The 64,486-nt window shown below is 41.6% G+C and overlaps 1 protein-coding gene across 1 annotated transcript; it reads right to left on the reverse strand.

Annotated features, from left to right (window-relative positions):
- Window positions 1-14,493: 14,493 nt before the first annotated feature.
- On the reverse strand, window positions 14,494-40,869 carry lrfn2b (leucine rich repeat and fibronectin type III domain containing 2b). Its single transcript, XM_047328880.1, has 4 exons — window positions 40,463-40,869; window positions 25,048-25,108; window positions 20,663-22,059; window positions 14,494-16,017 (listed from the first exon to the last, which is right to left on the reverse strand). Exons 3-4 carry the CDS (start codon window positions 22,036-22,038, stop codon window positions 15,042-15,044), a joined length of 2,352 nt encoding a protein of 783 aa, XP_047184836.1. The 5' UTR covers window positions 22,039-22,059; window positions 25,048-25,108; window positions 40,463-40,869; the 3' UTR covers window positions 14,494-15,041.
- Window positions 40,870-64,486: the final 23,617 nt, after the last annotated feature.

The following is a 64,486-nucleotide window of genomic DNA, read 5'->3' on the forward strand; positions in this document are numbered from 1 at the left end:
TATAACATTTTCCTGCTGTATTCTCATATGGGCTCACTTGGACATTTTCTGGAAATGTTTCTAGATGGCTGGCAGGACAAGTTCAAAGATTTGCGGACATTTGCGCTCCAACATTCAGCCCCTCTGGACAACGTCAGTGCATGTCTGAATGCAGCTATTGATAAGTTATTAATTTCAGCCTTTAGTTATTGGATATGTTAAAATAGAAACCTAAAAAAACAATATGCGATTCACTGTCAAGTATATGAGGCAGGACACAAACGCAGGAAGTAAAAATAATTGTTAAATAACAAAAAGGGCACACTTCCAGTCTTTAGCAGGATGGGCAAGCAAAAGAAATGCTGGGTATCCAAACAAGCAACAGTGCAAAAACAAAACCAGGAACCAAAACAACCAAACCGAGCTGAAACTGACCTGAACATAACAGACTAACTGACAAGAACAAAGAGATGATGAGACAAATTAGGAACAGTTCCAGACAATCACAGGGAAACACAAGAAAACGTAAAGTGACCCAAAAAGACAAAGAAGAACAGTTAGTGACTACAAAGTAAAACAGGAAATAGAAAAAAAAGATGTAACAAGGAACACAAATAAGTAACTTAACAGAAATGACCATACTAAAACTTGAAATCAGAAGACCAAAGATTATTCCAAAATTCATATATATATAAAGAGTCCATGAAGAAAAACCAAGTCTTTTTCAGAGTGAAATAACAGATCTCATATCCTGGCAGATCATGACATTCAAAAGGATTTCAATTTGATGCAGGATTAAAAAATAGAATGCTATAGAGTCCCATATCCACAGTTCTCTATCTAAAATAAATTTTATTGCTACTTCCTTTTGGAAAAAGTGCCTTAATAATTTAGATTTACTCCAATAGTAATGTTGAAACTATATAACCTGGAGTCAGATTTTTCTGGGCAACACAAGGGTACATGTCAGCAAAAACTGTTTCAGAAGACTAAACTGGACAAGAATGTCTCTGTTGGCACCCTCAAGTCGAACAGGAAAATCAGGGCTCACCAGAACACTGAAGGATCAGCTAGACCCGGAAAAGTTATGGACTATATGTATATAGTGCTTTTCTAGTCTTATTGACCACTCAAAGCTCTTTTCAGCCCAAGCCACATTCACCCATACACACAGCACTGCTGTATACCGTGGAAGAGCTGTCAGAGGCAATTCAGGATTAAGTGTCTTGCCCAAGGGCACATCGGCATGCGGACTGGGGGAAGCTGGAATCAAACCACCAACCTTCGGGTTAGAGGACGACCGTCTCTACCTTCTGAGCCACAGCTGTCTCTGAACTTTATAGTTTTAGACTATACGTAGTTAAGACATCTTGATACTAAAGCCATTCTGTGTCATAGTCTTAGATTATAGTTTAGACATCCTGATACCAAAGAGTAATTCTTTCTGTTTGATGACGACATGATTCTGAGAGTTAAATACATCACTGACTGGGACAGGGAGATTTTTGGGACATCATGCACTGACACTTTTTGATCTTTGTATGAACCAGAAATATCCTCAATATTAAGCTCCTGTAATAAATACTTCTGCTTAAGAAATTCTACGATCTCTGTCTTCCTGATTTAACTGCATCAGTTTTTCCATTACAATTGGTATTCATTGGTTCAGTGTTTTTATGATGACAACCTCCCAGTACAGTTTTGTACAGTACAAGAATTTGAATACTTAATTAGTTCTTTGAAGAATGCCAAAGTATATTTGATAAACAATTTTAGAGTATAGCAGTATAAAGCTAAAAAAAAGAGAGCTCAAACTATGAACATGGAGTAATTTAAAAATGATCTAGCTATTGTACCCTTCTGCAAATAAATTTTACACACTACAGGTCATTAGCATCAGAAATGACAATCAATGAGTAAGGACTTTTTATTACACAAGTTCTGTTTTACAATTTAAACTAACTCACACTCATTTACCCACTTTAACATCCCCACAGTTTGAAAAAAGATAGTCCGGGTCTTGAGGGGGACAAGAGAGTCTAGGCTGAGGGATAATGCTGCATTGTAGTGGGCAACTAGGCCATCCATCGCAGAATCAGGGGGAATTTGGGGCCAGGTGGATCTCCACAGTGTTTGGCGGGAATGATGCATTCACAGACTTGAAGTTCCTGAAAGTGATGGTGCGTTAGGGTTGTAGCATGGGCAGGGGAACAGGAATAGAGAAAACGATGGCACTGTGATTGGATACAGTCAGGTCAGGTCAATGCACTGCAGGTGGGAGGGGGTAGTACCAGTGGAACACACCAGATCCAGTGTGTGACCTTTGATGTGAGTGGGGCCTTTAACATGCTGAGTGATGTTGAGTCAGTCCAGGAGTGACAGGAATTCAGCAGCGGAGGGACAGCTGTTACAGTCAACATGGATATTGAAGTCCCCAAAAAGGTGTGTGGATGGAGACCTGGAGCAGATGGAGGTGAGAAGCTTAGATAGCTCAGACATAAAGGTAGTGGAGGATTTGAGTGACAGTAAACAAGGACGACCTGGAGCTGTGTAGACCCAGCAAATGAAAAACGGAGACACCCGAATGAAGTGACGTTAGGCACTGGAAATTTTTAGTCTGTAATATCGGCATCTGCCCCAAAAAAATCCAATATTGGTCGGGTTCTAGCTCTGACATTGTTGCAGTCCGACAGAGCACCGGTCAGACATTCAGGGGGTAACGAAGGGTTTGAAAGATTTAATGGCCTCGAGGCAATTTTGGGACGATGTGACAGCAGAGGGTTCAGGAGTTCCAATGTGGAGAATTATATGGACATAATGACTGCAACAATGAAGCACCGGGTAGCTAAGCTACCAAAGCCACAGAATGGTGAGCAGGCATCCAGCATTAAACCACTTCAACAGGGTTGCAGTGGAGAAGGAGCCAAAATAATTGGTATAGTCCTTGTATCAATTGGCAATTATCTCATTGGGGTGTTATCAGAGAAAATATTCCCAGTTTGTTCTTTTCGAGGTGGATCACTAAGTAAGGTCAGTCTACTTTGGGTTGTTACGACATTATGGCTAATAATACAAATGTTGATTCAGAATATTAATGGGATTTTCACTTCTGGAACCTTACTTTTGAGCTCTATTCCTGTGGTTGTGATTGGACACCAAACAGCCAATCAGGTTTGACCTTCTCCGATTGGTTCATTTTGTGAAACAAATACAACACAGTGCCATGTTGAGCGAGTGTAAAGGCAAATTTAAGCAAGCACAGAGTGTAAAAGTTGAAAGGAAGAGAGACACACTGAGCAAGCTGTGGTCTGACCACACAGAGCCACAGTTTGTTTGAGTTGTGTTACACCATTGCCTCTGCTAGAAGGGACACACCCTGATCACCATGGGCAGAGGCCCTTCCCAAATCGCAGGTCACTGAAGGTCACTGCAGGCAAATACTACCCAATCACCTGCTCCCACTCTGGAAAGCAGCAACAGGTGAGCGGCACTCAGTTGATTGGAGCTGAGGGAAGCCACCCAGATGTGGCTCCTCCCCCTGATTGACCTGTTGTTAAGAGCAACAATCTGAGAGGAGAGAGGGAGAGCGAGGACTTGTCAGCAGGAGCGTGAATAAAAGACTGCTCCATATAAAGAGGCAGAAGATTGTTGTTTGGACCAGGAAACCGAAGAGGGAGACCCACAGTCCGGTGTTCAGGGTGCGGTCAAATTGTCCTTCCTATCTACTGTTCCTATGTACTATTCCTCGTCCTCAGTGGAATACATCATGAGGTCAAGGAGATGTGTAAAGGAGGACTGATAGGAATTAGGAAAAGCCAGCAGCGCTGCTCGGAGAATCCGACTCAACTTTCACTATAGTACGTCATCAAGCGACGGTGGATGTTATTGACGTGCGTCTGCCGTGGTGAAACTACAAATTTCCGAAGATGGACTACAAAAAGCGCATCTTACAGGCCACTTGGCCCCATGCTTTCTTAGTGGGTTGATTCATAAACATGGACAACACAATGAAAAATAATTTGAAATAAAAACATAAATCTAAGCTACGGAACTAAAATGAAACAGTTGTCACATTGATAATGTTTGCTGTCGCTCCTGTTCACTCATATTTATCAATATGAATCCCAATGATTTTATGAAAATAAATGTTAAATGCAAGGATCTAAGATGTTATGCCTACAAATGTAAAACTGTGGATATTATCATTCTTACATTTCAAACACGTAGCGTGTCCCATACATCCATCCATCGTCTACCACTTTATCCATTTAAGGGTCGCGGGAGGGTGGAGCCAATCCCAGCTAACATTGTCCATCAAAAGGACATATTTACTGTAAAATATGATAATTTCTGTAAAATGGACAAAAGTTCCACCAAGTGGACACATAATATGACAAGTTCAAAAAGTGGACAAAAAGTCCAGCTAGGGGACAAGTGGTGTCCGATGGCAATACCCAGGACCCAAACTGTGGTACGCACACCACTGGTGGGACGTGAGCTCTCTCAAGTGGTACACGGGAAGAAGCGCCGAAATATAGTGATTCTTTGTATTCTCAATTGTAGTGTGTGTGTGTGTGTGTGTGAGAGAAAGAGAGAGGGAGTGACACAACCCTTGCAAAGTAAGAGTAGTGTGGAAAAGTTTAAGTTGCAGTTGTAGTGCTACCCCTTTTGTACAATGTGTCTGACAACAGTCAACAATAAATAATATGCTTATTAGGAATAAACCTGCCTCCTGCGTGAGTTGTCCATAGCTGAATAGGGTCAGACTACGCTATTGTATTTTAACGTTGGTCATAATAACCTGAAAAAGAAACACAAAGTCGTTATTTAGTGGATTGGCTTAACCTTCCAGACGGGCTCTGAACGAGCCAGTCACAACCCGGGCGTCCTATTACGAAACATGAAGCTGCTCCTGGAGTAACCACGCCCCCAACCTGAGAATCTCTGACCAGACCAAGACCAACATAAACCTGTACATGGAATATGAGCCCTTTAAGTACAAACCTCTTTTCATTTCTTTTGATGCGATCAGAAACGTTCCTGAATGTTGTCTTGAAGCTATCCCCATAAATGGCAATGCCAATCTGAAAGAACAAATCATGTGATGGTAGGAAAATGCAATGGTCTAGAGGACACAAATATTACAAATTATATTGCATATTAAATTGTTTAATCATGGCTCCAAGAGGCTTTTTTGTTCAACTTGGCCTTTTACAAGTGCCCCTCAAATTCTGTTTATCCTGAATTTAAACCGTATTGAGGTGCTTTATTTTTGTAATTGTATAGGGGGCGCAAGTGTTTCCCATAATATTTTGAGATGGCCAAGTGTGGGTGGACCTGGGACCCTCAAGGGGGGACCTGGGGCATGCTCCCCGGAAGAAAATTTTATACATTTTAAAGTTAAATCCATCAATCTGGTGTACTTTGACAGCAATTTAGGAGGCTAGATCTATGAAGAACTATTCGCTCTTGTAAACAACTATGTGCTGTGGCTTTACAACCTATATATGTGTTGTGTGCAGGGGTCCAGACTAACTTTTTTTTACAAGGAATGCTGTAGCCCCTTTATGAAGATTTTAGGGCCACATCAGAAAATGTATGGGCACACCTTAAATCGACCTGCAACGCAATTTTACACATTTTTGCCCATTTTAACTGTATTACTTATAAATGCTTCGGTAATGAATAGTTTCATTTTAAGTTCACAATGTCACAATTTAATTGAATTGAATGAGGGAAAAGGGTCAATGGTTATATTGCCATTGGTGAGTGAGATGGTAGCAGGGATTAATGCAAAAAAAATGAATCTGATTGATTATTTGTTTCTTTTTCTGGCCAAGTCACTTTGCCCATCTACCTTTTTAGAGGCCACTTTTTTCTGCCATGCGGTCGCTTCCCATAGGTTTTCATGTAAAAAGGTGAATAACGGTGAATCTAATTGATGGAAATCGTAGAGGCAGGGAACTTTACTTCCTGTGTAGACGCAAAGACATACCCACGAGTGAAGTTGACGTGACCCCCGCAGTTGACTAATAACTCCCAGATTCTTCCGCCTCTCACACACTTTAGTCTACACTGGTGGAGTGCGGACTCGCTGCCTCGTTATTTTTTCGGGGGAAAAAAGAAAAAGTCTTCACATTTGCAGGTCGCACGTGTGTGAGTAGTTGTAAAAATACCTCGCAAAGTACAAAATGCCACCATTTGGTCGCAGTCTGGAGTCTCATCAATGTATGGGAAAGCCTGGTGGCCCTATCGAGCTATCTTGCCACACCCAAATAAAACACCCATATCAGATAAACTTCATCTCCTGTAATGGGTGTGCCAGCGTTTGCGAGATTTCAAGCATCCTTAACCCCTCAAAAAGGGCTTTGTCTTTAATGGCGAAGAATGCGGTGCCATCGCAATAGCCTTAGAAGAAAACTCACAGCATCATCAACATCTCAAGTTTCTTCAGCCCAAATTTGAGGTGGATAAGTGGTCCAATCTTCCTGTTGGGTGGATGTAAGGGCTCCCAGAGGCTTTTTTGTGCCTACCAAATTTCATTAATCTACATCAAATTTAAAGGTAGGCGCTTTGACTCTGAAATGTTGTAGGGGGCACTATCGAGCCATTTTGACAAAATTAGACTAAATAACCATTTCCGCTATCAGGATTTGCCACTTTTAACATGTCTGCAAGGTTTCATAATGTTCTAAGCATCCCAAAGCCCTGAAAAAACCTATTCGTATGTAATGGCAAACACTGCGTTTAATACATGGTCAAAACTTTCACAATATTAAATCATCAAGGTCTCACAACTAAGCTGACCAAATTTAAGCTGGATCTGGTGAACCTGCAAGGCAGAGGACTTCCTGTTGCCAGTAGATGGCACTATGATCATGTTTCAATATTGACATGCACATGTGATGACAGGACTGTTATCATTCCTCAGAAATTTGGTACACATATGTGGCTCTAGCGTAAGTTCAGTCAGACAGACTATTCTCATGCTTGCTTCAGTTGTAGTTTAATTCTCATTCATCCTGCCTTTCATCCACTCACGCATGTGCACTCTTAGTTTCTTACTGTCATTTCAGTGATCAGCTGTTCATCAGCTTGGGCCTGTACTACGTAACAGGATTTGCGGTTATTGAGGTAACTTAAGCTTCAACTGGGTTTACCATCTTGCGAAGCTGGTTCTCTTCTTATCGGGGTAAATCCCCATGGTAACTGATGCTGAACTGTTCGTAAGAGATCAAATCTCTCAACAGCCCCACTACTGACCAATCAGATCACTGGAAACCAGAGTACTCATTCAATAGGATCCGGTCAGTGACAAAGGAGTTTAGACTAGCGTGACAATATTAGAGAGCAGCAGATATTTATGAATGAATGGAATCATGTTGCTGTTCCAGACTTTTCATGTGTCCACTCTGGTTCTAGAACAGAACTTCTAATAAACAGAGAAAGAGTGTTCGCACTAAATAAAAACATAGACGTATTAATATTAGTGCTTGATTTGAATTCAATAACGATGATTTGATTCAAGACAGATTCATTTTTGTTTATTTTTCTATCACTGCAGCTCGGAACAACACTAGGAGACTGTGGCGATAAATAGTAACAAAAACTAAAAACTTTTATTAGAACAATGATCCACACTGATCAATATTCCTCATGATCACGAATGAACAGTTGGGTCTGATTTACACATTAACGTCTCCTCTCCTCTGCTTCAGCAGCAGAAACAGTCTGAGATCACTTAAACATTTAGTTTAAAAACATAAACACTTATCTTACATTAAGATTTTTCCAATAGAAGAAGGAAAAGGCTTAACGTGACTTAATGTGCTTAATGTAAGATAACGTCCATAATTATAGGATTTCGCTTTTGATTTTTTCACAGGTGTACGTGTTTATGACAAGACATATCTGAGAGAAATGTGGTGATTATAGATGGCTGCTTTAACACATTAAGTGACGTTAAGCCTTTTCACGTTAAACATTAAACATTTAAGAACGTCTTTATCTCAAAGTGAACACTTTACCACACAGGTGTCAGAGGGAAATCTAATTCGGGTAGATGTCAACAATTCACATCAGACAATTCATATAGTTGAATAAATATTAAAAACATAACTCAGCAATAAATATAATAACAACATAAATAACGCACAATCTAAAAAATGTATTGCTTCCCCCCCCAACAGGACCAGTCACGTGCGAAGGTGTGTACAATTGAATGATCATTTGTCCTTGCCATGTTGTTTCATCTGGAGCTGATGTGAAACCAGCTTTCAGGCTTTCAGGAACAGCATCAACATGCTGATATGGAGGAAATAATGATGATCTTCCACAGAGCAAATCCGTTCCCCAGACCAGAGGAGGTGGAGGCCGGCTGCTGGCCTTGCTGGCCATGAGGCATTCGTGCTGTTTGTGCCGTCGATGGAGCCACATCATAATTCTTCCACCTAAAGAGCCAGAAGAGACGATACATCAACAGAAAACTCTTCCCCTCCGCGCTGCTTCACTGTGTCTGTGATGCCAAGGGCACATTTCTAGATTTTTACAATGACAATCCAGGATCGGTACATGATGCACTGGTCCTCTGCAGAACCCCCATGGCGCTGCATCCACCAGCTGGTACTTTCTGTTGGGAAATGGAGGATAGCTGTTTCTGCAGCATCAGGTTACCATCATGACACCAAACCTTCAGCATGTAGCAAGTAAAAACTCTGTCTCAATAAACACTGACACATGAGACAAAGCAGATTTGGTGACTTTAAAATACAGTGCATTTAAGTTGAACAAACCCGTGCAAAGACCAAGAGCATCACTGAGCACATTTGAGGTGTTTCTCAATATGCATTCTTGTCTGTATTTGGGCTCTCGTGTACTTGTAAAACGTCATCAGCCGCAGCCCGAATACTGTTCCCATTCAAAGAATGCATCTAGCTAAGTTTAGTCCAAATGCCAGGATGTTGTTCTTCCTCTGTCCCTTCTATTGGGGATACATCGGAGGTGACTTGTGTGGACTTGGGACAGCCAAGTATCCCAGAATGCATTTCGCAGCAACCAGCAACATCAACGGGGAAGGAGAAAAGTTATAACTTTTGAATTAAAACCGGGTTATTCATTTTTGAAAGCAGTGGTGTATTGAGGATATTTGCAACAACCAAAGAAATTACAGAGTTCTATATTTTACAGTGATATAGATTTATTTACAACAACGCAGTTACATTTAAGTTACTTAGAACAAGAAAAGGAACATTACAAGAAATGTACATATACAACATATTTACACACAAACATTATATAAATAATAATAAATCTATCTATTTCTATAGCTACAGCTTGTTGACAAATGAAAATGTTAAGCAACATGAAGTAAACATAGGCAGACATGACAAAAGGACTTGTTGATATTATTGTATTGCATATTGGTCCAAAATCTTTCATATGTGTTCATCTGGTCTATCTATGCATTCACATATCTCTGTCATTTAAATTACGTTTTAAACTTATAGTACAAATGACTATCTGGAGAGCACAACTGTCTAGATAAAGACATGCATGCAGTCCATCTGGAATGGAGAGCTGGGCAGCAAGCCTTCTCTGGACACCAATACCGGACAGGTTCCTCTAGTCAGCCTCTGCATCTGGTCCAAGGCTCTTCCTCTTCCCCCTCCATTTAATATTCATCCAACTATATGAATTGTCTGATATGAATTGGTGATGACTACAGGTCCCAGTAGAGGCTGTCCTGTGCTCACAGCCATGCACCATGTAGCTCTATTGGCATGCGCGAGAGAACACCAGAATTGGCAGGTCCGCCATTGAGATGAGAGTTCACACTGAGCACAATGTGACAGCCGTGAAACAGGCGGTGGGTCAGTGATGGTCTAACAGAGGCAAATCCTTGGAGGGTCCCACTTAACTCCATATCATAGCCAACAGTACCCTGACTGCTTCATTAACTTAAATAACTTCATCATCTTCTTCAGGAAAAAAGTCAACACCATCCGCTCTCTTCTCTCCAGCTCTCCTGCTCTGTCCCTACTGCCGACCCACTTCCTGAAATTTTTCAGCCTCTCTGTTGCTTCCCCAAGATCTCTCAGCGAGAGGTTGAGGACATCATCCGCAGGATGAAACCCTCCACCTTTACCCTGGCCCCTTTTACTACAGCCCTGGTAAAATCCAACGTCTGCGCTCTAAGTCCCCTAATCACCCAAGTCAACCACTCCAGGATGGATATGTTCCATCTGCTCTCAAAACTGCTGTCATCAGACCCCTCCTCAAAAAACCCACCTCAGACCCAGAAATCTATGGCCTATTTCCAACCTCCCATTTCTGTCCAAAGTGCTGGAAAAAGTAGTCGCCGCACATCTTCAGGACCCCCTAAATTCTCACTCCCTGTTTGAGAAGTTCCAGTCCAGCTTCCGTTCCGCCCACAGCACCATAACAGCCCTGGTCAGGGTCACAAACAACCTGCTGATGGCGGGCTGACACTGGATCACTATCACTCCTCATCCTTCTGGATCTGTCTGCAGCTTTCGACACGGTTGACCATAACATCCTCCTTCAGTTCCTCCACCACACCATCGGACTCTCTGACTCCGCCCTGAGCTGGTTCCAGTCCTACCTGTCTGGAAGAAAAGAATACATCTCCTTATGAGGAGCAAAATCGCAAACACTCACTGTCACTTGTCCCCCAAGGGTCGGTTCTCGGCCCCAATCTGTCCACCCTCTACACTCTTCCCCTTGGCCGCATCACCAGCCAGCATGAAATATCATTCCATCGCTACGCTGATGACACACAGCTCTACATAAAAACCCATCCTATCTCATTTGCAGCCTCACTGTCATGGTCATCATCATCACTGAGCTCCTGCCTTGAGGAGATAAAGGCGTGGATGACAGAAAACTTCCTACAGCTTAATAGTTCCAAAACAGAAGCTATTTTAGTTGGCACACCACACCAGGTCCAGTCGTCCCCCATAACCCAAATCACCTTCTCTGGTCAAAATATACCCCTGTCATCAACAGTCACCAACCTGGGTCTAAGATTTGACCCTCATCTTACATTTGACACCCACATTGAACATTGCCAAACTCCATCCCACACTCTGTCTGTCAGATGCCGAAAAACTTGTCCACGCCTTTGTCTCCACAAGGCTGGACTACTGCAACGCTCTCCTCATCGGGACTCCTTGCAAGAGCATTCAAAAGCTTCAATACGTCCAAAACAGCACCGCTAGGATCCTGATGAGGATACGAAAATATGACTACATCACAGCCGTCCTTCACTCATTCCACTGGCTTCCTGTCTCTTTCAGGATTGATTACAAAATCTCCCTACTCACCTATCAGTGCCTCCATGGCAATGCCCCTCCCTACCTGAAAGATCTACTCCGCTACTCTAACCTCCGCTCCGAAAACAAAACCTTCAACCTTCACCCCTCCAGGACCAGGCTGCGCACCATGGGGGATCGAGCCTTCTGCTCTGCCACTCCTCGCCTGTGGAATTCCCTTCCAGACCACCTGAGGGCTCTACAAAGCACTCTCTCTTTAAAGAAGCGCCTGACAGCCTTTCTTTTTAAACAAGCATTCCCCTAATTTTTTGTACTTTTTTTTATCAACCAATTTTAAGGAGAGGCAGTGACAAATGTCACTTGTCTTGAGTTTGAATGGACAACAGCTATATCGGCTTTATCAGTCTTAACAGTTTTACAAATAAAATTTCAATAAAATTTTATTTGTATAGCGCCAAATCACAATATACATGGTCTCAAGGCACTTTACAAAGTGAGGTTGAGGCCTCAAAATATTTACAGAGAAAATACAAAAGTACCCACAATGAGCAGCACTTGGCGACTGTGGAGAAAATAACTCTCTTTTAACAGAAAGAAATCTCTAATAGAACCAGACTCAGTTGTGAGTGGAAAATCAGCTGACAAGTTGGTGAGAGGAGAGAAATGGTGGAGAGAGGAGAGGTGTGCGGAGAGAGAGAGAGAGAGAGAGAGAGAGAGGGGTTAGTTGTAAAACAAGAATTATGATGTCATTAATAATAATAATAATAATAATTATTATTATTATTTTGTACCAATAATTACAAAACTAATATTGACACGTATAGATGCAGTGATGTTATTAATAATAGTAATAATGAATATGCATTAGGATCCTGCAGCTCTGGAGTCAGAGATACACTAGGAGAGAGAGAAAACACAGAGTTAGTGACATGTAATGTAAATACATGGGGGGCAGAGAGACAGAGAGATGCATGATGGTCTAAGCGTATAGCAGCATCACTCAGAGATTGTTAAGTAAACACCTTAGCTGCTCGAACTACAATCTTTATCAAAGAGGAAGGTTTTTAAGTTTAACTTTAAATGTAGAGAGGGAGTGTGCCTCCCATTCTACTCTTACACACTCTGATCTATTGGGATAATATGGAACTATGAGCTATGTAAAATAAGATGGAGCCTGATTATTAAGGGTTAGGAGCAGGATTGTGAATTATATTCTGAATTTTAGAGGGAGCCAAGATAAATATAATCTCTTTTTATAGTTAACGGGAGGCTTTTCACAGACTTGTAATGAATTACAGCAGTCCAGTCTAGCAGTGACAAATGCATGGACTAGTTTTTCAGCATCCTTTTGAGATAAGATGTTTTCTAATGATGAATGGCAAGTGAAAAAATTTGTCCTAGTGACTTGTTGTATGTGTGAGTCAAAAGACATGTCCTGGTCAAAAATAACTCTAAGGTTCTTCAGAGCAGACCCTCAGATACATGGGCGCATGTAGAAGCAGAATGTGTCCTGAGTGTAAGCATTGTGAACAATAACTTGGTGGTGCTAAACATAACCATGCTGACGCCGATGTGTCCTTGCTGTGACCAGTATCTTGTGGAAGCTATCGAATGTAAGGACATAGATGACCAATGTCATGTCAAGATATCTAGCATGATGATGCAGATGTGTACGTGTGTGGACAATCGAACATGTGACATCCCAAGCTGCCTGTTTCGTACATAGTCAGTACAAAAGAACTGTACACCCATATGCTCTTTGAATCGTCTTCGTTTTGTGATCAAAATAAACGTCTCCCGCTGAAACTGCTCATCGTCTGCCACGACTTGTCTTTCTGCAGACCTCCTGAAACCTGAAATTCCTTACATAATTGGCGTCGGAGAGGGACCGGAGCTGATCTGGACAGACAGTGGAGCTCCTTCTCCAAAAGTCTCATTCAGTTTCGCAATCACAAGGACCGTTACAGGAATCTTTCCTGCCACAAGCAATAAGACTGTTCAACACTCCTGGCACATTTGCACCTTCATGTTACCATGTTCTTCTGCACATTACTGCTAACTGATTGCACATACTGCACTTCACACTGCATTTCATGTTCATTCTTAATATTTATATTCATTATTCTCTATATTTTTGGCAATTTTTTAAATATTTGTTCACATTAGTTTTTTGTATACGCTGTATATTTTGTGAGGTGTGTTGTGTGATACCTGCTGCTGTAACACCGAAATTTCCCAACTTGGGATTAATAAAGTACCTATCTATGTATTTATGTATCTATCTATCTATCTATCTATCTATTTATCTCATGTCTGCATGGTTTAATAACATATGATAACATAAAATAAGGAGATTAGGTAATTGGAAATACAGTCAGATTTGCCCCCATTTCCATTCAATCTATACCTGCGTTTATTGTCCAACTGAGGGAAAAAAACAAGATAATGCAACTGGATAGCCCAGACCACATCTGGAGTTGGTGTGACCTGCGCCGTGATCAGATCTTAGCCAGGTGGAAATGACACGTGAATACTTTGACCACTATATATGCTATATACACTTCAAGAGTAGTCACCCTGGGGCACTCTAGGGTGTTAATCCGGGCCTGTATATACAACTAAACTGCAAGCAGCCAACAACATGTTTGAGGTAAAATAATATTTTACCTAAATTAATATTGTCCCATTTGTTTGTAAATATTCACTGTATTTAATAATATTAATACATTCACGATTTCATATGTCAGGCATGTCCTGCTTGCCAGCAATCCGAATGCGCCCAAACTGCTCGGACCCTGATTGTTGCAGCTCAGGAACAATATTTGTTTTTGTTTTGTTGTTCAAGCAGCACAATCTTTTGCTGCCACCGGGGCGTTCTTATGATGCAATAACAAATATGTTTAGAGAGGGCACAAAAAAAATGGAAGAAAAATAAATAATTGGGATATTTTATGAATATTTTTCTAAATCCTATGACTTTTCAGTAATGCTGAGGACAAACGTGAAAGTATGTCAGTCACAAATCACCGCAGGATTTCTCAATATACAAATTGGTGATTTTTCCAAACCTGTAGCACCATGTAGCTTACTGTAGATTTGCATTCAGCACTTGGAAGCGAGGGAGATATATAGATAAGATCATTCATTAATCAGAGCGAAGGTGTTTTAAACCTCCAAGTGTCCTTGGGCCATACTGCCCTGATAGAGATTTGCTGAGATACTGGTTAATAAGCTATTGGCTAGCCCCTGTGACAAACACTCGTCTGATTCACTTCTGTGTTGTAACACTGCTCTCAGGTGCCCGACAATAACACCACATCGGTGTAGATCATTTTATAGTGTAACCACTGGTCATGCATTCCTCTACTGTCAAAGCAGAAAGCAGTATTAGATCATTTTTGTTTTACCAGAAAAATAAGAAATATTAAATATATTTAATATGTATAAATATTTGATTCCATTACATACTTAAAATGTATACCTTCTATAAGTAAAACAGTCCATGGGTATGACCACAAATTTCTATAACAGATAGCATTGTTCTGCCATTTCCACTCAGAAATCACAACAATCAAAAAGTCTTATTCCAGAGATTTGAGTTTGGCTATGACTATGTTTACAATCATATCCTTGACTTGTACTGTCTGTCTGATCAGTGGAGAGTCAAATGAATGTGCCTCAAGCAGGAAACGGGGCTGTAGACCAGCAAGTCTCTCTTGGCTGTTGGCCGCCCATGTTGGCTATTTAACAGTCTGATGGTCCTTCGTCTTTCTAGACAGTACTCTCTATCACCCAGTCAGTGCTGTCTACCGTTCCCTTGCTCCCCCCTGTGTCTCCCTCCTCCTCGCACTGCAGCAGCATAACATTTACAGACAGGCTCCTCTTAGTCCAGATACTGCTGATCTTCTGTGGTTTGTTACACAGCTGAGCAGCACTGGTGCCTGCTACATCTCCCATGTCAAAAGACTGGCTCCTTTTCAGCTTTGAGTCCAGAGGGAGCATAAGGAGTCGGCTGAGGCCCGAGTCCAGTGTCCAACCCAACAGCGGCTCCCTGTCACTTTGTGGCTTTGCTGTTGCCATCAAAGTTCTACCGGATGCTCCTGGGTCCTGTTCCTGCGCTGCCTGCAGCTCAAGTGAGGTGAAGGCTCCATAGAGGTGGTCCAGGTTGGACTGGGGTTTAGAGGGAGCTGACCTCCAAATGTTGGCAAGTGTGCTTTTGGGGCTGTATGAGCCCCCATCCATGGAACCTGAGGAAGAAGAGGATAAGGTGAGACTGCTCTGGAGGGAACCACACTTGAACTCCACCACCTTGTCTTGCAGAGTCACTTTTGGCTTTATAATCAGCTCAAGCTGAGACTGAGGCTGAGACTGGTTTATAAAAAGTCCATTTTGACCGAGTCGACCACCGTTGGTGTGAGAATGTGTTTCACTGAGACTGGTCAGCTTCCCTGCAGGGAGTTCAGTATCTGCAGCTTTGTAGTGCACCATTAGGATGACGATGAACATGAGCAGGGTGGCCACGATGATGCCCCCAACCACCAGGATCATGGTGCCTCCCAGCATCTGGCCGGGCAGAGACTGGCACTGAGAGTAGTCTTCCTGAGTGAAGAAATGTGTGCAGTCCACAATGTTGGTCGCTGTGAGCGTGGTGGCAGCATCATCCCAGGCAGCTAGCACACACAGATCATAGCGAGTCGCAGACACCAGATTTGTCACCAAGAAATCTTTGCTGGAGGCTGGAATCATCCTTCACAAAGAGAGGGAAAATAATAAACAATTAACAACAAATTCATATATATATATATATATATATATATATATTTGTATGAACCATCAGCATCTCATATATAGTGACTCATTAGTATATAAATATGAGTCATCAGCATCTAAACAGCATATGCTGCATATCAGCTGATGGAAAAATAACTAACTGCTGTGGAAGGCAATGCAAGCTCTATTCATTAAAGGAGAGCCAGGAATTCCATTTGCATTCCGCTGGAGTTTCTATCCACTAATGGTAGCTGCCTTAACAGCTAACAGTAATTGGCTTCATCTCCCAGAGCCATCTGTTTTGCTGCTGTGGAAAGGGGGTCAATTTGATGTTGGAGCTCTTGCAGTAATGAATAAATAAGTAGAACACTGGAAAGTGACATACATTTTGTATGGGGCCGGCCAAGAGATATTTGGACCAGTGGGAACTGTCAGAGGACCAAGTGGTTGGAACAACAACACAAGGAACTAGGAGGTTGGGGTGCTGAACTCCAACTTTTACTGTAGCAAGCATTTTTGTATGCATTACAGTATATGTTTTGTGTGTGTGTGTGTGTGTGTATTTCTGTGTGGTTGTGTGTCTGGCGGGTTCAGGGAATCAGCTTTTATTTTTCTGTAAGAAATATGCCAACCTATCATTGTTTTAAAATGTATCTCAATTTTTAATTGTGTCCAGTTTTTTAATTCCATCTCCAACGCCTAGAATCATCAGTAAGTAGCAAACATGTATAGATGCAGAACAATAGCAACAATAACTAAATGAGGGGTGGTATAATTTATCACATTCACACATATTGGTGCACTTAAAATCTGAATAATCAAGGTTTTGTTTGTTAGGAGCTTTATTTGAAAAAGTTGAAAGCAGAGATAGTCGGTGGAGACAGCCGTCAACTAACCCAGAGTCTGTTTTAGGATTTGTTTTCAGATTTCAATGTTTGCCTACAAATCACTTAATGGGTTAGTACCAACCTATCTGTCTGACCTCTTACAAGGTCAGACAGACCTCTTCAGGTCCCATCAAAGTCACTCAGATCCGCTGACCAGTTGCTTCTGGTCATCCCCAGGTCAAGGTTGAAGCAGAGGAGAGATCGTGCCTTTGCGGTTGCAGCCCCAAAACTCTGGAACGAGTTGCCTCTGTATGTTAGGCCACTTCCTGTTTTTAAATTGCGTATTAAAACACATATTTACGTCTTGGCTTTTAATTCAATGTTATGATTGTTCTTCCCTGTCTTTTATCTGTAAAACTGCTCCTTGTGTTTTATGGTGTAGAACTTTCTTTTGTTTTGTTTGTTCTTGGGTTTTGGGATATTTTTAATGTACAGAACTATGGTCAACTGTTGTTGTTCTTTAATGTGACACTCCGAGCCTACTGAACTGCCCGTCCAACTACTCTTGCTTTGAGATACCAGCTGCCTATTCAGACTTATTGTTACAACATCCTACTCTACGCAAAAATAAGGTTATTAACCTTCCGGGAAAACACGTCAACCCGAATGCCTACATTCATCTTATGAGACCACTGGGAGATTTGTCAGTTACAGTTGAAATATTCTACATATTTTTCAGTTCAAAGAAAGAGCTAAAAAAAGACATCATTAATGCAGGCTACATCCTTTCTTTCTGCAACCATTAAACTATAGCTCTGGATTCTCTTTCTCCACCTGCAAAGAAACATGACTTATTATATTTATTGATTTCTTTGGGCTTTTTTCTCATAATAAATACAAACAAGGTCATGGTAAAAGTCACCTGCTCTATTGATACAGCCTAAACATCGGGATGCTGCAGGGAAATTTGATTGTGTTTGTGAAAGAAAAATCCCTAATAACATCTTACTGGCATATCCTCCCTCTGAGATTTTGCAGCTGTATTATAGAAGATTAAATGGGCGTGTATTTTGGCATGTGTCCTTGCTTTGTGCTTTGTTTATGTGGCCAATTGTGTGTGTGTGTGCGCACCCTTGATCCGAGCCTATTAATATAGTTTTTACCTCTATTGAGCAGTGACTGTAATGTGTTTGTTTATCAACAAATTTATTTGTATGTTTCAGTTCTGACGTGGTTGCCATAGGCCACAGTGCTTAAATAGACCCGGAAATACCACACTAGAATGTGAGTGTTTGAGTGTATGTATACCTGAAAAGTAGGCTTATATTTTGTGTGTGTGTGTGTGTGTGTGTGTGTGTGTGTGTGTGTGCGTGTGTTGGTGTGTAACCGTAACACTGCATTAAATTTTGTTGTGGATTTTGTTGATAGTAATTGTGTAGTGCATGCTTCTGTGTTGTTGGGTCTGTTGTCTCCCACAAGGCTCCATGGTTGGACGTGTGAGCGGGTACTCCCAACCTTCTTTGTTTGAGGATTTCTTTTTCCACCACCCAAACATGTCACTGTCTCGCAAATTTTGGATCCTCTGATGTTAAAAATGAAGTTGCTCTCTATACTGCCACATGGCCCTGAACGGATCTGCTGAGTGAACTCATTCGGTTACTTTGATTTTTCGCTGTATTACATTTCTACTAAATACTGGGCGTAAGTTGAAACCATGATGAAACTCAAAATGCTACTGTGGTTCACACTTTTAACCATGTGTCCTCTGTCGCCACCACTAACCGAGTGAGATACTCAACAGTTGATCTACTGTCTTCGGTCACACTATGAACCTCCAAGAGATCTTCAACTCCATCTTGACATTCTACTCCGGCGACCAAGATACATTCACTGTTGATCTTGGGGTAACCCCAGTTCTGGTGGTAGCAGTTAGAAGTTAAAACCAAGTAAGGACCAGTTGGTGCAACCAGCCCCATAAGCTTAACATCATTCCATCAACAAGGTCTTAAAAGTCATCTGACTTAATTTTAGCAAGATCTGAATGACCTGCTAGAAGTTTTGGTTTGTGAACGACCAATTCTACCTCCTAAGCCTCGCCCACCAACAATGAATTATGTAGATGCATTCAGGTCAAGACTCTCATCAGAAAAGTGAAGTTCAGTACAGATTTAGCCATGTACAGGGCAGCTATAAAGTACTTCCTCTATCTGAATTGCTGTTCAACTAAAAATAAAAACCTTCAAAATCTAACATTATTAAAGTTTTAAGATTAGGCCTACATAATTGGAAGTCTGTCGGATTAATTTCCTAGGACAGGGCTCTTCAACCTTTACTATCAAAAGAGACATTTTTGGCCATTCTCCCACCAAATAAAATTAATCTGGAGCTGCGAAACCTATTTGACCCTTATAATGAAGTTAACAAAGCCTATAAAGCTTTATATATGTTATATTATATATAAAAGAGTTTGTTGTATTTATGAAATTATAGAACAAAAAGAAAACTGTTGACATTTTATTGCTTTTTTGAACTGTTATGACAAAGGAAAACACAAAATTCTTATGAAGAGGAGAGAAAAAAAAACACTGGCATGTGTTGGCCTACTCTGAAATAAAACAGAACTATGCAGTTGCATAAGCCAGGTGCAGAGAGAGTGTATATGGCCGGAGGCATAAGAGGCTTTACCCCCATGTTGGGCATGTTATCATGTTAGGGTTAGGGTTAGGGAGGGTCTGCCAGCTCCCTGAATAAAGTCACTAGAAGTGGAAATGCCTGGGTGCTGATCATTGATATACGAAGATATCACACTGCCGATGCGGCCACTGTCTCTCGCCTTGCCAACAGTCTACTACCTACGTGAAAATCCAACCTGGCAACTCCAGGCTCCCTAAGAGCTGTCAGTCAAAGTCCAGAGGCTCCGCCCCCAAAGTGTTTGACACTTTCTCCGCGAGCGTACAAAGCGCTCAACGAGCAGCGGAGTGTAAGATGTGCAGCGCGAGCGCAGATATAACCCTCAAGCAGCGGAGCTGCTTTTCCCGCGAGCGACAGCAGACCCTCTTGAGCCTCAAGGGATTTAAATCTGCGCGCGATGGTTAATATATGCGCGTGTGAAATCACATAGATCGCTCGTGAGTCATTTTTTTGTGCCCTGTATATATGACCCAATTCTAACTCCATACAAGCCCCTCCCCTGCTGCTAAAGAAAAACTAGCGGAAACACTTGTATCTCGATCTCCAAAATAAGAGGTGTTCCCTTTGAAATAAAAAATAAATAAGTGCCGTTATTTATTTCCATTTTTTCCAAAGCTACAGGGAGCCACTGCAGAGAGGCTGAAAAAGTTAGCGACCCCTGTCCTAGGAGGAGTTTGTTGTACCCAAAACCTCCAAGAGGCTATTTCTAAGTCTCAACCTAATTGACATGCCTCTCAAATTTCACAAGTTGTTTTAAAGGAGACATATTATGCTGATATTCAGATTCATAATTTAAATTTGGGTTATTACTTGAAAAGGTTTACATGCTCCTAATGTTCAGAAAACACATCAGTTTCCTCATTTAGATCCTATCTATTAAAGGCCCGACCTTCCAATGAAGTCCTGTCTGTTCCGTTTGGCCAGCTGGCCCCACTCTTTTGTGATTGGTCAACCACTTCCAGCCCATGTAGGACGTGTTGGCCTCCGCTCTTGTTTTACCTGGCTTTCTTTGGGGTAGCGCCAGTCTAGCCGCAAGGCATGCCATCTTTCAAAAATGCCAAATTAACAATGCATTCATTACTAATTATATATCCAAGTGTTTACCTGTAGATTAGAACCTCATCAACAGAACAGTTGTACTGGAGCTGGTACATCTTCACTTTGGGAGCTGACATGCTCACCGTCCACCTGACCAGCGCTGAAACAGCTGTCACCTCGGAGACTGACACAATCTTCTCTGGTTGGCTCTTTGGAACCCCCTTGCTGATCCTGGTGGTGCCTGTGATGTCAGAGAGATGTGACTTGGGCTGTGCTGGCTGCCTGGTCCCGTTGTTGAGGTGGGGAAGTTGGACAATGGACACCTCCACAGATGCAGTGGACTCCCCTGCCACATTAGCAGCAATGCAGGTGAATATGCCATAATCCTTGGAGGTGGTGATGATGATGCTCAGGGTTCCATTGCTGTACACTGCAGTTCGTGAGGAGTTGCCAAGCAACTGATTATCAGGGGAAATCCAGTGGATAGTGGGGGAAGGGTCTCCGGTAGCTTCGCACCTTAAGCTGGCTGTCTGGCCCTCCAGTGCCAGCATCCTGTGGGTGTGCTGGGTAATAACAGGTGGATGACAGACAAACTCCTCCTCCTTTAAATTCCAAAAATAGCGACCCTTTTGGGCAGGTGGGGAGGAACAAGTTTCCAGGTCGTCATCTCTCTCAAGTCTTCGCAGCCACAGCACCTCACAGTTACAGTGCAGAGGGTTCCCGCCCAGACTGAGGGATAGCTGGGGAGCAAAGGGGGTATTCAGTACAACTGATTCTTGAGTGCGGGCAAAGATGGGGTCTGGGGGTAGCTTCTGCAAGCGGTTTGAGGTCAAGTCCAGTCTCGCCAGCCTTTCCAGGTCAGTGAAGGTGCCCTCTGGAATAAAGTCCAATAGGTTATGGTCCAGACTTAGCTGATGAAGGTTAATCATCCGACGTACTGAGTCCCACGGCAGAGATATCAGGTTATTGTAGGAGAGATCCAAATCCTCCAAGACAGGTGCAAGGTCCTCAAAGGTCTTCTCATGGATACAAACTAATTGGTTGTTGTTCACAATGAGATGCTGCAGGTTGATTAAGCCTCGCAAATCATCAGGTCCAAGTTCCATTAAACGGTTATTGTCCAAATGAAGTGACCGCAGCGTTTCCAGGTCACCAAAGGAGAAGGGCTGAATGTAACTGATGGTGTTCCTGGAGAGGGTCAGGTCCACCAGATCGGTCATATTGGCAAAGTCCTGCTGCGTTATGCGGAGGATATAATTGCCTCCCAGCCGGAGCTCCACCGTGCTGCGGTCAACATCCAGAGGCACGAAAAGAAGGCCTTTGGAAGGACACAATGTCCCCAGGGACTCTGACAGGTTCTGGCATACACAGTAATTGGGGCATGCATGGGTGATTATAACTGTGGTTCCCAGGACCAGCAGGCAGCAGATGATGTGGTCCATGGTAGAGTCATAAATAGGAACCTGTATTAGAAATTAAAAAAGGTGAAAGAAATTAGTTCAAGTACTTTTCATAAGCTTTTACAAGATCTGAGATGGAGCCTACTGTGTTTTACGTAAACTTGGTCGTAAACTACGTCTGACAGGGTGCCATAGTCCCATGTGAAAATGGAGAGTTTTTTAGACAGGATGAATAGAGACCCAGCGAGCACTGGCAAAAAACAAGGTGGAGGTGTCTGCCTCTACACAAATGACCGGTGGGTCCTCCTGGTCATGTCTGTGACCCAAACATCGAGGTGCTTGTGGTAAACTACCGACCTTATTATTAAGAGAGGGAGTTTTCTCATGTGATTATACGAGTGTTCTACATTCCTCCATCGGGTAATGGGAAACTGGCCACAGAAACAATATTTAGAGTCACCCAGGACCTGCAACGCTCCCCTCCAGGCGGGGATTTTAATCACTGCTCTCTTTCTGCCAGCCTATCCTCTTTTAAACAAATAGTGTAATGTCCCACGGGGGATAAAACTATTTATTTATTTTATAGAAACATAATGGAGAGTTTTGTCGTTAAGCTGCTTCCCCCTCTTGGTCAATCGGACCATAATTTGATATCTCTGGCGTCTAGATACTCTCCTGTGCCAATCACGCCAAAGACTGCCCGTGTTGTCGGATGACGCTTTTGAGATGTTAAGAGGGTGACTTTACTGCACTGACTGGACTGTGTTTTTGAGAGAGGATGAAAATGATCTGGAAAGCATATCTGACAAAGTAACCTACTTAATTAACTGCAGTGTTGAGTCTGTCATTCCCTCTAAACATATAAAAGTATTCCCTAATAATAAACCTTGGGTGACAAGGGAGGTTAAAGCTGCTATTAATAGGAAGAAAACAGAATACTTAAGTTGTGACAAAGACAAGTTTATAATTCCTCAAAGGAGCTAAAAGCAATCATAAAACAGGGTAAGTGTAAATATAAGGAAAGGATTAAAGGACAGATCCAACAGTAATACAAGAGGCATTTGGAACGACATGAAATCGCTTACTAGCTATGGGACCAGCAATTACAGTTTCCCTGGTTCTGGGATAAATGCAAATTAAAACTAGTTCTTTCTTTGGTTTGATGAATTTAATTGTTCTGCTTCTCAAAGAGTAGTCCTGAGAACTCTAGCCCAGCCATTTCAATTAATGTGGAGGAGGTCCGACAGCAGTTAAGGCTCCTTAGAGCTAACAAGGCCCTGATGGTGTCCATCCACTCACCTTGAAAGTCTGTGCTGACCAGTTGTGCTCAGTCATTCATTCAATCTTTTCTTTGTCTCTGTCAAAAATCCCAGTAATGTGGAAAACATCTTGTCTTGTCCCAGTTCCCAAAACAAACAATGCAATTAGTAGTACCTCTTATCCTAGACCTATAGGCCTGACGTCGCAATTAATTAAATGTTTTGAAAGGGTTGTCCTGGGTCACCTCAGTAGACAGGTCTCAGTCTTTCAAGAAACCTTAAAATTTGAGTACAGGAAGGTTTTGGGAGTACATGACGCAATTATTTTTATGCTTTACATAATTTACAGCCATCTTGAAACATTTGCCAGCTCTGTTAGAATACTGTTTTTTGATTGTTCTATTGCTTTTAACACACTATTCTATTTTATTGCTTGAATTTTAGATTATCTGTTGTTTTGACCTCAGTTTGTCAGGCTTGATTACAAATTGTCGGGGATTATTTTAAATTAAACCGGAGCCCAGCAGGGCATGGTTGTATCCTCTTTTTTATTCATGCTTTATACTGCTGACTATATGTACAGTCAGGAGTCTTGTCAAATCTTCAAAGTTTCGGATGATACTGCTTTAATGGGTCAACTTAACCAAGGTAATTGCCTGGCCTATAAAAGAGTGGTTGAGTCCTTTGTCAGCTGGTGTCATGCAAACATTAAAAATTTTATGTTAGGAAGACTAAAGATTTAATTATTGACTTCCCAGTGACAATTAAGAGTCAGTCCACAGAAAATAAATATTCTTCTTTGGCAGGAAGCTTCTTCATGTCTTTTACCTTGGCATTCTGGTTAGTGTCATTTTTTATGCTGTGCTCTGCTGGTCCTAAAAACAGGATCAATATGATGATCAAAAAGGCTGGCTCAGTGATCAGCCTTACCCCAGAATTCACTTGATGTCATCATAGAGAAGCGTGCAAGGGAAAAACTAAAGACAGTCATGTATTATGCAGGCCACCCTTTACATAGTGTTTTTAACGGGCTCAGAAGCTCATGTAAATGGACTCAAGTAAAAGAGAAAGAAAAGATCGGCAGTTTGATCTCCGCTTCCCCCAGTCCTCATGCCGATGCCGTGCAAAACACCCTAAATTGCCTCTGGCGGCTCTTTCCGGCAGACGCCTCGGTACTCAGAAGGTCTTTTGTTCCAGCAGCAATTAGATTTTTTAACTGATCATTTTTAGATGTGGCCTGGATCCATAGCACCTTTCAGCTGTTAATCTTGTCTCAAATGAATTTTTATTGTGTTATTTATTTGTGTGTGAATTTGTTTTGTATTACGAATGCTATCTGTATTGTTTGTTGTCTGTATGGGTTGGTTTGGTGGCAAATTAGTTTTCCCACTCTGGATTAATAAAGATGTCTAATCTAATCTAATCTAGAGAGCCACTGTTGGCATACTGCTGAAGCTGTCTGATATCACTGAGGCATGAGTGGCAGTAGCAGCACTCACAGATCTGAAAACACTTCAAGTCAAGAGTTTTGAATAATTTAGTAGTACACATCCTCCGTCATAAGCATAATATAAATACCTCAATCCAGCACTGTCTGGAGTATTGTCATTTTAGGATGTATATTAGAATTCCTAGACAAACAAATGAATACCTAGTTTTATTAGAATTAAGCGCAAGATACAAAATTTGAAACTCTGCATACTACTTACACCCAAATCTAAAGCTCTTTTAGTCCTTGTTATGATAATGATAATCAGGTTTTACGACAAAGTTGCATTCACATTTTACTCACCTTTTAATTTGTGAGTTCTGGGTACAGGGACACAGCTTCCCAATGGAGTTCAATGCCATCCCTGTACGAGAATACATCAGAAATTAAGACATGTTTCACCCAAATACAAAAGGCAACATACACTTCTCTTGTATCTCTTGTGCTGACATTTTTAGTAAAATAATGAACTGAGAACAGTAAAAGCTGAAAGTAATTTACAACAATGGCCTGATATTTCCATTAACCCTAACCCTGGCGGGGTGGGGTTCATTGGCGGAAGCTCTTCCTGCCTCTCTTTCTATAGAGACTAATGGAAGGGGGGGGGGGGGGTTCTTCCAGCAGGGATGCTGGAAGTCAGTCAGAGTTAGTGGTGCTGGTCCCAAGGGGCGTGGCTTACAGTAGCCGGGACTTCTGCCCGAGGGTTCTTCCGGTATGTTCTAATCCTTGTTTTGTTGCGTTATTTATGTTCTCTGTGTAATTTTGTCCACCTATATAAGAGCCTCGGGTGGTAACACCACGGGTATAAAGGGTGGTTGGGTTTATGGCTCCTCCGAATGATTATTTATTGGATAAAGAAAGTCGGACATGTTATTTCGGTGTCAAGAGGTAAATCTACATGTAGATACATGAGTAAATAATAACCCCCAATGTTTGGTCTTTGTTCCATTCCATTCACTAAAGATACAAAATTGCAACACTATGACTTCTTTAGTGACTTTGACAAACAGATCAAAGTGGAGAATTATTCAGGGCTAAAGAAAAAAATCTTGTTCTTGTTCTGGGTTGTTCTTCATCATCGCGTCTGGTCTATAGTAGAGCTGCTTCTTGTGCGTCCTCACCCCAATTAAGTTTTAACAAAGGTATTATGGCAAATGTAGTTAATTAAAAGTAGATTACTGGCTCAAAAATCTACTTGAGTAAGAGTAAAGAGTACAGTTTTTTAAAAGGAATTTGATAAGTACTAATTTCTTTAAAAAAAAACCTTTTTTACTAATGTCACACGTCATGTACGCATTACTATCACCGCTGCCAATAACATTATACTTCAGAACATATTTCACAAGTCACAACAGACAGCAAGCATGTATATAGAATTGCATTTGTCAAAACAGCATAGTGCCATATTTTGGTATGATAGTGAAACCGCACAGCAGCGGCCATACACAATGGATTTGAATGGCGACCTTTGGAAAAATAGTGCAATAGCCATCTGCGTTGCGGTAATATTTCTTATTTTTTCTACTGCACCCTGTTGAAAAAGTGTTTAGAGCTGTATTGGTAATTGGAGGTTAAGAGTGTGTAAATCATAATCCATGACACCCGTAAAAAAAACAATTTAATTAGGCCATCTTTTCTTTCATTTCATGCGCCAAATCTGTCAGTGCTACACGCGTCAAATCAATCCTTCGCATGGCTGCCTGCACTCTCCCTCTCCTTAAAAAATACCAAACTCCTTCCTGCAGACTTTGCATAACGCCTGTGTGCATCTTGTAAAGCAGCAGTAATCCATTGATATTTCCAGTAGTGGCTGAGGAGGCAGATTATGCAACATGCCTGCAAGCACCCGCGCACACACATATACACACACCTTCTAGCAGTGGTGTAATGGTCCCTGGAGAAGTGGGTATACTCTTAATTTATGCCCTGTTTTCTTTAAAGACGCCCCTATAGCAATGGATAAACGCGCTGTTTCAAACAGTGACCTGTAAGACAACTCTTGCATTTTGTAGTTCACCCAAATGGGCCAGTATTTGGGTAATATTTGCACATTGTCACTTAATTTCTGCTGCAAATGCAGATATTACATGAATACAGACCGAAGAACTACACGATTATGCAATTTGAGTCAACGATGTCCTTTATTCCATCCACACATGAGATGTGGACCATTATTTTCTCATCTTGCGAGTAGTCTATGGGCCAGTAGTTTATTTTGTAAACTGTCATTTAACAACAGTAACAGCTGATTTGCAATAGTAGTAGTATACTAGTAATAGTGTAGGCCTGGGTGTGCCATTATAAAGTTATAATCATGTGTAAGGGGCCCTTTGCAAATGTTATTGGTCCCACACAGGCCTCATGCATGACTATATAAAATATATTCAAGATGAGTCAAACATGTTGTATCAGTCTTTTCTCAAGTTTTTGGTTTATTTTATTATTTTTGTTTATAAAAATGCATAGGTTCAGGCTCTGGTGTGTTATTATAACCTAGGTTTCCAGTTTTTCTTATGAGAGGCACCACATAATTTGCATGAGAGATCGTTTGTGTTAAAAGTGGAGACTGATACAGTGGGACAATTTATTCGGGAGAAATCAATGTTGTCTGTGATGTATGTTGTTTGTCACGTCTGTGCATGCAGTTAATGTGAAAATATGAGTAGTCATCAGTCCACAGAAGAGATTAATTGTAAACCGCAAAGTAACCCAAACATAGATAAGAAGCAAACTAGAATTCCATCCAAATTTAAAAAATCCAAACCAGAAATGTCACGACCTGAGAATGATTCAAATGCAACGCAAGTGACTCAGAAAAGAGTCACAGTTTACACCCAGAATGCATTGCTGGTAGACAGAGAGGATGACACTGTTTGGCCTTACAATCCATTGATGTGTTAAATGTATGCGTGACACTGAGAAATGAGACATTGCAGTTACAAATGAGATGTGAAAGACAGTGATAATATGTGTATGTGCGAAAGTATTAATGTTAAAAAGCTTTAAATAAGAAATAATGGTCTTTACAATTGGAACAAATAGACATATAAGGCAGAGTAGTGTAGTGTAAACAACTGATCCCACTTTAGGGATTACAAATGAGTGAGAAAAAATATGATAAAGTTATGGAAAAAAATATTAAAGTAAAGAACTCAAGAAAAAGTACCAAAATCAGTAAATAAAAAATAAAAAAGAACCACTCAAATACTGGTGAAGCTCCGCATTAGAAAATAAATAGATGATAATAAAATGATTTGGTCCATCTGACCAATATATTGTTTTATTGAGTATGACTATTGATGGTGGCGGTTAAGCTATTTCTCCATAGACATCAGTGTTTTTCTCCCTACATAGCGGTGTGAATTCACCGTTCGGTTCGACATGATACAGTGGCGTCACGGTTCCGTATGTTTTCAATACAGCAAAAAGGAACTCGCTGTGTACTGTTTTTTACTAAATTTTCAAGTTTTTTCAAAAGAAAGATGAGAATGACCACATTTTCTGTAGCTACACAGTACAGATCTGCTTGAAGTGACAGTGTCACCTGCAGTGTAAGAAGATTCCCTCTCACTAGGAACGGCCTTTCAGACAAGATACGCTGTGCGGTAAGCTAATTTGCCGTGAGCTTTGTAGCTTTGTGTAGCCCTTGATGTGCACTGGTCTGCGGTTTGGACTTTTGGTTTATAATACAAAGCAGGAACCAAACGCCGCCGTTATTTCTTTTTCCCTGTTTGAATCAGTCGGACGGCTCCTAAACGCTGCGGGGACAGTTAGCATGTGTGTTGCTCCGTGTTTCCGTCCAGTTCTGTGACAGGTTAGAGGTAGTACACTCATACTCTGTATGAATTAAAACGCCTTTGTAAGTTCATGGTCAGTTAGGATCTAAAATCTGCACTGAGGTTAAAAGGATCATACATTCAGGTTTGCTATTTCATAGGGATTGATTAAAATCATAAAATTAAGTTAAAATCAGTCACATGTGTAAAAGTGGAACATTTCTAAGAGTTTATTATTAACAATAATAATGTTAATATCATATGAGTTACTTCATTATTTAGTCTTAATTAAGGTGTTAATCTGTGATCTACAAAGTGATTTGAATCTGGTAGCCTGAGATCGATTCCCTTTGTCTCTGGGAAATCCGTGGTCTTTTCCTCATTACACTAAAGTTCTCAGTGAGGAAACTTCACCGGATCACTCTTGTGATTATTTCTCCCCATTTTCAGGTACGTTGTTGATAATAAACAGAATTGATTTGACTGTAACAACCTGCTTACATGTCCAGAGTGGTAAGGGAGTGTCTAGTAGCATTTTGTGTAAGTTAGAGTTTGCAGAGTGTACTGCGAGTAGCCGCCATTTTCTGTCAATTGTGAATGCACTTGTATGTATTTGGTAATATATTTCGCAGTGATAATTGTATAATGTGTTCCATGCACTTTATTGACTTGTGGTGAATGTTGTGGAAGTTACTGAGTTTAATATACTTAATGCTTGGCAGTTATATTTGAAAGATGAGAATGATTCAGTGAATGACAGTGTATGCTGTTATAACTTCAAGAAGATCTGTACTCAAAACATTACACTAAAGTTGTCAGTGAGGAAATTTCACCATATCACTCTTGTGATTACTTCTCCCCATTTTCAGGAACTTTTTACAACAGTTCCACCTATTGACACGCTGGGTCATGTCAGCGAAAATGAGTTGACATGTCTGAAGTAGTCCCACTGAGACAGAGGCGACGGATGAGACATACCGTTGTTTTAATGGCATCACTTGCCATATTGCAACGAGCTGGCTTAGCGTAGCGTGTCTCCCGGAGTCTGGAGTGCAATGGTTTTCTTTGGGGAGGGGAGGAGCAGACCACACTGCCTTGTTGAGCACATTATATTTCACACAATTTAAGCTTAAACTAGGATTACAACGAATCGTTCGGTTCGTAACTTGTGCCGAACCCCGTACCGAACAGTTCAATATGAATACCTGTATCGTTACACTGATAATACATATAGGGTTATTATATAACTAATTATGAGAAAAGATCTTGTAATTAAAAGAGACAATGATCTTGAGATAAAATCCAAAGAATGAAACATCGTACAAAATATAAGATGTGCAATATATAATAATAAAATATTAATGGTGTATTAATTAGGCATAATAAATAATTCATGAAACTTTGGAGAACTGTTAAGAATAATTTCATCCTTTTCCGCTCATTTTGCAGCTGCAACTCAAAGGCATAGCTAGACAGTCTTGGGTGGTGCGTAATAACTCCCACACTCAGTGAAAGTTTTAACAGATTTAATAATCTTTCAAGCAATAGAGGGTGAGGATGGAGGCTGGCGACGCTGAGCAGGCAGATGGGGAAGCAGGAGCAAGGCAGCGCGAGCGAGCTGAGTTCCAGGACCGCCTGCTAACACCTGGCTCCCCTGCCTCAGAAACTGAGCAAAATCACCGAACAAGATCTAAACAAAGTCATAGAAGAAACTGTCCGAGTGTTTCACCACAGTCGAGACAAAACAACCTGACGTCGAGTCACAGCTTTAATGCAGAGATAAGGAGCTTGATCAGGAACAGGTGTGCAGCCCAGCGAGGAACTGAGGAAGACCACGCCCACTGACAGATACACACACACACACACACACACACACACACACACACACACACACAGAACTAATAGACAGAAGCTAATAATAATATTATACAGTAAGGCTGTGTCCGAAATCACCCACTCATTCACTACCCCCTACTCACTATAAAGGGAGTTCGTTGTAGTTGCTATATAGTCACTCACCAGCTACGATTTCGGACACTACTTGAGTCGCGATCGTAATTACGTTTCTGTCGCAGGATTATGACGTAACTACAACGAAGCCAGCCGGTGGACGATCCCATTATATTTAAATTATTTTACACTTGTATTAATACTTATTAGTAAAACACACTTCGAATGGTTTGTTTAAATAAAGTAACATATACATACACTGAACAAAATTATAAACTCAACACTTTTGTTTTTTACTTTTTCTATGTACACAAAAGGCTTATTTCTCTCAAATTTTGTTCACAAATCTGTCTAAATCTGTGTTAGTGAGCATGAGATAATCCATCTACCTCACAGGTGTGGCATACCAAGATGCTGATTAGACAGCATGATTATTGCACAGGTGTTCCTTAGGCTGGCCACAATAAAAGGCCACTCTAAAATGTAATTTTGTTCAGTGTATATGCCTTTTATATATATAACTGTTTCTGTTGTGGTGCGCTGCTCTGTTCTTATATTATTTTAGCGCCACAAATCGCATTCCTCCTTCCTGTTTATACAAAACAAACTACAAAACCGCTCTAGCTTGCCTCGATAAAGGGGGTGATTTCGGACACCGCCTAAGAGTAATAGCTCTCTACACTCAAAGTGGAGATCTTTATAGTCCTGAACAGAAAGTAACATCGACATTATTTGATGTTGTCTCATCTTATTTGTATAATATTGGTTTAACATTGTATTAAGTTTTGTGAATACTTGATGTAATCTTATTCAGCAAAGTGTTAATACAGTAAATACCTTTTTATTACTGTCAATATTATTATCAAGCCTGAAAAGAATGGTAGACAACACCCTTACAGAAATAATGATGAAAATTAAGCTGTAAATTTGGATGAACAATAAAAGATGTTCTGCATTTCTTAACTATTAAACAAGACAAAACACTGGCAGACGCAGATGCTTTTATGACCTTGCGAATTGGACCAAGATTTGAGGCTGACACACACACACACTGTGATGTTTATTGCTGTAATTTTACCCGAAATTTTAATAAAGTCAATGTCATAAATCAGTCTGTCTCGAAAAATTTAAAAGATGTAGCTGACAGCAAATTTCAAATGCATGCAATATGACCGCATACACAATCAACATAACATGTGACTAATAATCACTGAATACACAAAGCACACACTCATCTGAGAGAATCATCAAGATCATAGGCCTGAGATGTATAGCACTTGCATTACAATAACCACTAACAACAAATAAGCAGAAACCAATTAACCAGTAACCTTCAATATTGAAATGATCTATTCTTTAATAGATAAAAGATAATAACATTAACAATTACAAAATCTCTAACTTTGTGTTTTTGCCCTGCTCTCTCTCTCTCAGCAGATAGGCAGAACTTGACATAACCTTCTGATTCAGCAGTGCGTGTTCCCTTAGAAGGTGTGCAGTAAAACATGGGAGTGTTCTGCGACAATCAAAATGAATATCACTCATTCACAAATAGCAACCTGTCCATATGCTTTGGGGTTAGTCAGGTGACAGTGTGTTAAATGTAAGGCCTGTTGTAGGATTTTTTGTGTTTTTGATGAGTGCTTATCTGATAGTATTAATTGGCCAAGTTCTTAAAAAGTTAAGAGTTTACATGCCAGTCCACTGTGTTCTATATTGTCAGGTATACTGTTTTGATCTATGGTGTTATTTTGGGTCCTTTTCCTGAGCGAGCAACTTGAGAAACAGAGCAAAGGAAAATAAATATTGCGAGAATAAAATTATATTTTTGAAGAGAAAATATATGCAAGCAAAAAATGGTTTTGTTTGAGTGAATAAAAATCTATTCTGTGCTCAATCGATGTATTGGCATGTTTACCATAATCCATATTGACGTGCAATAATAACCCCTCTCACGCAATTTTACTCATATACACTCTGGCTCTATGCTGTCAGACAGCAGCTTGCTCGCTCAGTGTCTCTCAACCTCTACACTCGCTCGCTCAAGTTTGCAGTGTTATATTTATGCCACAAAAACAACCAATCGAAGAAGGTCAATCCTGATTTGCTGTTTGTTGTCCAACCACAAACTCTCCACAAGAAGATAAATGGATGGGTTTGGCTCAGGAAAGAGTCACAGAAATAACGCCATATTAATCTGCCTATCAAAGGAGGATTCTCAGTCTGTTTGTTGATTTGCTTGATAACCTCATACAATTGACTTCAGATTTCAACTGATTGTCAAGAAAATCTAAAATACAGACATAAAATAATCAATATAAACCATGAGATCATAATATATGACTATGTTTGACGACATGTAAGTCAAAGATGTCCACCTACTGCATATAAGTAAGTCAAATGACCATTTGTTTCAGCAATAATTCAAAACACTCAACTGTGCTAGGCACTGCTTATTTGTATTACAACAAAGAATCTTTCTAAATGGAGGCCCACCAGTATTTTGTTTGTGATGTATACTCCCCACAGGGCTGACCATTCAATTAGGAATATTTCTAATTTCACATTACACTAATTCGTTTGTGTTCTGTTTGAGGCAGCACTGTGTAATCTGTGGAGCAGAAAATGCTAATCTCACTCAGATGGTTATGTATTTGTTAGTTGAGGGAACATGAACGACAGACCACTACCTGCTTCCACGACCTAGGCTTGGAAGGCCTGATATGACACACACACACACACACACACACACACACACACACACACACACACACACACACACACACACACACACACACACACACACACACACACACACACACACACACACACACACACACACACACACACACACACACACACACACACACACACACACTGTTCAAGGCAGATTACTAAGGAATATGAATTCTAGTCTCTCATGCGTATCTACTAATACGGCTTTTCTTAGAGAAAATTGATAACTCGCAGGCATGACTACATAATCACAGATTTAGGAATGTACATGGAGAGGCAGGATTAACACCGCGCCCCATATCCTTAGTAGAACATCAGACCCATTGCAGGACTACCTGTGCATCTTCATCACAGCTTTCTCCTAAACTTTTGAATAAATGATATAGGTCATCTTGTTCCAATATGACATTTCAGTAAAAAATGAATTTATTTCAATAATTGGATACAACTTATATTTGGGGGTATGACTCTGTTCGGGAACCTCCCTGCCCTACCACATGCAACTGTGAAAGGCCTAAGGTAGGAAAAGCACACCTCCCTTTTAAGGCAGGGAGAGCAGCAGCGAAAGACCCCAGAACCAAACAAAGCAGGCATCTGTGACAACACATGCCACTAATTAGTTCAAAGATTAGTTCAGATACAGCACTAATGTGATGCTGGTGTGGAGTCCAGTTGGGAAATGGTTTGCAGTGAAAGCAGGACGAGAAGCCAGGCTAAAGCAGCTTAAATAGCTTTGCCAATTTAATGTATAGAGGGGGATCAGCTGAGTCATTTGCTTATGTGGGTTGGTACAGACATCTGCTGCTGTCAGCTGATGTACTGGATCATGTTTGAGTTTGTCTTTGGCCTGCCTGAACTAACCATCCATCCATCCATCTCTCTTCCACTTTATCCATTTAAGGGTCGCGGGGGGGCTGGAGCCAATCCCAGCTAACATTGGGCGAGAGGCAGGGTACACCATGGACAGGTCGCCAGCCTGTCGCAGGGCCACGTAGAGAGACAAACAACCATTCACTCTCCCATTCACACCTACGGTCAATTTAGAGTCTCCAATTAACCTAACCCAAGGCCCAACACAGAAAGGCCCTGGTTGGTTTAAACCGGGATTTGAACCCAGAACCTTCTTGCTGTGAGGTGACAGCGCTAACCACTACACGCTAACCGTGCCGGAACTAACACCGTCCTCAATTTCACGCAGGGCCACTTTCAATAGTTTACTTTAGTAGATACTTTATTTATCCTGAGGGAAATTCAGGCATCCAGCAGCATTTACAAACATACATACATTAAACATCAATCCTAGATAAAATAAAATACAAAATTAAATTAAATATTAAACTATAACTATAAAAACTAGCTTATGACAGTGCAAAACAGAAACGGTGCAAAATGGATGTGCAAATGAAGGTAGAAATAAGTTGTCCTTTTCTATTGTCCTCCCTGCCCTGACTAGGAGCTGTTGTACAGTCTGATGCCCGGGGGGACTGTTGGTGGAGCTGGACTGGGACAGCAGTCGGCCACTGAACACACTCCTCTGCCTGGTGAAGGTGTTGTGCAGTGGGTGGTTGGCGTTGTCCAGTATGGACAGCAGTTTGTCCAGGGTCCTTTTTTCTGCCACTGTCACCAGAGAGACCAGCTCTGTGCCCACCACTGAGCCAGCTCTCCACACCAGTCTGTCCAGTCGACCAGCGTCTCTCTTCTTGCTGCTTCCTCCCCAGCAGACCACGGCATAAAAGAGGACGCTGGCCACCACAGACTGGTAAAACATCTGCAACAGTTTTTTGCAGATGTTGAAGGATCCGAGTATTTCTGCATGTGGCAGAGCCCTGAGTTATACTGGAAGTCAGATGTATACAAGGTGAAGAGGACAGGAGAGAGCACGGACCCCTGCGGTGATCCGGTGCTGCTGACCACAGTGTCTGACGTGCAGCCCTTTAGTCTGACGTACTGTGGTCTCTCTGTGAGGGAGTCCGTAATCCATGTCACCAGGAGTGGGTCCACCCTCATCTCTGTCAGCTTGTCTCTCAGCAGGAGCGGCCGGATTGTGTTGAAGGCGCTGGAGAAGTCAAAAAAACGCGATTCTCACAGCGCCGCTCTCCTTATCCAGATGAGAGTAGGCCCTATGGAGCAGGTAGAGGATGGCATCCTCCACGCCCACCTTCTCCTGGTATCCAAACTGCAGTGAATCTTGTGCGTGGTGGACCTGGGGTCTGAGGACATGGAGCAGCAGCCGTTCGAAGGTCTTCATGATGTGTGATGTCAGTGCTACTGGTCTGAAGTCACCCGGCTCCCTGAGGTGTTTTTTCTTAGGAACCGGGATGAGACATGAAGACTTCCAGAGCACTGGGACCCTCCCCAGCTGCAGGCTTCGGTTGAAGACGTGCTGGAGTAGCTCCCCACTATAATAATGCAGAAAGTTATATTTGGCTGTATGGCTCTGTTCTAGGCCTTCCTTGCCCTTCCATATTCAATTCAATTTCATTTGTATAGCGCCAAATCACAACATATTTTTTTATCATTATGCGTAAAATACAATTTTTCTATTTTTTTATTGCCTTTGTTACTTTTTAAATGTACCATAATAAAATACCATAACTAAATGTTGATGCAGAGAACTATAATAAAATGATTGGGAGATGTTGAAGGAAGTTGTGTGTTCACGTGAACGAGGTGTGTTAACAGCGGTAGAAGCGGATCGTAGTCATGGATAATGGCGTAGCGGAAGAACTGGAGAAGGCACCCGCATCATTTAAGTCTGGTGTATAGGAGCATTGTGGCTTCTCTGTAAAATACACAGATGATGGTGGTGATCCGCATGGTGGAAAAGCAATGACTGTAAATACTCCTGTCGGGAATGTGCGAGAGAGAAAGAGAGCCAGGAGCGTGTGTAATGTAAGAATGGCTCGACCCGGCGAAGGAGAGAGAGTTGACAGCAGAAGTTAATGTGCGGTGCCGGTTGCAGTTTATCTCGATTTGATACATAAGTGTGAAGAAGTCTCTGTGATTCCTCTGCCTCACTGTTGGGGAAAGTGAGTGTTTGTCCCACAGCGAGGACGGTGAACATCTCTCCCTCCGGACTGATTCGGTGATTCATGCATTCATTATTGCACTTTAATTCAGTTTTTTTGCATGTTTTATTTTACAATTTTATTTAAACACAGGACCTGAAGGTTGTTTTCATTTAAGACCATGGGCAAAAGTTCTCTGCTTTATGTGTTCTGGAAAGCAAACATTTGTCTCTCTTATTTTTTTTTATCTGAAAAATTATCCGATCCGTGACTCAAAAGCCACAGATCGATCCGGTTCTTGTGCATATATATGCAGTTAGTACGAGTTCATGTAAAACTACAACTTCTTTGTTCTGTTGTGTTATTCATGTTCTCTGTGTTATTTGGTTCACTTATACAAAAGCCTTGGGTGGTAACACCATGGCTGTAAAAGGTAGTTGGGTTTATGACAAAGCCCCGTTCCTGTACTTTAACAGAGAAAGCGAGGCAAGGCAAAGTGCAGTGAATGCGGGGCGTTTATTAGCTGCAAGTCGGGTCGCACTCGAATCTGGACAAACATTTAAGACAGCACCACACTGATGTGGAGCAATGTTCAGTATTTGATGTTCTGTGGTCTCATGATAGTGTGTCAGTCTGCTCAGTACAAGCTCCTCCAGTAAAGATCGTTAACATGCAGTTAGATGTTGTGCACTGATGCACTTTTAATTCACACTTTGCCCATATCGTTGCTTTGACTACTTATTTTCCTTGAATGTGTATTGTAGATAGTATTGAATTTGTCTTGTAGATAGATAGATGAACTTTATTGATCCCAAACTGGGAAATTCCTGTGTTACAGCAGCAGGTATCTGTCACACAACTCACCTTACAAATTATTTATAATATTTATATAAGAAATAATAATATTTAATAAAAATATAAGAACTGCGGAACTATACAGGTATGAGGAATTTAAATATAAATAATGTACATAATGTTATGGCAAGTGTGTAATCAGTGACCAGTACTGCGCATAAGAAGATGACACGAAGGTGAAAAAATGTGCTGGGATTTGTGCAAGATTTCTGATAATAACCAGAATCGATAAGCAGAATCAGAATTGAAAAATTAAGACAATACCCAACCCGAGGACAGAGACGGTAGATTTAACAAGCCAAATTCAATTTAGATTTCTTTTCAGTTTAAAAGAACATTCGCCATGTAAAGTTATTCTCTATTGATATTCTTCCAACAGCAGGTTTACTACACTTTAATTTCTTTTATCATTATCTCTTTTTTTTCACTCCCCACTGCCGAAAAAATTCATAGAGGAAACATTGATTTATGTGTTGTATGGACACTGAAGACACCCACCCACATACTAATAAAAAGGGAAACAGGATTTGAATATATATAAAAGAAAATATCTTTGCATGAAAATCATTAACAGCACAGAACGATTAACTGTAAAATGAACATAAACAGTGAACTTGATACTGGCAGGGATTCCGAGTAAAGTAGCAATTTGTATAAAATTATGAACAGACTATTTCCTGAGGATTTTGGAATATATTATGTTCACACTATGTTTACACTATCATACTTTGCTTTTGTGTAATTCAAAGAAATGAAGTTAATGTTCAGACATTTATTTTATATATAAAACTAGCTGAGAGGCTATTCTCTCCTCTTCTGGATTTTTCTTACTAATCTTCTAATCTTAGTCATAATTCAAGAAATCTGTTTAACCGTTTATGTTATCAGCATAACACTTGGCATGTGTGTTGTTAAGAGCCCAAGGAAGACCCGTATTGAATTTGGACATGAGTTATGTTTTGTATTGATACATTTTTAATAAACAGCTGATTCAGAGCTCTGAAGCAGTGGATGCTGGGACTCATCAACAGAAGAAATGTTGTCAATCACAACAACAGCTGATTCTCCGCTCCAGGGTTCTGTGTGTACGGAGTCAAGCTTCATTGAACTTTGATTAAAACAGGTGAACAGCTCTAAGTCCTGCAGGTCTTCACCAAGTCCACTGGTCTTGTGCACAAAAATCTGTGCAGTGCGAATTCCTTGGTCGCACCGGTGTGCCTAACTTTTAGCTGGTCTGTCTGCGTGTGTAGCGTTATGTTTTTCCCCCCACCAGCCTTTGGCTGTTCATGTTGTCTGTCAGAACATGGGTGGAATGAGTTCTATCGATGTTGTATTGACCATGTTTTTGATTTCTATCGAGGAAAAGTTATTTCGCGATGATAATCCTTATCGTTTTATCACCCAGCCCTAAAAACACACATCTTTTATGTTGTTATGAGAAGTGTAAAAATAAAACGGTTTGTTATGAGTCTATGCCGCTACAAATTAGACTATGGCGGAGCGCCACAGACTAGGTGATTAATGGGAAACACTGCACATACACAGAAGAAGGGGCCATTGGTATATATGGGCTATATATATATATATGTATGTTTATTTAAATATACTTTAAACTGTTATAACATATTAAATGTTATAACAGTTTAAAGTATATTTTAAAATAAACATACCCATATATACCAAAGGCCCCTTCATCTACCTACATTTAATATGTAAAATTTCAAGTTCCTTTTTGCCTTAGAAATAAAAAAAATGAGAATATTTTCTCATTGTCGACCATCCTTTTTTTTTTTAAAGAAAAAAAGTATTGGTTCTGGCACCATTTAGGCACTGGTACTGTTTCCAAAAGATTTTTGAAAGGTTTGGCACCAGTATTGGAAAAAGCCCAAAAGATACCCAACCCTACCCCTGAGCTGTGAGGATGACTGCTCTAGTAACAAATCTGGATAAGGACCAAAGCTCCCATCCCTTAAACATGTACGTCAGCCAAGAGCATGGTGACATATGTGCCATTATTTATAGCCAGCAGATCCACTGAGAGGCCCAGTGACTTATTAGTGAAGGTATTATTTGCCTGCCCAAAGACCAACCTGGCCAGTATTGAGCTCACAGGACACTTAGTAGCAAAAAGAACCCACAAACAAAACACATTTTGTCTTAGAAGAGAACTAATTATGTTATCAGAATAGAATTTCACTGAAAATAGTTCTGTGACCACTGAGACCATTATCCCTGATGAGCTGGAACAAGAGCCTGGGAATACTGTAGCATAGCAGGGAATCCATTTCTTATTCAGACATGACACTTTCTGCATCACCAGAATGAGACATTCCATACCTGTACATAACAGCAACACATACTGTACTATTCAGTGCACCAGTGAGGGGAAACAAGTCATAGCTCAGAAATGTTGAGATATGATTACTGAGGGATTAGTAGCACTCAGCCGGAGAACTCAGTGATGGCCGACAACAATCACAATATGGTGCTGATCCAACTCCTGCAACTCAGCCACCAAAAGCAAAGCATGACTTCGAAATACCTGTTGGAAGGGTTAAATCTATTTGAGTATGGCACTAATACTGTATGTGTGGGCAAAGGTCATCTCTTGGAAGACAGTGGGATTAGGGCGGAGGTTCCCTCACTTGGCATGCTACTTCAAATGAATCCACACACACAAATAACCCCCACATGCTTTCTGGATCAAGAACTTTGGTTAGTGTCTGAATAAAGGCCACACAAATTCATAATTCTTAGCCCCAAGGGCCAAAGCAAGACAAGAAATGTCAAAAGTGTTCAATAGTCAAGCTGCAAATATGATCAAGGTGGAGATTTACTTCAGGTCGATTCACCTGCTGCAGAAAACAGGTGATTTGATAATTGCAGGAACATACTGACCCGGTTTCATGTGTGTGTTCAGTGCATATGTCTGCCCATAGACACGTACTTAATAAAACACCCAAGATGCCATATGGATATTGGCCTGAGATGATTTCTTTTTTGTGTCAGCAATAAATTGATCTGAAATAAAGGGCAGCTGTGAGAGAGGCGCTGTGTATCAGGGAATAAAATCTATAGGGTTCGTAAACATCAGTGTTAAAATCCTGCATGGGAGGGTGGAGGGTGGGTGAGGGGGGGTTGCAATTCTCAGTGCACTGGCCGGAGCGCATACGAACAGATAATGTAATGTAACAGATAATGGAAAGGCATCCGAATCAGAAATAAAATCCCACGACAGTTTAGTCCAACCAACACTTAGAATAAATGATGACATTAATCAATTGCTTGCGATAACATCTCCAACTAGGTTACATCTATAAATCACCGCTTCCACACCCGCAGTACAGATTAGGATTATTTAAAGGGACAGTGTGGCTCAGTGTGACTTCTTACCTTGTATATCCGGGGTTTCTCTCGGAGATGCAGCCGACGATCAAGGCATTATAGAATTGACTAACGGTATTGAATAATTTGAATTCCGTTTGTAATCTCCATCCTCCATCCCCGGTTTCGCCTGGTCACTGTAGAGCTGAGCACCAAAGCCCTCTCCGACGACACTACTTCAGAGCTCTCCACAGGCTCCGCACATCGATCAACTGCAAATGTGGGCAATGTTGGCTCTGAGAAAAGGAAACGCATGAGTGAACTTTGACTCGGACATTTGGGTAAAAGTAAAGTATCGACCCGCACTGCGCCGATGGGATGAGAGAAGAAAATATGCTCCCAGAGTTGAACAATGACCTGCCTCCTCTCCGGAACACACTGTGCACATTGTTTGGAGCTACGCGTGTACACTAGGTATTACGGTAAGAGACGGGAGGAGATTTCACAATAAAAGAATCGTTCCTAAAATGTATAGAAATTCGGAAATTAAACAAAATCAAAGAATATGAAGTGGGTCCGTCATATCATTGTAAGAATTTTAATTCGCTAATTAGTATTAATACTTTCCTTTTATGTCCAATTCGAATTTAATAGTGGCGATAACTCATATAGAACATTTTATAGGGCTTTAATTTTGAAATTCCATATCAGAATGTCATGAAATTTTCTGAGTGACACTGGGATGGATTACTGTCAGTCTGTCTGAGGTGGAATTGAGGCCTGTACTACGCCTCCTTTACGCACACACTCCTGCATGCCCAGTACTCTACAGTACTGTTTAACTACAAGTCAGGCAGCCAGAGTTTGTAGACCCTGACTTCCTTTTCTCTACCCTGAGTTAAATCAGAGTAGGTTAAACTCGCTTCGTATTACAGGCCTCTGGTGGTATATAAAAACCCATTGGCTGGCTCCAACATGTCAGAGCGACCTGTACTGGCAGTTTAAAAACACACGAGTCCCCTCCAACACAACCATCATGGGCATCCAGTTGGAGTTGATTATTGCCTATTGATTGATTCTGTTAAGAAAACTGGTCCAGTATTATGCTTTGTCATTTCATCTGAATACATGGAATTGATTTTGAGCTGTGTTTTGGTTCACTACCACCTGCTAATTAGTGCCTTAGTGATCACAATGCACTCAAGTTCATTATATACATGTTTTATGAAGCATTGCACACAGTTTATCACACATTTTACCGGCATTTTTAGACCATTGAGGTCTTATTTTGATAAATTTATGCCATCTGATTTTCTAGTGATGTTTAATTGTAGTCTTTGTGTCAGTTTTTTCGTTAAACACAAAGAGAAGCAAAAGTCTGATTGGTGGTCACAAATCCCTTTACTCAACCATGTTTGGCTTTGACTGCCCATTCAAAGCTTGGGTGGTAGTCGTCATGAGAACATGCACACCCCTGTAGGCATGGGCCAGTATGAGATTTTGACGGTATGATAACTATGGGCAAAAACACAGCGGTTTCATGGTATCATGCATCTCTAAAATGTGCCATAGTAAAATCTCGGGGTAAAAAAAATTGGCTTATTTTTATATATTTCATATTTTAATTAACATATAGAACATTTGGAACATTAGCAACTGTAAATAGTGTTAAATTGGTGCATGAACAGGACCCAAATGCAGAGTGGAATTCAAATAATAATAATTTTTATGAAAAAAGGAAAACAGACTTACATTGTCCCAATTATAGCATATAAACAAAAACACAACTCAGTGTGTCCACGGTTTGGAAACAGATAATCACAGGCTAAGGACAGCTTCTAAGAACATAACTGAATTATCTTCTTGAAAAAACCCACTTCTAGATCAAATTAAAATAGTCGGCTAATCATGCCCCGCATGAGGCGTCCAGACCATACATGGCACTACGGTCTTCTTTAAACTTAAGGCACTTGCGGCATTTATTAGATTGAGACAAACTGCAACCAGCACTGCACAAGCTAGCTAAACTCACGGCACACTCGCTCCCTTCTCCACTCTCTCGCTCTTACAACACCGGGCAGCGCACATGAATTATAAAACCTTATTTTTCAGTTAAGTGTGTGTGTCAGAGAATAAAGTGCTCATCCCTAGTCCGTACTGTGTGTGTGCTTTGTGCCGAGAAAAACCCACTGAGATTACAGCACCCGTTACAACATTACATTGCAAATCTCTTTGTGAATCGTCAATAGGGGGACAGTTCATACTATCAGGACCTTATGACAGGAAATAGTATTGGTTTCGGAATTATGTCTTTTTGATACCGTGGTATACCTTGAAACTGGGAAAAACCGGCCCATGCACCCCTTTATGTTGTGTATGTTCCCATGATTTGGGTGGACTTGGTATGTAGTCATGGGAACACACGAACCATCCAGGGTGTGGTCTGTTCTGATGGCTGGCCAACTTGCGTATTCGGAAGGGTTCAAATTATGTGGGTTCAATGCATGCACCTCCCAGTGTGGGACACCCTCTCTGCATTTAAGGATAGTCTTAAAAGTTTCTTCATTGATAAAGCTTATAGTTTGTGCTAGCTCAAGTGAGCCTTGAAACATCCCTTAATTGTGTTGATAGAACGCTGGGGGAACTCCCATGATTCACTGAACTATCTGTCTCTCTCTGTGTGTCTATCTCACAACTGCATGTCATTTACTTCCTGGTGTGTGCTTTGCATCTTTTTCCCAGATCTGTGCCTGGCCCCTGCCATGGATATAAACCATGATAGAAGGCAGGACCAGAGAGGAGAGTGATCAAAATATGTCTAGGCCTTTCAGAGCTGGGATTAGAAAGAGATGATAACCCGTGCACTAATTTCCATGCTCCGTGTACAACTCAGGATGTCAGGATGAGACATTAAACAGACCTGCATTATGTACCATCTGATTCTCCAATCTCCTTTCCCTGTGCATTAGAACATAAGCTTCTCTGTGGCCCTAACAATACACTACTTCTCCATAAATCCGCCATCTGCTTTGTGTAACATCACAGAGCACTGTGGAGCAGATCTATGGTGCTATTTTTGTGTCCATCCTGCAACTTCAGAAATATATTTTCCAAGAGAAACGCTATGCAAGTGTGGCAGGAGCAAGGGGAGAGAGAAAGAGTCGACATCGCCACCTGGGGGAATTTCGACCCCAGGAAATGATAGAATGAGGTTCAAAAGGCGCCAGTGGACACGTAAGGAACAGGGCTGGGGCTTACCACGGCGGCAGAAAATCAAAAGAGGGAGGGATCCAAATAACAGAAACACACCAAACAACGGGACCTCACCACTCAGGGATTGGGCTCCCACTCGTGTCGGCCCACAGCACCTGTTCAAAGGAAAAAGAAGAAAAAGATAATAACTTAAAGCGTGACACTGCCGAAAGTAACACAAAGCAAAACAAACAAAATCCAAATACAGATTCTTAAATTAATGCAAAACAAATACAACACAATTCTTAACAATGATCTAAATACAAAATTCAGCTATCAATAACATAAGTTCTTTAATACAAATTAATGAGTAACACACATATCCATTTAAAAAAACATCAACATAAAAATAACAAGGATCAATGAACAGCAAAAGAAAGAAACCAATTAATAAAAAAAGAAATATAACAGATGAGAATAAACAAACAATATTAAAATGTTGTGCCTGCTGGAGCAGCTAAAGCCAACAAATGAGCCAGAACGAAGGTGTGGAGAGAGAGGGTAGGAGCCGCGAGTGGATACTCAGTTTAGTTTTTAAGGATCCAAGGCCACCACAGCGGCCATCACCACAAAAATAATCGTAGCCAACAGCTAGTGTGTCCAAACTGTAATCTTAAGCCAAAACAGCAGTTCCCGTCAGAGAGCGGCAGCCAGCGGGCAGAGGCGAAGCTCACCAGACAGCTGGAGAGCGAGCCACAAATCCCACAGCACGACTCTAAAGCAGAACAGGATCATTTTGCAATTAGTTGCTGTGCCTTAAAAAACAGGAAGAGTGGCAGGTCAACACAAGCAGCCTACCTAATGGGAAACACACTGCCCCCAGCAGGAGCCCCAAGAGTCATTTGCTCCCTCAGCCCATAGCCATGCCAGTTGCACTGCAAAAGGAGCTACAGGCGTTCTCACCACGTGAGCTATGCTGTGCTGATGTAGCATAGCGCATCAGCACAGCCACATACCTTGGATAAGAGGAAACCAGGCAGTTAGGTGTGACATCTTGGCCATGCAAACAAATTATGGCCACACTTGACTGCAGCCACACCAAGCCGGATGTCAGCTCAGAGAATGCAGAGGGCTGGGTGGTTCCCACCTACAGGTATATGTCCGGCGCATAGTCCACTCTTCTCTGCGTGAGACTGAGGGTGAGGTTGAATTGTCAAATTGGCTTAGGAAGTTTCCTAAATCTTGACGTGAGACGGAAGTATTTGATCAGTAGCCATGAAAAGAGCTGTTCGGATTCTCTAAATGCATAGGAAAGGAGCTTCAATGCTTCCTTTCGTATCTCCTTTAGCATAGGGTACACTGGAGCTTCCTTTGTGAGAGTGAGGAGAAATAGACGCCCCACATTTTATTGTGTCAGCGATATTTCACGTGACGTGACATGCACGAACATAAATGACAAAATCAGAACAAGAACGATGACCGAGGGACGCAAGTCATGTAAGTTACTGTTGCTTATAAAGCATATTTGTGTCACACGGTGGTAAAACTTGAGTCGAAAGCAATACAACTTGCCAGCTGCTGGGATAATTTATGGTTTGCTAGTTTAAACCAGGCGGGTAATTAGGACTGTATTCTGCTGCATAGTCCGGACATGCATTACATGCTGTTCTTCAGTTTTGAGTTGAAATGTCCCTGTTATTACTTCTTCCACTTGAAACTCTGACTTCTCACCCAGACAAAATCTGCATTAGCTACATTAGCTAAAACCCAGTACACAGATTGTGTTTTTTCCTTGATATGCCCAGAGGATTGCATTTCTCAAAGTCATCAACTTAGAGAATGATAGCAATATTGGATCTTTTCCAGAAAACAACTCCTTTGTTTTATAATAAATGCCGTCTGAAAATGCCCTGTACTGAGTTTCACCATTACTTTGAGCTTCTCTATCATGCAAGATAAAATTATGTATCGTTCTGGTTCAAAACCTGACGCAATGACTTAAGAATAGGGGCATACTGTAAGCTTCTATCTCCTTCTCTGCTGAGTATGTGCTCCACTAGTTCCACCATAGCAAACTGCTCCTTAAAATAAGCCTTTCTCTTGTAGGCAGAAGAGCGTGGACCGCCACTACTCAGGGCTCAGGTAAAGGGGTTGGCATCACAAAGCTCTGTCACCATGTCTGACACAACAGACTCATTAATCTCACATTTGTGCTTCCTCAAACAGCACTATAAAATGTCTTTAATGATGGGACCTGACGCTGAATGAGAGATCAAATTTTACTCGTCAACAACCTCATCAATGCACCTGTTAGATAAATTGAAAGTGCTCTCTAGCTTTAGAAACAACAGAGCCGGATTATTTTCAATGAGGTTTGGTAGATCTCTCACATAATTATCATCTCGACCATCATCATTTATAGACAGTTCACCATCCTGAACATCCACATCACTGTAATCATCTGTATTTGAAGAACTTGCATACCCCTTTAGCAAGTCTTCTTTAAAATCTTGCAGTGAGTGAAGAGTATGCTTTTGGCGTCTGTGGGAGGCAAATGTTCCATAAATGTTTGTGCTGAAATTGCAGTTCTTAAACACACAGATGACAGTCTCATGTTTTTTCAAATGCTGACCAAGGTGTTCAAAAAAAATCTTTCCTGAGAATGATTTCTTAAGATGTGATCTAAGGCTGCCCCATGTTTTGAGGGAACAAAAACAATCTTGGTAAAGACATGGCAGTGGTTGCCCACCATGACCATGGCATAACCTGTAGTGTTTTAGCAACACTGTTTTTGTAGGTTTCAAATTTACACTTTTTGCAACCCCAGCCTATTTTTGGGAAATATAAGAGCCAATTTAAGAAAACAATAATTGGCCTAGAATGACATAGTATCTTTACATCGATTTGATACAAAGTCTTGACGTCAAGTAAACAAAAGGGTCTGGGTGATACTGACAGGATCACATTAACGATATTTAACGCATCTTGAAATCTTAAGAAAGAAAATATAATGCAGCCTTTAAGATAAAGAAAAATACAAACTTAAGGCTGCACGGTGATGTAGTGGTTAGCACTTTCACCTCACAGCAAGAAGGTTCTGGGTTAGACTTAAAGGGCCCATGTTATGCCCCCTTTTACACAAGTTACATTGGTTTTCAGGTATGTGCACTACATGTCTTCGCCATTCCATGTCAAAACACCTCAAAGATCAAGCCGCACAGCACCTTCCTCTTTCTGTATAAACAGCCCTGTGAGACTATGGTCGATTCCAGCGCCTTCCTGCTCACTCCTCGCCCCCTTCCCTTCGTGTTCCGCCTCGCCCGCCTCGCTCCTCCCCGCGTCTGCTGCGCAACTACGGCGTTGCGCTGCCATGACAACAGTCGCACGTAACAAGGCACATACGGGACATAGAGACCCGGGAGGCACAGCGAACACGTTCTCCATAATTACACACAGAGCACAAGGGGCTGGGCGATAGAACGTTAAGGACATCCTGGCCGGCCGAGCCCGCCGGCAGCCGCAAGCTGCGCGCTCTGCCGGCAGCCGCAAGCCGCGCGCTCCGCCGGCAGCCGCAAGCCGCTAGCTCCGCCGGCAGCCGCGAGAAAATTATGGCGTAGACGCGATCTGTTTTTCCGCACTTCAAGGGGGGGGGTGCTGCTCAGGTTGGGGGCGTGGTCGCCCCAGTAGCAGGAGTCAACTTACATCACTTGATGCCCGGGCTGTGAACGGCTCGTTTACAGACCGTCTGCACGGTCAACCCAAACCACGAATCAACGACTCATTGTTTTCTTTTCATTCTCCGTGGGCTGGCAGACACCCCAGATAACCAAATATACGTGGAGGCAGGCTGAAAAGGTGCCTGGAGCATAATATTGCCCCTTTAAAAGTAAAACTTAAAAGTTATATTTAATCAATAGATTCGAAATTTTATCTTGCAACCAGTATCCGCCAACTGGCACAGGCAAAGACACAGGTGAGGCAACAGCAGCTACATGGCCATGGTATGATGCCATGCATGAGGCACTTTGGGAGAGGCCGTCGATTCAGCCTCCTATCCTCATTGCCACATGCTCGGTGCCAGACTATGGCCAGACTACTGCTGGAGCCTCATCCTCTGGATGTGATGAGGCCCCAGAGACCCAAACTTCCCCCTTACCAGAGAGCTATACAGAGGAGTCGATGCCATCTACAAGCTCCCAGCCACCCACCAAAAGGCCAAAGAGGGGTGAGGGCATGTTATTCTTTTTAAACAAACAGGCAGAGAAGGAAGAGCTGAGGGATGCTGCCCTTCAAGAGCCAAATAAGTGCTTTCTGACGCTCTTTGCAGAGCTGGTAAAAAAAACAACTATATAGAGTCTTGCAGTGTAATTCATTGGTTCCCAAATTGTGGGATGGGCATCCCTTTTCAGAACAGTTACCTCAAACATGAGATTTCTGGGGTGAATGTTAGTGTTGGCCACATTAAAAAATAAACCATTATATTGTTTATGTCATGTATACAAATGTTAACCACACATTTACAAACATGTAACTTATTCAGACATATAACGGAAAAAAAACCTAAATTGTACATTTGTGAAGCACTTTGTGACGAAATTGCCACATTAACTTTTTAATACAACATGGAACTATAATTTTGGTTTGTGATATTGTTCAAATTGAGTGTATGGCAAAAACAATAAAACTTAAGTACTTTTGAAAGATTACTTTTAAATTGGCCAAGACTGTACATAATACATGTTCTTACATTGAAATTCTCACCAACCATATCTGTTGATAACTTAACCAAATGCAAAGTAACTGATCTGTGAAATATATAAGACAAATAATGTCCAAACAGATGGAATAGGGAGTCTAGAAGTAATATAACACATGTAGGCTATGAATGCAGAATATAGCAACCATGTTATTCTATTTACTACCATTTACAATCAGACACCACATGCCAGTAAGAACAGTTGGATGACATTGAAGAAGTAGCATAGCGAGAGTTTGACTAGTAGAATAGTTTGAAGTGTTCCCAGGAAGACCATGGTCTTTGCATCACTCATAGATAGATCCAGAGGAATATATATGACAAACACTGTGTGAAGGAAAAGGCAAGGCCTGAATTTATTATTGCCTAAAGACATAAACACAAAAACAATTTTCAACAAAAAGCTGTTCACAAAATCATATAATCATGCTCTTGTAGAGCAGATGGACAGCGATTTGGGGCCGACACTTGTGCTGCCAGTCGGTCTTTAAAGTGCTAAAGTCCACTTTCATCCCCTTGCACAGGTGGTGGTGGTGGTGGCACTGGATCCAGGGTGTCCCCAGCACTGATGCAGACATTGTGGAGCACTGCACACACGGCGATCACCTTGGGTGTGTGGAGGAAATCTTGATTTCCTCGAGAAATGAACAAATAATCATTCAAATATAACAAATTTGAATTCAAGTCATATTTAATTGAATCAAAGTCAAGAAAACAACAGAGTCTGTTCAGCTGGTTCAGAGCTCCTTCACCATGGAATGGTTCAGAGGTCTGACCCAGATCACATGGAAAAGACATCCTAAATAGCCAGGACAAGGCGGCCAGGTCACCAAGAATGTTGGCCTTAACACCTCTCTGAATCCTTCTTCCTGGCCCAAATGTCTTATTACCCCTAATAAAACCAGCTGACACTTAAGCCCTTAACCCCATTTCCCTCATCTGCTTCTCTCCCCCAGGCTCAGCTAATTATTACCTCTCATACACAGTCTTTCCACACATACCAGAACACAATTTAAACAGAGTATATGTTAAAACATGATTATATGAGAAATTGACAACACAGGGTACAAATGTGTGGTCGACTTCCAGGGCTTGAAGAAGATCCCTTTGCCATCATGCCTTCATCATGCGACAAGCCCACTCAATGATGACCCAGGCTCTGGCATGGTGGGCATTGAAGCGGGCCTCCACTCTTCCCCTCAGTGGCTCCCTGTATGGGGTGATGAGGTAGATGGGTGCTCTCAGGCATGGGTATCTTCCATCCCCCACGATGAAGTACCCAGCTGGTGGGTAACAGCCCCTGGAAAATACTTGAAATTTTCCCAGGACCTCACTGTCCCAGGGAAGCCAACAAATATTTCCAGAAATTTGCCAGTGCTGGTACATACTGCCTGGAGCTGCACCGAGTAAAACAGTTTCCCGATAAAGAAGTCCTGGTCATGTGGACCATGGGGAGCATTTATTCAGATGTGGCATCCATGGATGGCTCCGACAGAGTGGCTGAAGGCTGGGCTGTTAGCAGGGTGTAGGAAGCCTTGTCCAACCTCAGCACACTGTGCCAGTGTGGGGAATTGGACCACTCTGGTCAGGAGAGCAAGAATAGTTGTTGATGACTCATAAAAGCCTCTGGTTGCGGACAATAAAGGATCTCTTCCCTCATTATTTTGGTAGTGTCGCCCGGACACTAGAAATGCGGCAGTGTAAAGGTAACACTGGGGGCTCGTCCGGGCTCTTCCAGAGCCCCACCAGCACTCAGGTCTACTGACCATTTCTCAGTCCCTGTCCCCAACCACCTGCAGGTGCTGTACGCCAAGAGCTGTGCTAACCTGTGTGAGGATGGCCGCTGCAAGTTGGCCCACTTGTTACATTCCTACGGTGAAGTTTTCTCAGCGGGGCCCACCGAGCTTGACCGCACCAGCCTGGTGCAGCACGACATCATGACCACACCAGGTCCCCCTGTGAAACAGCCACCACGCAGGATGTCGCGAGAGAAGCAGCTAGCAGCGGAACAGCAGGTGCAGCATGGCCTGGACACCGTTGCAGCCAAACCCAGCAGCAGCAGCTGGGCTGCACCAATCGTGATGGCAAAGAAAAAAGATGAGAGCCTACGGATCTGTGTGGATTACAGACCTTTAAATGAACGGACTATCAAGGATGCTTATCCCCTGCCACGTATCCAGGACACCTTATACACCCTGTCCACTGCCAGGTTCTTCAGCAAACTGGACTTGACATCAGGGTACTGGCAGGTGGAGATGACACCAATGGCATGGAATGTGATGCCGTTTGGACTTTTCAAACGCGCCGGCCACCTTTCAAAGACTTATGGACCGTGTGTCTGGCCTACAATGGGAGACGTGCTTGGTGTATCTCGACGACATCATAGTCCTGGGTCGAGATACCACGAGATGTTGGACCGGCTGAGTCGAGTGTTCACCCGGCTGCGTGGAGCTAACTTCAAGCTGAATCCATCCAAATACTGCCTCTTCAGGGAACCCTCTTGACAGCGGCGAGCTATTCCTCCTATTCGGAGCAGTCCTCTCCCAGCTACAAGGGGGTGAGGAGAGGGTGTTAGCCTACGGGTGCAGGCGTCTGTCAGCCACAGAACAAAACTATTGCACCACCAGACAGGAGCTCTTAGCAGCAGTAGAGTTCACCTCCCACTTCAGACAGTACCTGCTGGGGAGGCCATTCATCATTCGCACTGACCACAACAGCCTCCGCTGGTTGACCAGGCTGAGAGAGCCTGAGGACCAGCTCGCTCGCTGGTTAGAGAAACTGGCAGAGTACTATTTCCAGGTGATCCATCGCCCAAGGAAACAACACCAAAACGCTGATGCGCTTTCAAGGAGCCCCTGCCGGACGTCATGCCCATGCACAGTGTCAGAGCCTGACCTCAGCAACCAGGATCAGCACAAGGCAGTGCAGTGCAACCTGGCTAGCAATCTACCTGAAGCCAGCCCCACAGAGCAACCTCCAGTGGGGGTAGTGGAGCCAGATGGCTGCCAGAGGGACTACTCAGGTGAAGAAATAGAGTTTGCTCCAGTGGGGGTAGAGGACGAGCCCCACGGCAGCAGTGACTGCGCTGCATATCACCCAAATGTCTGCAGGGTGAGTGAACCACCCCCAGCCAACCTGTTTAGTGGCTGGACCCAAGAACAGTTGAGCAACACCCAAGAAACTGACTCGGATATAGGTGGAGGTGGATGGACGGAGGGAGAGGTCAGCCACCGTGGGCAGACATAGCAGCCTGTAGCCCTGCCACCAAAGCTTACTGGGCTCAGTGGGAAAGAATTTACATGAAAGATGGAGTTCTACTCAGAAAATTTTATTGTGCTGAAGGGAAAGTGTTCTACCCGCAGATACTACTACCCCACACGTACCGCTAAAACTTGGATGCCAGTGGATATCTCACCCGTTACCAGATTCCAGTTCTTCGGTTCCAGACATCGGCCCCTTCAACCTGTGGGATGCGTCCGACTCAGAAGATCCTGCTGCGGAGGCCCTGCAGGCCCAGCCAGCCTCTTGACAGTCCCCCTCGGCCTCGACTGGATGAGGCTGGACAGTAACCTGTTGGGAGCAGACAGCTTGCCCACCTTTGAACTTTACACCTCTGTGGAGGCCCAGTAGGGTCCGCAGAGCACTGGATATGCTTGGTGACTGGGTCAGTCACTGAGCATTGTGAGACCAGCACTTTACCTGAGGCTGGGTGTACGCCGAACGCTGCCCTCCTCAGATGCCTGAGCTGGGGCTTGGGCATATACGCCACCCCTCTCGGATGAGGAAGAAAAAAAGGTTCCAAAAATTGCACTATTGCGAGTTGTAAATGTACTGTTCTGAAGTTAAGATTTGCACTGTTTTATATGTTTATGGCTGGTCTAAGATGGTTCACTGTAGAGTAATCTGAATACATTATTCCATATTTGCACATGTTAGGTAACTGTTCATATTCCAGTGGAGGGGTATGTGAGTAAACAGAAAAGTAAGGAGAAAAAAAGAAAGAAAGTTAAGTTAAACTTTTAAGCTACTTTCTAAGGGCAATGTCACACGACGCCAGAGCTAAATGATTTATTAGCAGTATTGTACCTTTCGGTATGCATAATAATGTTATGATGTGGACACTCAGCTACCTTTATGGTTGGAGGAAACACGGTGTGTTTAATTGACCATTGTTGGAAATTCCTTTACCCATCCTCGCCTTTAAGTTCTCTCAATGGGAGTGGACCCCTTCATGGACTGGAGGAAATGTGGGTTTCATGGGGAATATTTCAGTATAATGTGGTCTTGAGTCTCCTTAAAGTGTATTACTGCTGGAGTGATATTATTGGTTTACTTATCATCCAGAGTGGGGGTAGTGTAGCAGGCTCACGCTTCCCCTTTAAGGGTGTGGCCTTATGGGTAACCTGTGTGTGGGACGTGAATGTGGTGAGAAGTGCAGGAGTGGTGCATGTGTGGGTATGTAGGAAACCACTGCTCCGTAATGGCAGCCAGCCAAACTTATATACGGCAAATGAGTGGTGTTAGCCAGCATAACAGTATGCTAGATCAGCGCAAGACTACAATGCAGCCTCATAAGATGGCCACCGGTTCTGTCCTTTTGTTGATGATTCAATAAAAACCTCTGGTTGCGGACGGTAAAGGATCTCTTCCCTCATCATGTTTTCTTGCAAAACTTGTCATATTTGGCAATATTTTGCTGGTACTGTATAATGTTAACAGTCACAAACAGTAACAAATGTTTCACTGCTATGAACAGCGGCAGGGCCTCTGCTGTCATCATTCAAGGGAAACGTTCAATGTGGAAAACCAGACTTTTAAATTTTTACTTTTGTAGATGCAATCACTGAAATTGTTTGGTTGGAGAGCATGGCAAACTGCTCATCCCTGACAAAACAGTTTGGTGTGAATACATGTCATATTACTGTAGTTACACTTCTATTAATGTTATAGCCAGTGGTGTAAATTGGGGGGGGACGTCGTGAAGTGCCCTTCCAGGAGTTCCCCTTACTTGTTTTCAAATTTCTTTAAACTTCAGTTGTGTCTTAGTCTAGTTTGTAAAATTAATTTGACGACTTGACGGTTCATGTGTTTATTGTTGAAAGTGAAGTCAGTGAGCCTAAGGTCATCTTGAAATGTCCACTATTGTGTGTTAAAGTTAACCTATAATAACGTAACGTAAGTTTAGGTACAGAGTAGACTGGATAAAGGAAGCAGGGCCTACAATTCGCGCGGGATTGCCCTTGCACATAATTGAATCCATTAAATCTATGTATTTTGCTATTCCCAAATGCAGGAGAAATGTCTCTTTGTGTGTGTGAGGGGCGAGGGCAGCTAGCCTCACTAGAATAGACACACTGCAGGAGGCGGCAGCACATACACACATGCACAGACAGAGCATGAAGTCCTTAAGCCTCCTAAATTGCTGTCAAAGTTCACCAGATTGATGGATTTAACTTTAAAATGTACAACATTTTCGGCCGGGGTAGCATGCCCCCTAGAAACCCCTACAGGATCTGTGGTCCACCCCCCATAGTCTCTCAAAATCCTATGGGAGACGCGGCTTTATTAATATTAACTATTTTTTTCATTGTCTGCCATTTGTCTTTTACAGAGAGGAAGACAGCATCAGAGCAGCAGAGCAGAGAATAGTAAGAGAACACGTGTCAAGTCTCATTTAATCAAGATATTTTTTTATGTAGCTCTGATGTTAGTGATGAAAATCTATTTAAAAAATAGTCAAGCATCCAGCTCTTGATTTAACCATAATATCCTACATTATTGTGCCATGCATGAAATACACTAGCACTCAACCTGCTACATTACTGACTGTTTTGACACACTATAGTGAGCAAACAAGCATGAGGGACATGCCGGCAGGGTTTTACGAATGAGAGTTATACTGAAATGGGAAATTATTGTTTAATGTATAACCTAAGCATCTTTTCTTCATTAAAAAAATGTTTTCACAACGCCGCATATAGGTGAACATATGCGCCAATACAGATATTTGTCTAATAGGCCCATATCGGCCGGTTAAATCGACTTTCAGTGGATCCCGAGAAGGTGACACAGGTATTGGTGGAGGATCTTGTCATCTCACGCCTGGACTACTGCAGGTCCCTCCCAGCTGGTCTGCTGACATGTGCCATCCGACCTCTCCAGCTCATCCAGAATGCAGCGGCCCAGTTGGTCTTCAAACTACCAAAATTCTCCTACACTTTACAGCTCCTCCACACCCTGCACTGGCTTCCGGTGGGTGCTCGAATCCGATTCAAGGCACTGCTACTTGCATACCATGCTGCGAATGACTCATGCCCTTCCTATATCCAGACAATGGTTAAACCTAACACCCCTGGTCTGTGTTGACAATGCCGTTCCCCCTACACAGGATGCTACTGAACACTCACTCCCTTAATAACAAAGCGCTACTTGTACATGACATCATCACAGACAGGGATATGGATTTTTAAAACACTCCCCCAGGCTATACTTACATACAGAAGCCTCCCTCCATGGGTTGTGGTGGTGGGCTGGCAGTGATACATCGAGCGGACATCCCAGTGAAAGAACTTCCAGTTCCTAACGTCAACTCATACGAGTGTCTCCGTTTTTTATTAGCTGGTTCTACACTGCTCCAGGTCATCTTTTCACCATCACTCAAAAGCCTCCACCACCTTCATGTCTGATGTATCTGAGTTACTCACCTCCGTCTTCTCCAGGTCTCCATCCACACTCCTGCTCGGGGACTCCGCTGCTGAATTCCTGTCACTACTGGACTGCCTCAACATCACTCAGCATGTTAAAGGCCCCACTCACACCGAAGGTCACACACTGGAGCTAGTGTGTTCACTGTCCACCTTGAGGCCTTTAAAGACCATAGTGAGGACCTACAAAGAAGCTCTCTTCAAGGCCAAAACACACAATTACTCCACCGTCATTGGTAACCAGCAAAAGCAACCAAGAATGCTCTTCTCCACCATCAACCGGCTGCTTTGCCCTGCTGACGCTTATGGCTCCTCTGATGCCCCTGTGCTCTGCTCCAAATTCCAGGACTTTTTCCTGGCCAAAGTGGATGCTATCCACCGACAATTACTGCCACCTACCCTCCTGTTTATAGTAATTAACATAATGTGTTAAGAAATGACCAATGTAAATCGGAACTGTCAAGAAAAGGTATAATAGGCCTTTTATTACAGTGCCAAAGGTGCAGCGAAAAATTTTGGGTGCACCTAAATTTCTGGTGAACCTACAGTAAATGAAAAAGATAGGCACACCAGTGAAACCAATGTAAAAAGTTAGTCTGGGGCCTTGTCCTAAGTGTTCCTAAATTTGTACTCAAATACAACTTAGTGTCCTTGACTGTACTTCTGCGAGACACCATTAAAATGTACTAAAATAGATTTAAGTACACTATTTTAATTATATACTATTAAAATGTGCTTTGTTTCAACTTCAACACAATTATAATAGGCTAGAAATATATCATATCATATATATATATGTATCAGGATGTCTAAAATATAATCTAAGACCATGACACAGAATGATTTTAGTATCAAGATGTCTTAACTATTATAAAAGACTATGACGTCCAGAGACAGTGTCTTCCAGACATAGTGACTGTCCCGACCTGCCAAAGATAAGATGACCTCGCACAGCTGTGGCTCAGGAGGTAGAAACGGTCGTCCTCTAACCCGAAGTTTGGCGGTTTGATCCGAGCTTTCCCCAGTCCGCATGCCAATGTGTCCTTGTGCAAGACAATTAACCCTGAATAGCCTCTGACAGCTCTTCTGACAGTGTATGAATGTGACAGACAAAGCACGGTAAACATTAGCACTGTGTGAATGGGTGAATGTGACTTGTCCTGTAAAGAGCTTTGAGTGGTCAATAAGACTAGAAAAGCACTATATACATATAGTCCATTTAGTCCATAAATTTTCCGGATCTAGCTGATTCTTTGGTGTTCTGGTGAGCCCTGATTTTCCTGTTTTGAGGGTGCCAACAGAGACATTCTTGTCCAGTTTAGTCTTCTAAAACTGTTTTTGCTGACATGCACCCTTGTGTTGCCCACGGAAGTCTGAATCCAGGAAATATTGTTTCAACATAATTATACAAGTAAATCAAAATTCTTTTGGCACTTCCAAAAGGAAGTAGCAACACTATTTATTTTCGATAGAGAACGTTGGATATGGGGCTCTATAACATTCAATTTGTTTAAACCTGCATCAAATTCAAATCCTTTTGAATGTCATGATCTACCAGGATATCAGATTTGTTATTTGAAACCCTGAAAAGACTTGGTTTTCCTTTATGGACTCTTTTTGTATATGAATTTTGGAATAATCTTTGGTCTTCTGATTACTACATTACTTTGTAGTCACTTACTGTTCTCCTTTGTCTTTTTGGGTCACTTTACGTTTTCTTGTGATTGTCTGTGATTGTCTGCAACTTTTCCTAATTTGTCTCATCATCTCTTTGTCCTTGTCAGTTAGTCTGTTATGTTCAGGTCAGTTTCAGCTCGGTTTGCTTGTTTTTGTTCCTGGTTTTGTTTTTGCCCTGTTGCTTGTTTGGATACGTAGCTTTTCTTTTGCTTGCCCATCCTGCTAAAGACTGGAAGTGTGCCTTTTTTGTTATTAAACTTTTTTTTTTACTTCCTGCTTTTGGGTCCTGCCTCATATACTTGACAATGTATACCATATTGTTTTTTTTAGGTTTCTATTTTAACATATCCAATAACTAAAGGCTGAAAGTAATAATGTATCAATAGCTGCATTCAGACATGCACTCAAGTTGTCCAGAGGGGCTGAATGTGGCGGCGCAAATGTCCCAAATCCCCAAATGTTTGAACTTTTTCCTGCCAGCCATCTAGAAACATTTCCAGAAAAGTGAGCCCATGTGAGAATACAGGAGGAAAATCTCCTGTAAAATTCTTAGCAAGTAAGTTGCCATGTAAACAAAAACACTGCTCTCTACGCCAGATTTATTGTCATGTTCTGCCTCCTGCTTGCTCTACCCAGGCGCCACAGAATTTTGATGTGAACGTGTCTTACTCTTACAATCTCTGGCTTCGTTCTTCATACTGTGTCTAAAAATATCTATTTAAATAACCTTGTTATCTGGGATGTAAAAAAGACTTCTTTTTTTCGTTGCAGACTGCATAATGTTCGCAGCTTGTCATCTACAAAATTAGATGAGGTATATAATACATAACATGTACCTGAAACATTCAGCCAATAACAGCAGCAAAGAAACACCTACCTTGAAAGATAAAACCTACTGCAAAGAACAGGTTAACCAGACAACAGTCAAACATTTAATCTTGGCTATCAATCACCCAGAATGAAAGGGCCCATATTTTCCACCTTTCTGGTGTATATTTGAAGTTTTAATATCCTGAAGAGAATATATTGGGGGGGGTTTTTGGACCAAAAAACATCTCAATATGGTTTTATAGCTCTTCTTTCAGGAGCTCTGCAAAGAAAAAAGGCGATTTTAATATTCAGGAGCCGCTCTTCTGATTGGCCGACTGTTTTCTGAGTGACGCAAGGCCAGGTCAACCACAGGTAACATATTGTTGACGACAGAAGTCAACCAACACCTCAGGTGTTGCATGAGTGGCGTAACTCCTGTCATGAATAGGGCAGTGGATGGAGTCTGTGAGTAATGGTGTTACTCAGCGTAGTACGAGCGAGAAAGGGAGGGAGAGAGAGAGAAGAGAAGAGCGCAGCAATAACACTAATCAAAACAGTCTGTAAACTAATTAATGCAAAATGTATCGATAATCTGTGTCACAGTCTGCAACGGAAGACGCCAGAGCAAACTGATTCCAGAGCTGGCTGCTTGGAAATTGGATGCTGGAAGGAGCTAAGCTAAGCGACGTACAATAAGTACATTCAACCATTAAGAATCAAGAGGGTACATAAGCATTTATCAAACAGGCAAAAACAACTCCAAGTGCTCAGTTTGATTATTTATTGATTTTTGAAATAAATTCAGGGAGTAAGGTGTAGTTCGAACAGGTGAGTTTTCAGTCTGAGGGAAGCATTGAATGGTGTCAAATACATGCACAACTTGTATTGTCTGTGTCAATGGCAAACGGCATTCTCTTCATGGCTGTAATAACATCTATGACACACTTGACCCAGGCTCCTGATGTATGTCTGCATTTGTTAATGACTCGTCCAACAGGACTCATTTCCACTTGCCCAATGGCAGAGGTCATGCATGAATTAAAATTACGGATATGCTATGTTGAATTCAAATTCAGCAGTAAGTACAACAGTAACTAATAATTTGAACAAAACAGCCCTGTGACTTGCATTTTTCCATATTTTTCAGGCTCAAAGGCCACATTAAATTCCTGAATGTCTTGAATGCGCTCACGTTCTCCAAGAGACTTTCATTTCTGGCAGTGAAGTGTAAGCATTGTGTACCTGAAACATCAAGTCTTTCTACACCAGTACAATGGACGAAATAAATCAGTGTTTCATTGTACAGAAGATCAATGATACTCTTAGATGAAACAACACCACTGAGGAATGATAGCGCAGTTGCACTTTGTCTGTCCTTTTCCATGACTATTGCAAGTCAAAAACCTAAGAATAAGCCGTTCTCATTAACTTTGGTTCCTTTCAGTTGCTGGAAGTGCAAGACCAGGCCCTTGTCAATGCGGTGGACTGTGAATCATTTGTCTGTCTGTAAGGAGAAAGTAGATACACTTTTGTGGAGGAAGCAGTCAATTTCAGGACAGAAAACATATGCTGGGATGCTACAGATGGCACAGTTAAAGAGGGGGAATTAGCTCAAATGGTAGAGCGCTCGCTTTTCATGTGAGAGGTAGTTGGATCGATGTCCACATTCTCCAGTAATTCTTTAATCCTGTGTTCGTCCTTGTCACTAACATCCAATGTCTTCTACCTGAACAAGAAACACATCACATCCCAGTATTGTAGCTCTGCGTGAAAACCAACATCATAAATGACTTTGATTCCTTCACTTTACTAAGTTGTACCCCAATTATTTAGAGTTTAAAATACATCCCAGATTGTGTGAAATATGACGAGGTGGTCGAGTGGTCAAGGCGATGGACTGCTAATCCATTGTGCTCTGCACACGTGGGTGCATTCACCCCTACAAAAACATTTCTGGGCGACTTGATGGTTATGTTGAAAATTCACTAAGATATTAGGTTTGAACTCCAAAAGAATACGAAACCACTCGGAAACGTGACGGTGCTGAGACTGATGCGGGCGAATTGCCAATTGTTGCAATGGACTTTACGATTGTGTCATGCTTTCATGGCTAGTTGGCTCCATCGTAACAACTGTCTTTGGATCAGTTTGATTGTCAGAAACATTGACTACCTTGCCTTCATGACAACTTCCTTTGCAAACAGATTTGTAAATTTTTTCTAGAAATGTTCTCTTCCTCATTGTGCCTTACATAAACGCGCCACTATGTCTGAGACATAGACCTGTTTCATTACTATGTTGAGAAAACACAGGGAATTAGCTCAAATGTAAGGGCGCTTATGTTCTGCAAATACTTGCAGGTTGGTCCAGATGCTTGCATGGGTCAAATAAGTCCACATTGGTGTCTATATCCATTTCATCTCCCTCACTTGGTCAGGGCGTGGAGGTCCTATTGAGCAGCCTAATTTGAGCAGCCTTACGTCAAGAGAGGATTTTGAGACCCCATCTAGATGGGCTGTCATTCCCTGACAACTACTTATTAGAACGGTACCGTTTTTCCACCCAATCCATCACATGCATTTCCACATGCTCCGGCCTCACATTTCCAACACTGGTCAGTGACATCCAATGTCCTGCGCACTGGTCTACTCTATTTCCTACAAATACAAAAGCATCAATAAATATTTTTGTATTGTTACACCTACTTACATCATTCACCTGTGACCATGCACCCACCTCTAAACGGCATTGCAGCAATTCAATATGCAGGTCTGTCTTTCTAATTTGACGCATCAAAAGGACCTTTTCAAGGTCACTCTTCTCTATATTCTTTATGAGAGGACATCTTGTACAACTCCTTCACAGGTAGCTGAAAAAAATAAGGATGACACTAAATTCTAGAAGCAAAATGAACAATAACATTTAACCTAGCATTTACTGAACATCTCACTGTGTTCATATGTGCTGCGGAGGTAGATGGACCCCTCCCTCTGGTGCTGCCCAGTCATGCTCTGTTAAAAAGAATAAAAATGTGCAAGTTAATTTACAATTTATTTTTTATTCTCATCACTTCTGTGTGAACATTTCAAGCTACAAATTCCACAAGAAAATAAAAAAGTGGACTCAGTAGCTGCCATACCATACATAATATTAAGATGTACCTCTCTTGGCCTTTCAAACTCCCTTTCTGAAGCAGCAGTTAACGCCTCGTCTTCAATCCTCATCAACATCACCGTCATCTTGATGACCACCACTACCACCACTCTGTGATGAATAAGAACATTCTGTCAGTATACTTTAAAGCTGCTGTCAGTAGGATTGAGAGAAGTTTGGACATAGTCTCAGAATTCAAAATCCAACGACTCCTGCTCCTCCCCCTCCCGCTGCACCTCGGTTCCTCCTCCACAGCTCCTCCCAGCCCGCCATGCCTGCGCACGCTACCATGGCAACCGAAGTCAGGCAAGGGACGTAACATGACGTTCCCACCGGTAAGAAGCTAACCTGAAGCTAACACGGACTACTGTCCACATTGATAGACTATAACACGTTTTGTTTCCGTTGCCTCACGCTATTACCTGTGACTTTTTGTGAAAACAACATCGTCAGTGTTTTTGAATGTGAGCAACCGTAAATCAGTTTATATTAACTTGTTTATGTACCTAGCGTGAGCTAGCACGTTAGCTACTGCAGTGTTACATGGTAGGCCTGTAAATGAACAGCTTTATCTTCACATACATCATTTGTTGCTTTGCAGGATGACTGACACTTTTATCTATATTTTATAACATTATTAAAGCTTTGAGACTGGTACACTAGACTCCGATGAGGAAGTGAACGCGGCTGCTTCGACGAGCAGTCGAGCTGGGAGAAAAGGGAGTCGCATACGAGGCACACCGGGCAGCGGCATTGGGAGACGGGGCAGAGGTCGGCGTTTGGCCCCACACCCGAGGACCTGGGAGCCGAAGACACAGCTGATCTTCATGTGATGAGCCAGTTGGTCCCTGCCGCTCGCACTGGTTTCATCCCAAGATGGTTTAGCTTCAGACTGTGCTATATGTAAATAGTTTGCTGTGCAATATGTATTTTTTCATTTCATTTATTGATTTCAACGTTATATTTGAATATTAATGCAAACTCAGTATTTACTTTGCAATAAAGCGTATTTTGAAAGTGATTGGTTTCTCATTGCATAAATATATAACAATGTGAAGATTACTTCATTTTTTTATCAATATACTTTTTGAATCAATTCAAGGCATTATAAATATATTAATTTGGGGTAAACAGATTCACTGGTTCATAACTACCGATGCAATATCTCAAATAAAAGCATAACAAATTTATCAAAGTTCACAATGATGTAATATTGTCAAGCTTTATTTTGCACATGAATAAAATACAGTAGGTGTGTTGAATATTCAACACACCTACTGTATTTTATCTGTGGAGAAAAACATAAGAGTATGTGAAACTATGATCCAGGAAAAAATATTCCTCTTCATCACTCATCAATTTATCACGCATTTGCAAATTCAGTAGGTGAACATTTATAATTATCAAAGATAATAATGAATTATGAAAATCAATGGAGCTTATTAATCAATGTTAATAGTAACGGGGCACCACCCGGAAACCGGGACCAATAACCAAATCGTCAATTCAGTCTCAAGAATTATGGTGTTCAGTCAAAATGTTCATATCCGGTAGATATGAACATTTATGGAGTGAACTGAAGGTGTGAATTCGAGCACTGACTGTCAACCAGCCACTATAACAATGTACATGCAAATAACACAAAACAAATTCTCTTTAAAGTATAACAGCATTTATTAATTTTAGCAATATCAATTTACAATCAATACTACTTTTTATCAACAAATGTCTATTATAACCTAAGCTACCAATCATATATCATATGATCATCATATGAAAAGACAACAACAAGCAAGTGTGTGGGTGTGTGTGAGCGTGTGTGTGAGCGAGTGTGTGCACAGGTGTGTAGCATACGGTTACAGAGTGCGACAATAACAGAAAATAGAAGAAAAACGAAACAGAGATAATTACCGGTCAAGCAGAACGCATCGTTTGTGAACCCTGACGGTGTCGTTGCTTCTGTGGAGCAGCTCCGATGTTCACATCTGCTCGATCTGTTTCCTTCTTTTTTTTCCCTTCAAATGGCATTAAAGGCAGTAGGGGGAGCTGAATGACCCAGAGTTTACAAAACAATTACAAAACAATGTAATTATGTCCCTGGTACTCAATTTAGGTCTGTAACTGTAATCTGGATTTGTTAAAGTTCACTCTTCCCAAATGTATTATTGACATTGGTTCCATGTTTTAAGTGTGTGCACATACAAAACCATAAAACAGCCAGTCAGAGTTGTGTTCTCAAATTTTTCTATATTGAGCCAAAAAAACTTACAGCACATACAGACTGTAAACAAAATGGAACACTCATCCTGATTGCTGTACCTGATTTCACAGAGGCATTTCAAATGAAAAAACTGGACACTGTAAACCCGTCATAATAAGCAGTGGATTCAAACACAATGATATAATACCAACAGTTTTCACTGTGGATTGACACAAAAAATAAAGTAAATTCTGCATGAAGTGCAATGATCGACAATACAAATAATGCAACATTCCATTAACCAAACTTTGCAGTATATGAGTATATGAACAAGAGCATATAAGCATATATTCAGACTGGATTGAGAACATCAAAGGCATTTATAAACCCAGTATCAACTGCTGTCAGAGTAATTAAAAACACAAATACAAAATATTGTTAACTGTTGCCACAAACAGTGCATTCACAACTGTATATAAAAACAAGTATGGCAGATTTAAAGTTCTAAACACAAAGTGAATAAGGTGCGAGTGCTTTGGTACAAGTTTAGTCACAAGGTTAACCCCTGCGTGCATACAGAAGTCCAAACAGCATGGCAACAGCTAATGCTACATTATCCAGATCTTTCTACACCTTCATGCCTTCAAGGACAACTCGAATGTCCTCTGGTTCATCACTTGAAGCATCTTCTTTGACGACATAAACCCCAATAGTTGTGTCTTCAATGGCCTCGTTGATGGCATTTTCATCTAAGCCCTGTACGAAACAGTTAGGTAATAACACAGAACATTATTTTTAGATTATATTTGAATCATGTGATTTACTGACTGTGTGAAGATACATAAAGCTGCAACTACTAAACTACTACTGTTTTCCTTATTATTCAGATAATTGAAAATAATGATAAGTGTCCACCACAAGTAGCCAGTCTAATGTAACCTAAAATGTGTTTTATCAAATACGTTTATCAGCAACCAAGAAACACTGTTGATTTTACAATGAAGAAACTGAAAAAAATCATAATTGTCAAAATTATAATCAATACATTTTCTATTGATCAATGAATAATTTCAACAAGAGAGGAATGGAGGAAAAGGGTAAAAAGGAGGCACTGATGAATGTACATACCACATATTCTCGCACAAGGTTTTCTGGATCTTCACCCATGTAGATACCGACTCCCTTAATGACACACTCTCGTCCAGCTTTTACATCATCGCAATGAAGGGACATTTTGATGATTAGTGTCTTAAAATATAATATGCAACTTTTCCACCTTAAAATGTATTACAAAAATCACTGACCTGTGTTATATATTTTGCTGAATAATGCATTATCCCAAATGTTTACTACTGTATTTTAAGTTATCAGAAACAAATTGAACTACCCATGGAGCTAACAATTAGTGGCAACTATGAGTTATTCTGTGAACTTCAAATCATGTACTAAGGATAATGACAGGAAAGAGACAGAAAGAGAGAGCAGTCAGACTGATATATGAAGATAAATAAGTTAATAAAGGAAAGGTTTAAACCAAGACAAAAGATGCACAAATAGTGGAAGGAGAAAGATTTTAAAAATTAGCTCATGGCCCCCCTGGC

The sequence above is a fragment of the Scophthalmus maximus genome, chromosome 18 (assembly GCF_022379125.1).
Source record: "Scophthalmus maximus strain ysfricsl-2021 chromosome 18, ASM2237912v1, whole genome shotgun sequence".
NCBI classification, from domain to species: Eukaryota; Metazoa; Chordata; class Actinopteri; order Pleuronectiformes; family Scophthalmidae; genus Scophthalmus; species Scophthalmus maximus.

Bases quoted from the DNA above. Each gene is read 5' to 3' on its own strand.
- lrfn2b (XM_047328880.1), bottom strand. From the start codon at position 22,038: ATGGACCACATCATCTGCTGCCTGCTGGTCCTGGGAACCACAGTTATA. The intron at 16,018-20,662 runs GTAAACACTTGG...CTCTTTGTGAAG, and splicing joins GATGAGGTTCTAATCTACAG to GATGATTCCAGCCTCCAGCA.